The sequence below is a fragment of the Rhamphochromis longiceps genome, linkage group LG8 (assembly GCF_057381845.1).
Source record: "Rhamphochromis longiceps isolate RC_006_pf linkage group LG8, R_longiceps_female_GT1.1, whole genome shotgun sequence".
NCBI classification, from domain to species: Eukaryota; Metazoa; Chordata; class Actinopteri; order Cichliformes; family Cichlidae; genus Rhamphochromis; species Rhamphochromis longiceps.
This window is the reverse complement of record NC_140564.1, coordinates 27,745,646-27,812,593: the sequence shown is the minus strand read 5'-3', so window position 1 is coordinate 27,812,593 and position 66,948 is coordinate 27,745,646. Positions and strand designations below refer to the sequence as shown.

Genomic DNA, 66,948 nt, shown 5'->3' with positions numbered 1-66,948 from the left:
TGTAGAGTTAGCTTAATTGGTTATTCTAAATTGCACAAAGAGGTGAAAGTCTCTCTGTGTTCTCAGCTTTTGTCCTATGGTAGCTGGGATAGGCTCCAGCATTCCAGAGACCCTGATAAAGATAAGCAGAAGAGCATGGATGTCCACTAAAGTAAACTAAGCGACTAATTCCATACAACTCCACTGTTTAATTAAAAACAAACTTTAAATTCCAAAGTTCATTTAATATTGATGAGAAATCATTATCTTTCAGAGGCATTTATGTCCTGTCCTGTCTTACATCTTTCTCCATGTCTATGAGCACAACTGCCAATTTTTTCTATCTCTCTCTCTAACAAGTGAAGTATCTAGAGGTTCCTATGATGTGTTCATACTTACTCAGCAAGTAAGTTTGTGTTTTGTGACATTTTAGAAATTGCATTTACCTGCCACTTCCAGAGTGGTAGATATTGTCACGTCCCTTCTGCAGCGCTATCTGTGTGCTAAAGAATAAAAACACAACTTTCTCTATGCATTAATAAATTACAGGGATGACTGGGGAAAATAGATGCATAGTGTACAAGCTGTACTTTTTAATTTCACAAAATGCCAGTTTTTGTAGTAGTAGACATTACCTCTAGTGGCAGACATTAACCCTACTTTAATAAAGCATTGGCACCATTGTAAGAATGACAATGAAAGAGACAGGTTGAAACACATATAAAGAAATACTGTTGGATGCCAATAAATTGTGTAGTGAATGTTTTTCCATCTGCTACAATGTAGGAAATATTTTGTTGTGAAAGTAAGGACAAATGTCCAGGAGGCAAGACCCTAACACTCACCCCTTGGTGGAGTGGTATGGTCTTGTTCGGGTCCTCTACCAGATACCTGGGAGTTTCGTGCTTCTTTGCATTATCTTAGCTGTTCTGAGGGCAGCGCTCTTCTGGACAGAAACCTCTGATGTTGTGCCTGGAATCTACTGGAGCCACTGTTACAGTTTCCAGCTTCTAATGCCCCTATTATAAACTACTAAGACCACTTTATGTTTCACATTGTTTCCAATTGCTCAGTCCTGATATTTCTCTGTTTGCTCCTTCTTCCTAATGTTGTTGTCTGCTAGGAATTCCAAATCTATCACAACTTCTTCTATTTCTTGTGAGCTACCGGTATGTCTTGTTTGGCCAGCAGCTGATTGTTTTTTCTGGAACTTGAAGTCCCTTAAGACTTTAGCCCTGTTTTTCTCAACCAACTTTGGTGATGTCTCCCATCATCGCCATTGCCCGAGACTTGGGGACTTCTGGTCCATATACGACACAGATCTTTCTGTACACGATCCCATTCACTAGTATGTGCCTCCTATAGGTATGTAGTCCTAGCTTACATCTTACATCCTGCTGCTATCTTGTGAATAGTATGCAAATTGGGTCCTGCAGTCTGCTACAAAAGGTGGATTCTGTTCATGTGGACTTAACATTTTCAGTGGGAGAAAGTTTTTTCACTCATCCAAGTGACTTAGTCAGCTGAAAATTGTCCAGACTCACAGAATCAACCTTGTGGGATTTACTTACCTGGATGATTGTGCATGCATCAAGATACTTCTGTGGATCTTGCTCTGAGGACCTGCTTTTGCGTTGCCATTTTAGTCTCTATGCTGACTTTTAAGTAGGTCTTTTCTACCCATTGGCAGGATATCTCGATGTCACCCACTTTCTCTATCTATCAGTGGTGTGTCCCATTCAGGGCTTGGTCATCCATGATAGTTACTCTTCCTGTTCCTCAGTAGGATCTGTCTTCAGCTGCTTGAGGCCTCAACTCTGGGGCTCATCTACCTGATGTATTCACAGATGCCCCATGTTTCATCCTGGATTGTGGCTCAGACCTCATCCTTCCTCTTTTCATTGCTCATAGAGCCTCAGAGTAGTGGTGGTAAGGGTTCAAAATGTTCATTTAAGACATAACAATGAAGTGATAGATAAAAAGGTAAGATGCAGTATGGGTTAAAAAGAAAATTTGTTAAAAGTATACAGTTAAAAGTATATAGTATATAGGGGAATATAGTTTTTTTTTCTTTTGTTATTATGTCTCTAAGGGTTCTGTGATCAATTCACTTTACTTTTCATGTACCATCCCATGGGTTACTTAAAGATGCCATAAGTTGGCACATGCTGCTCAGGAGGAACGTGACGCCCCTGAGAGGCAAGTGCTGCAGAATATATTCTCGCCATGGGTCCTAAATCTGGTGTCTGGCTCATGTTTCATCTCCTGGAGTGGACATCTCCATATGATGAGAAAGAAGACAATGCCTCCCTACCTACGCATACACACCTGAATTTATGGCCAGTACTTTTCCAGAGCAAGCTGACCCTAACTGTGCATGCACATTCCAACAAGACCACTTTGCGTTGTGAGGAGTTTTGTATCTTCTCATCAGTGGCATCTGTCTCCTGGCATCTGCCAGCTCATTGTTCCATGGTATCACTAATGGGGCTTATGTCTTGATAGCTTGGATCTTATTTGTAGTGTTCAGCTAGCTCCTCAGCACCTGTCTTACCTTCTGAAGGCAGTTGCTGACCATCGTCTGTGGGATATCTTCATTCCTGAGACTCATTGGATGGCTGTCTTTGTGATATTGACTATGCTGTTGTCTCTTTCTAGGTTCACCAGCCACTTCTCCCAGTGTTGTTTAGTTAGTCTAGTAGTACTTGCATTATTCCCTTGTATCTTAGATGGATGGATCTTTGAAGAGCAGGCTATTTATTCTACTGGTCTATGATTCACTGATCCCTTCAGCCTTTTGGAGTTGTGAGTTGTGTGGGTCTTTGTTTGGAATTTTTGGATTCTCTGTTATAGAAAACTTGTTGTACCTCTTTTTCTTCTAAGACCCCCCCCCCCCCCCCCCCTTGTCTATCTATTATATAAATAATCAGATCGATAGATCTATATCTATATATATCTTTGATTATCCATGGTCATATATATGTGGGTCTGTGTTCCACACACCATATACATTCACTTCCACACATACCAGTGTGTGGAATCTAATCATGTCTCAGTGTTCCTCAATAAAGTCTCCTCTGACAAACATGATGGAAAGCGACTCTGCTCCAGAGCAGGATACTCTGGAAATGACTCGAAGATAAAATATCGCCATTCCACTGAATGACTTGCCAATCCAAATTTAAAAAGTTAGTAGAGGCCAGGTTTATGTTGTACTCTTCATTGGGGCTATATTTCACACTCAAATACCCACAAACTTACACAAATGTACTGACTTCTTCCTTTCCAGTAAAGTATATGTGGCTCAATAACCTAATGATGAACTGAATCCTGGTCCTTCAGATTACCATTAAATTAGAAATAAATAATTAACTCTACAGTTGTAAACTACCTCTTTGTGAGATAAATGTTATACCCATGTTAGACCCACGTTATAGTTTTGAACAGAGGGCTTTTGAAATAAAAGATCCTACTCACATGTTACACGACACTTGTAAATGTAATAAACATTTAATATGCTGTATGTTTGTTCTTTTCAGTGCCAAAATGCTGTTTGGAAGACTGGATCTAGATCATTTGACTTGGCATTGACTCCTAATTCACGTGCGCATTTTGAATAGTTTTTTCCCCCCGTTTTTTTTTTCTATTAACTGAGGTCCTTGCTGTGCTAATAGTATTTGAAAGGCCATGGTGAACACACAACTATCCTGACATCACATTTGAGTTGCCAGGTTGGACTGAAAACATAGTATGTGTACAATGTAGCAGTCACAGGTATGCATACTCAAACTCCCTATGTCAAGAGCATGAAGGATCCACACTGAATAAAAAACAAAAGCTAATCATATATTGTGGCTTAACAAAAGTCCAAAAAGAAATATAAAAAAGTCCAACCAAAAGCATCCAAATAAAATGGAGACACAAAATACAAAAGAGGAAAGCAGGATAGGAAAGACTGAAGGCAATATAACTGAAACTACAGAGAAGACAGGATTATTTGTCCAGCAAGGGTTGCTTGGGAGTGAGATATGGGTAAAGACAATCAAGAAAATCAGAGAAGACAAAGTGAAACACACACCAGCAACGAAAGAAAACATGATACACATGATAAAAGACTATAGGAAGGAACAGAGAGGGAAACACTGAGTGAAAAAATAAACTATTAACTGAAAACAAGACATCACCCAAACACAGGACTGCAAACCTGAAACTCATCATTGCAAAAATGATGAAGGAAAAATAAGAATAGCTGATGTCACAATAAGTGAATCTCTCAGTCTTCTAGAATAAAGGAATCAAAACAATTAATCCATACAACAAAACTTTGAACACTGGAATAACAGCAAAACCCAAACAGAAGCCAAAAATCCAATATATTATTAAGAATTCATACCCCCAGATAATGCGTTTGAGTTAAGCCAGCCTATAGTTCTTTGACACTTAAAAACAAACAAACAGTCTGCAGAACTCCATCAACAACAGCAAGGCTTGACATCCGTACATATATCCAGCCAAACATCCAACACTGACATTCACCCAACAGGCCTTATTTTAAAGCTGCTGATCCAAAGAGATCAATCCAGTTTAAGAACCAGCTTCACTATAAAACAGTAAGTGGTGGTCAGATGGTCAATAAGCCTTATAACTTAGCAAACTGATCTGTTTTAATGTCTTTGATCTGTGATTATTCTATGGAAATCCTAGAGGGGGTGGTGGGTTTTATCATTTGATTGTGTCAGTCACCATTTTTACAATGTTTACAATCTAAACTATATAGCATATTACTTTTTTTTTTTTTTTTAAAGAAGCAACATCATCCCAACCATGTTGTGATGTTCAGTTAACGAAGCCCCAGCAATGCTAGCAGACAGGGTAGTATCCAGAGTCTACATGCTGGTTGTGGTGATGCTTGAGCAGATGGCAGATGGAGACAAGGATGAGGCTGTCTGGTATTGGGTCACATCAGTCTAAAAGGGGAAAGAGAGAAAAGCAGTGTGTTTGAAAGAGCGGGGAATAGAGGATCAGGCAAAAAGAATATTAAATCAGAGGGATGATAAATTTCAGTTGGATAGCATTGGAAAACAGAAGTGGTGAAAAGAACAGAGCAGTAGGAATGGCATAAAATCACGCTAAAATACAGGCAGACAAAAAACATAGATCTTTCTTAACGGCATGCAAGTCAACATTATATCTATTTATCTATCGATATATCAGTCAGTGCAATAGTATAGCCAACTGCTGAGTTATTACTGTCATGTAAACTCAACCACAGTTGGCTGATGCAAGAGGCAATTATTTTTATCACCTTGACTAGAATCAATTAGAAGTACTGTAGTAGCATTCATTATTGACAATGACTAATGGGGGGGACCAGAGACTCAAGTCTTAAGAACCTTGCTAATTCAATAAACTCTCCTCAAAAATCTATTTAAGAGGAGAAATGTGGTGGAGAAAATTAAAAGCTTGCATGGCATCATGATCAGACACCAAGCAAGTGTTAAAAGGTAAAAAAAAACACGCATGGCATTAATGGGACAGTAGAATGGCTAGCTAGACGCAGTCCTGCAGATGTATTATTGTGCTTTTCATGTTACAGTAGTGCAGAAAGAAAGAAGAGTTGAACACACACATAAAACAGTGTTTGTTAATGTAAATTTTGCCCTAAAATAAAATTTAAAAGCCCACAAATAACATATTTGTGATTTGTGAATGTCCCACATGAAAGATGAACTTTGGTAATACAGTGGTTGTTGTTGTTGTTGTTGTTGTTGTTGTTGTTGTTGTTGTTTTGTTGTTGTTTTTTTTTTGTTGTTGTTTTTTTAAAGATTATTTTATAAAGGAGTTGAATAAGTTTTAGTAAATGTTTAGTAAATATTAACAATAGCAAAGTTTTGATGATTATTTCACATTCTGAGTGCTCTTTTGACATACACTTTGACACATATGAAAGTGATAGATATCCTATTCCTAAATCAATAAGATTTAATATAATGTTGGTCTACCCTTTTCCTTATACACCTGTTGCTATGAAAGTGTTTGGAATACCTGAATACAGTGATATAACTGGGTGACTGAATACTTTTGGGATTATCGGACATATACTATATAGACAAAAATATAGGGTTACACCTTTTAATCTTTAAATCTCCACCCTGGCAGGAGTTTTAAAAAAATCTGTTTTCAGTGATCCAAAACAGCATTTACGTTTGGCCTAAAATCATAGAAAAAGCTGCATTTTCAAAAATATCCGTGTATGTGTGGACGTACCCTAACATTAATTTTTAGTTGGTTTTTTTTTAATCAATGAGTTCGATTGTTTCATTACAAATTGCAAAGTTAAAATACATATACAAATACAAGATTTTTATTATAACAAAGAACATTATGAAAACTTTATTTTTGATAACTTGTGTGATTAGTTGTCCTAAATAAAGATGACATGAACTCTTACTGTGAAATAGATTTAAAGGCTGATTGCCTACATTTTAAAACTAACCTCTTAGCTAGCCACAAAAAAAAGAGACATGTTTTAAATAATTATTGTAAAATAAGATCAGTCAAAGTTTATCATTTCACCCACATCTACCTCTGATCACCAAACCTGCATCTTTACATCCAGCGTCCACTCTGGTCCACCTCAGTATGCAGCCCTTTACCTCCTCAGCTGTTCTACTCAGGCCTAAAACCCATTTGGCTATTCTGCTGTGGATTTCGCTCTTTTGCTCCGATTAGTTCTCCACACTCTGAACTTTTTGCTGAGTTCAGCTGCTGTTACTCCCCTGGTCTGTACAGTCAGCAATTTTCGATGTTTGGTCACACACTCTGACCACTACTCCAACTCAAAATCTCAGGAGTAATTATTTATCTTTTGTGTAACTACAGTTCCATATATATTTATTTATCACTTACAGCTAGTTACCTCTGGCTCACGTTATAGCAGCATCTCAAAATGGCTGTAAACAATTATTCTGTATCATTTTGTTTTCTTTTTATACCACACATTCTACAATTCGGCATTTGACAAATAAGTCAGTTTTAGGAAAAGTCTTAAAATATGAGATCACGGGGTTTTAATGGAGTTAACAGAGTTACATGATTTTTAAACTACACTATTCCTGCTGTTAAAAATATTGGAGAATGAATGGACTATTCTAAAGAGCTCAATGAAAATGGTTTTGTAATAGGATACCACCATTACTATAAGCCAGTTGGTGACATTCTTCCCTCAAAGGTATTTAACCGTCAACTGTAAGAGGTATTACTGAAAAGTGGAATTTAGGAACCAGAGAAACGCAGCCATGCAGTGGTAGACCACATAAAGTTACAGATAAAGGATTTCAAAACAAACAAAAGACTTAAGCTCTAAGGCAAGTCAATCTAACCAAAACAAGTTCAAATTAGTTAAAGACACAAGTGTTGCACTACATGTATTTGCACTGGTCTAGTACTTTATATTTCTTATATTAGAATAGTTGTTGAAGGGCCCCGAAGGTGTAACTCAGCTCTACAATGAAAAAAGAAAATTTAGTAGAAAAATGCAAGACAGACGATTCACCTCAGCAGCAGGAAACATAAAGAAATGGGTCATTCAACTAGGGTTGGAGGTCAATCAGAACCATATCTACATGAAATATTAGATGGACCACTGAGCCATCTCACCCTGTCGACCACATCTAAAGCAGCATTGATGAGATTTAATGGAGTTTTATTGTATGAATTGGGCCTGTGAGGCCATGCAGGGGTAGCTATGACTTTTCACTGATGTTTTATATCCAATTATCTTCATGCTGAGTGGAGGGAGGAATGGCAAACATGAGCTAAATGGTGCATTTCATATGTGGTCAAACCCACTTCTAACCTCAGGCTGAGCCTGAGTTGGGTTGTTACTTTTTTACACACAAGGGCAGAGAAAAGACTGCAGTCGTTTTAGTCTGTAAGAATAGGTGTATGTATTTTAAAGGTTTTCTGAAAAATGCTCCCACACTTATAAATCACGAGTGTCTTTTTTCTCTTTTTTTCCACGTTTTGTCTGATGCCCACAGATATTTTTCTTAACCACTTATTTTTATCTGAATGGTTTAAAACGGCTTTACTCGAACAAGCCAGTAGTATTTCTAGCATGTAGTACATATATGTTGTGCAAAAGTGATCGAAAATGATATAAGTGCCCATGAAAAAAAAAATCTTGGTTGTAATTCACATCTGTGTTGGAGCAGAATTAATAGAGCTTCCATGGCATAATCGCTGGATTTATGACTACCTCTTCCCCTCAGTGATGATCAAGGTCACATCTGCATGTCTGACAACCATCAGTGTGTTCGATCTGTCTCTGTTCACTTCAGCACAGGCCCTATGACACAGACAGAAAAATATGTGTGCAAACAACAATGTGATTCAAGTACATATGGAGAACATAGGTAGGCTATTATGTCTTGACAAAAAGCTATTTAAGTAGCAGAAGAAAATAAATATTTTAGGACAGAAATAACGAGCAAATAAACAGAGACTAGACGGAATGATACCATTAGAGAAGAGAAAAATACTCGCGGATAGATTAAATGAATATAAGCAAAATAAGCTGTCTCAAGGCTCTCAAGGCCATATTCCCAACATGAAAAGTTAATAGCTATGAATTTTTCCTCTGTTTAATTTCTCAATACTTTTCAGTTTAATAAAACACAAAGAACTGCAGTGGGATGGAAGAAAATACATTTCCACTTAGAAAAGGCAATAACCTGAGAAAATAACCATTTTCAATTAAGCTAGGGTTCTGAAGAAACAAAGGATTTATGATGGTGTTCTCCTCAATTGTTTCAAGCATGACAATTATCTGCCAAACACTTGAGACTGCATTCAACTATTGCAAATCACACTTAATTGCTATGCATTGTATGTGTACAAACAGTGTAATCTGTGACTTACAGGTGTCAAGACTTTGTTTCCATTTATTTCAAAGCTTTATTTAAAGAACCAAATAATGAGTTTTATATGGATGTATAAATATTAGAAAATGAGCTGTCAAATATTTATTTTTTTTTAACATTATGTGGAAGATTAAGACTCACTGACACTCACTCACAAAAGTACCAAAGTGTTAGAATAAAGTACTAAGATTTCAACTGTATTGACAGCCACAGGCAGTTTCAACTAAAGGAAGATACGCCTGTGGATTTTTCCCTGTGATTGCATACATACCTGTTCACTTAGGCGTCAGCACTCTGCTTACACTTTTGGCATTATGTTTGCTTTCGCAACACTTTTTTTTTTTTTGGTCATATACTGCTGTGACTGTCTCTATGTTCTCTTTTATCTGTAAACACATAAAAAAGGTTTACCTCTACCCAAGAACTATGTATAGATTCCTCCTGAGGGGAATTTATTATCATAAATTCCCACTGCCTGCTAGGCTTAATTTAGGGCGTCCTTTAGGGGAATGACAAGATCAGAGACTATTTTGGTGCATACGTTTGCTATCACAGAGTTAAACTCCACACATCATGATCATCTTGCAAGGAATTTATAGCTCAGTGGGTGATTGACTTAAAGTCTGTTGAAAAGAAATTTAGAGAGATAAAAATTAAAAATGTAATAATTGCATTACAAGCTAACTATAGTTCATGTGTTTGTTTAAATACCATTTAAATGTTTAAGGAACATTGTTCAGTTGTTCTTATCTAAAAATATTATCTCATTACATTACTTTTACTCACAGAAGTTTTCCAGTCTTTTTAAAGTTTTTACTATTGAAAGTATTTATTGTTCTATGACAAATTGGGAAAATAATAAACAAACAAGCACACAAAAAATGGTAGGTATGGCAGATTTTTTTCTATTAGATAAAAGACCTGAGTAACTACAGTTGAGTAACCACTAACTAGAGTTAATAGCTAAGAAAAAGGAAGCACATTCACTACAAACAAGTTACGCTATTGCTGTCAGTGAAATACTGTTTCACTTAAGCCTATCAGCTAGCACTGGCCCACAATATGCAATGCTGAAAGGGTTATTCTTATCAGGGCTCGTGTGCGGAGGCGAGGAAGGGATGACCCACATGCAGGACTCGTGGTGCAGAACGAGGTTTATTGAATATGTAGACAACAGATGATAGGATGGATGGCTGGCTGGCTGGACTTAGCGGACTGGTAGACTGGCTGGCTAACTGACTGACTGGACGGAACACACGACAGAAACAACATCATCAATGACCCGACACTGAATGGGTAGAACAGAGGGCTTAAATACACAGACTGGTGATAATGATGATAATGAGGGACCGGTGAGTACACAGCTGAACATAATGAACTAATGATAATGGGAAGAGGATTGAACATAATACACACAGACCAAGGCTAACACAATAAAACAGGAAGTGGAACAGGCAGTAGATAAACAGTGAGTGTGAACTGAAAACACTGGGTCACCGACCCAGGAACCCTGACAATTCTTTCTTCATTTACATCTTTAACATCACAGGTATTTTCTTCTTCTCCTTAAGTTAGCTATAGCATTTTAGAGTCCCGTAAATGGTTGGTTTTAGAAGTGTGAGGCATTCCAAGACAATATGAGTACTTGTGCCAAGGAATAACTGTCATGCTGTATCAGGGGACTCTAGTGGATGCATGGGTTTGTGATCTGATGAGATGGACTGCTTGTCATGTTTCTGCCAGATATTGAAAGAAATTGCCTGCTTGGGTAATAGAGCAACTGAACAGACAGAAGAGAAATAAAAAAAAAATGATGAAGTGAAACGCAAATGCCTCATCACGTCTTACTGCCACACACAGTCCTGATTATATCCAGCTGCATAGGAACACGTAGTTTACCAAGGCTTAGACTTTTAGAGGACACAAACTAAAAGTTTCAATCGAAGAGGGCTTTTGAAGGATTTAACAAGACTCTACATTCGCTTTTATGATGCAAATCAAAATCCTAACAATGATCATAAATGCTCCATAAAGAGTTAAGTTGACAAAGAAGTTTGTGTCTAATCACTTTTTATCTTGTTACTATATGCAATTCTATTATATCATTGTAGTAGTGGTTCAGTAGCCTAACATACTATCAGATCTTTATTATTTGATGGTTTCATGTTATTACTTAATTAATACTGTTTACTTTCCAAATGTTGTCGTTGTATATGCTTTTCATTTAATAAGCGTATTTTTTATTTCAATCTTGTTACCTTGTATTGTCTGTTTTTTTACATAAGCAGTTAAATAGTGAAATGTGCATAATATTGATCTGTACATGAGAGATAAAATTATTGATGCACTTCCAAAAAAGAAGTGCCTGAAAATACTTCCCTTTTTTCTTTCATCATTTATTGATGAAAGTGGAGAATATAAAAATATAAAATTCCTTCTTGTCACCCATAACCCCCTGAGACACACATAATTATATCACTTCAGAGCACACAGGCCAAATACAAAGATAAAATAAGTCTATATACTTAGATAAATAAGCATGCAAGCTAAAATTATTCATGTTTTCTCGAGAGAAAATGAGTGATTTACTGTGCTTTTTGCGTTGATGCATTTACAGATGATGAATAGTTTAGTAAGTAATTCAGTCTCCTAATGAAATGCAGCTATTTGAGTATATTCAAATTGTTTTTTGTTTAATTGTTTCCTGAAATTGTTCTTCTCGGTTCATCATTGATCATCATGTAATGAACTGTGCAGTCTAGTCAAGTCACTCTGTCTAATTATTTATTAAAATTTGATGGAATTTTCACAACATCCCTAAGCAGCATATGCTGCCACGGAGACGAGAAGAAACATATTTGTTATTGGCGACTAAAATAAATTATGATTGTGAATGGATCTGAATAATGAACGTTTAATTTGCATAAGTACTTCAGAGACTTCAGTCATCTATCTAAAACGCAGTTTGTAAGTCACAATACATGGAACTCAATGATAATTGCGAGAACACATGTCAATAAACATATTTAAAAATTCACAATTCAACAGAGATAGACAAGTATTTGAATATATAGCAATGGTTTTACAACTCTTTACATTTATTAATACTGCCTGCACCTTTAAGACATTTTAAGTCCTCACATAGCTTGCTCTTTTTAAGTAAAACTATTCAGGCAGTGATCTTTGTCAAACCTGTTAAACCTGAAGACACACCCTTCTTGTTCATTTCACTGAGGTAGACAATAACACCAGCAACTCAGCTTTTCATAAGATGGTGTGAGTATCTGTAAGGGTGAAGGTGCCTATTATCAGCAGTCCTTTAAGGAAAGTCTACTCTACAAAGAGAGATTAGAACCGACAGCGAGGTGACTCTGAAAGCAAAGGGTAAGACCATTACTCTTTTTCTCTACTCTTAATGGCCTCCTCTCACTTCCTTTCCAAGTTGCTTTCATGGGTGAGGAGGGTGATGGAATTTCATTACTTATGACTGAAATCCAAAGGAGTTTTGAAAGCCGGGTGAGATGGAAAGGTGCATTCAAAATGCCAGTATACCCTCCAGATGCCAGCAATCTAATTTACTGTCAGTGTTAATAAATGGGTAGCCACTGGATGGCACAGATAAGTTGTTACTTCACCATCAGGGTTATCACTTAATATCTGATAATGTCTTTGGGGAGCAATTGTATCCGACAGTTGAAACAGGGGGCCTCAACTCCTGGCAGGAGAGATGATCATCAGTGTGGAAAGATTGTTAATCTGTCAAATCAATGTGACTTCGCTCAATAAAGTGTTCGTAAAGAGACTTAAGTTTAGACTGTAGTGTTAATGATTCACATTTGTGAAAAATGATCTCTCTTTAATGAAATGGGACACTTCTATGCATAATATGTTCAGCTCTCTGTTGTTTACTGACTAGACATATATCATTACACCGATTCAGGCAGTGTCCTGTCTGTAGACATTGATGTCACATTTACACTGAACCAAAATGTTTCTTTGTACGTTACTGGATTTTCTTTTAGAGCATATAATGTCTTGTGCAGTTCCAAGGAAGAAGCAATATTATCTGCATAATTGAAAGCATTCCTGCAAAACAATGTAAGACGCAGATGATAAAGAAATGAAACCCAGCACTGGGAAAGAAACACATTTGAGTCATGGCACACAGTGAAGCAGTGAAATCTTAACAAACACGACAAAGTGTAATAACAGCATTATGACGCTGGACGCTGGATGTTGTTATTGTAAACAAAGCTCGTATTGTAAAGCCTGAGAGCGTGGGAGTCGCCACATAATGCGGCCCATATAATTCCCTGTGGAAATTCTGCTATAATGAAGCTACACACACGGCGTATTTACTTTCTGCCATTTCCTTCACAGATCTGAACCATCAGCTCTCAAGTCATTGGACTAAGCTCAACTTTTGTCAGAACAAACACTCACAATGGGAAGAGGTGAAAGTGAAGTGTGGGAGGAAAACCCTGACGATGTTAAGCAAACTCAACCCAAAAAACACACAACCACAAAGAGTAAAAGCACAGAGAAATCGGGGAGTAGCTGTCCCGCGTGCTGCTTGAAGACAAGGAACTGCCTGATGAGCCCAGAGTGTGGCAGGGCACTTCAGATCTCCAGTGTTGTTGCTATGTGTGGAATGTGTCTCCGCATGTTTATTGTAAGTCCAAACTTCAGAAACAGCAAGCAGCTATGATACAGCGTATAACTGGTTGGGTGCGCTGATGCTTGAATGGGAAAATAATTTCCTGCTTAGATGAGTATAATAATTGCTAACACAAATATATAACCCTGACATTTAGAGGGTGAATACATTTCATTTGTCTTTTTCTGCACATTGCAATTGAAATACAAGCCAAGTGGAAAAAAATCCACAGAAAACAAAATGATTATTTATGGAAAATTGTCTTCTTTTTCCTAATTTTTCATTATTATTTTCTTTCTTTCTTTTTTTATTTTGAAATTGCAGAGATGAACCTTGGACGACACGACCAACCTGGAATATATTATTATTATTAAATCTCCTCCAGCACTTTGCATGAAAATCATGCCATTACTCAAAGAAGATAAAAATGAAGCAACATATGAGAAAACATGTAAATAAGACCAACACTAATTATTAGTAGTCAATCAGTGGAAACACTGAGGTAAAGTGAATGTTACCTTATTATAAAGTTAAACTTTTTTCTAAAAGGTTTAACACTGAAGCCTCTTGTAATAAAATCATGTTTGCTTAATCAGAATGCTACAGTATTTAGTCAAAGCAGTTGTTGTATATTTATTTTTGAAAAAATTTCATTAATGTAAAAAATAATTATAGTAAATAAACTTGCACATCTAAGTAGTATCTTATCTAGGTTTCTGCTGATGAAAAATGTTAACTAAAGCTTTTAGTAACATCCCTGTAATGACAGCACAAGTGTGTCACCTGTACCAGTGCTAATAATAAAAGCATTTAATTATTTAAATACTTTATACTGTCAACGCCCTCACTTGAAGCCTGTTGGGAAATAACCAGACTAAGGAGGTATCTTCACATATTAACAAAAGACAGCTATGCCATTACTCATGCTTGTGAGTCAGACCCTTTCATGGCGCATTATTGACGTCATGGAAAAGCCACTGAAGATTTTATGTCAATAACATTGGCAACTAGATGGTGGAGAGTTTTATAAATAGCATTTTTACAAAAGTATCACGAGCCAATTCCAGCACTTTTTGGGAAGGAAAAAAATCCAGGTTGCTGGTTGCACAAAACTAGCCTCTTCCTGGCCTCTTCCTTTTCAACAAGGTTTCAGGCTCACCTGATCACTGCAAGGTTTAGTTGACCTTGTTGTGAAAAACCTAGTGGGAGATTCTGTGACACGGTTAAAAATAAAAATTGGCCACCATTAAAAGAAAAAGAGAATGACCTTTCTTGTCAAATAGGGCAAGTGAAACACACACCCCCTTTGCTCTCTGTTGCTTTACTTTTGACTCAACTGCTCATGTACCTGTGTGTGCACGTTTGATAGGGTTAAATTGCTTGCTGTGGCTTACTTGGCTTGATGTAGCTGCAAAATGTTGGTTGCATCTACATGCAATGGGTTGTAGAAATATACAAAGCAGCTTAGCTACCTTGCAGGCTCATTGTTCTTACTGAAACAAGCTGTTCAGTCTAACTGCAAATATTTGGGGAATGTAGTTCTCCTCAATGTTGCCTTTTATAGATGGAACATCTTTCTTTTATTATTAGGCAAGCTAAAAAATCCTAATTTATCCTGGATTGTTGACAAAAGACTCCTCTTTGACGTAGGGCGAAAGAACATGTTGGTCCTATTATTGTTGGTTACAAAAAAGGCAGTTGTTTTGCACTCCCTTCCCCAGGAAAGCCAAATAAATTGAAATGGATTTGTTCGATATCCAAAAAAAATCACCTTCAATAAAGTTTGCCTAAATAGCTAGCTGATTTTCTGAGTCTAAAATGGCATACAGGTTGAGCTGTTGTGCTCACAACCAGACCACAGTAAGAAAATGCCGTCTTTCCAACAAATCCAAGAGTAGAAAATACTGTAAGGAACATTATTTGTTTGTTTAGCCAAATCCAATGAGACAGTGTTTACCTTTATACCCCTTTATCTACATTTTCATACCTCTTTATTTCAAACTTTGAGCCTCCACCATTGTAAAAGTATCTATTTGAAAAAAGTGCATTAAAAGTATGATAGATCTACTTTAAAGAGGATATGTGGCTACCCTACATATCAGCAATAGCAGAGGGTAAAAGATGTTAGAGCCTTATACTGAAATGCATGGTAGTGAGGAGGGTTGGTAATGGATATTGTTTTCTTTTTTTAAACTGAGAATACATTGTACAGTAAATGGAGTTTATTAATAATTTTCTCAGAACATAAAATAAAGTCATTCTCACACCCAAGTTGAAGGGAAGCGCTGGGGTGGAGATTTTGGCGCTTTTTGTATGTGGAGTTCTGCTGAGTCAGTTAATAAAGTTGGAGTGAGACACTGAGACCTCTTCTGTCGTCTTTACATACCTCCACAATAGCACTATTTCTGCTGCTAACCTACAATCATTGAGGAATGATCATTTTGTTTGATTCTTTTTTTTTCACAAATTACTATTATTCTCATACCACAAAATACTTGAAAAAACCCCAACAAAAATAAAAAAAATAAATAACACAAGTATTGTATCCAAAAAATGTACCAAATTTAATACAAAAATGAAAGTCGAGCTTACAGTCAGAAAAGTGAAGGCAGTCAAATTCAGTAAACTCAAAGGAGTCAACAGGCAGATGGTGCACCTGAAAACCGGCAGAAGATCTTCATGAACAAGAGCAAACAAGAAATGGAAAAACAAGTGGAGAACGCAAATTATCTGGCTGCATATCAAGACAGCAAGAGTTCAGCAACAGGCTAAGAGGTAGCAGCTGGGTAAGCACTTACTGTATCTAGTAGATCAGGTGGTTGGCAAATCACTCTATTTTTTGAGTACTGGACAAATGAGCAATGTGCAATCTGCTGTGACAGAAATGAGTATGCATTTTTATTAGTTTTTTAAAGTTTGATTGTGATTTAAGGGAGATGAAATGAGCCAGAAAAGGACACAATATGTGATGAAAGCAAAATTTACCTTTATTATCAGGTGTCATGACCAATAAGACAAACACAATCTGCTCCTGTCAATCATTTCAGTGACCATGTGAGCTGTATTTATTACTTGCAGCCCTGTAGGTCAGCTGCAGATTCCAAATGCATCACATGTACATTATAGCAATGCTAATCAATAAAAAGGCAGAACATATTTTGTTATGCATGATAAAATATGTGTATGGATATTTATGTGTGTATGTGTATATATATATATATAGCATTCTGCCCTTATTGGGAAGCTCTGCTTTTCCTTTCCAGTTGAAAGCTGAATTAGACTGAACTATATAGAGTAATAATGGATAAGCCACCAGGAAAGTAACTGTGAAAATATAAAAACAAAAAGATATTTTGTCATTATGTGTGTGACATTAGTGGGTGGTTTTCTAGACTATCACTGTCAGCGCTCCAAAGAGCTCATCCTTGTAGCAGTGTCATTTCAAACACCACAGCTGACTGAGCCTGACTATGAACTCCAGAACCCTGGATGAAGCCCACTAAGATCAGCTCATACTTCTTCAGTTATGCCTCACATGGAAGCTTGAATACTGACAATAAATCATCTTTCTTTCTGCTTTGTATGAAGTGTCAGTGAGTACTTAATATCTTTTATGAACAGAAACACTACAGAGAACCCAAAACATTCATATTTGGCAACTTGCAACCAATTTAGGAAAAGGTCTTTGACCACCACTGACTGCTAGAAATAGTCTACAGATCCTCTACCCTCCTCTATTATCATTCTTTACTGTAGTTCTGTTGCCATTTCATCTTTTTACTCCTCAACAAACTCTTGCATCCTTCTTTTGCCGCATCTCGTCTGTGCCGAGTGCCACTGTGTCAGCGTAGGCATCACAATACAGGGGTGACATTTCAAGCCGACAGATTAGGGCCGCTCTCCAATTAATTTTGCTTTCCTTTGCCTGTTAAATACACAATCAAGCAAAGGCAAAATGTCAGTGAAACAAACGAGGTGCCGCCATGTGGCTGACAATTACCGCCAAGCACCTCAGAAATGCCAATATGTTAAAGTGGGAGCAGTGTGTGAGATGAATGGGGACAAACGGCAATCTTTGAGATGCCTTGTTGTTCCAACATCACTAAAACAGGCATGTCAGCTCTGCCAATGTTATCTGATCTAGTGACAGACAACATGTAGATGCAAAGGTCAAATGTTCCTCAAAGTTTTTATCCGATTATATGTTACATAACCACTAATATCTTTATTAATCCAAATTATTTGTAGAATTAAATGAAGGACTGCTGGTTGAAGAGAGGGAACTCGATGCATGGCGATTCAGAAAACGAAAATAAAATAGCTGAATACCAAATTATTATTATTATTATCCAAATTATTATGAAAGTTATTAAAGCTTTAAATTGCATTTTTGTACAGTTTACTTTACTAACTGCTCAAACAGGATTATTATTATTAGTGGTAGTAGTAGTAGCTAGGCAACACAGTGCTATCGTACAATGGCACTCAGATGTTCCTTGCTAATCACGTTAGCTAGTAGTCAGTGATAATGGTTGTTTGCTGCTACAACTACACATGTTTCTTTTCCAAATATTTATTTATAAGTGACTTATGTATGTATGTATGTATGTATATATATGTATATATTGTACTATTCTTAGTTAGCGTATTGTCTGTCTTGTCTTAATGTTGGTTTAAAATGGAGCACTGTAACAAAAAATAATTTCCCCCAGGGATCAATAAAGTATTCTGATTCTGATTCTGATTCTGATTATTACTGCCTAACTCTTTCCTCTAATTCATCATTTTTGAAAGTGGCGTGAACATAAAACTTGGGATTTAAAAGGCTTTCTAAGAGGATTTCATGCAGCCTAAGATACTTCTTCAGAAAACTGTCTGTACTTACCCTCTCAGATAGGTGTACAACTTAGAGACTGGAGTATTACTTGAATATTAGATTGACAGTTTATATTCTGAACAACAGCGTATAAACCCTACAGGACAATATTTTTTAATATAATACTGCCCAATATGTTTTGGTTAGACTTATTCCCTCAATACTGCAGGTCAAATACTCACCACTGTGTTACAGGCAAACACAGACATAGAAAACCTTACTGATATACACATGAGTAAGCCTTGCCAATTTGTTAAAAATAAATTCAGAATAGGTATAAAAAAGAGAAAAAAATACATTGTTTTTGGGAGCATAGCACTGTAATGTTGTCCACAGATGACCCTTTGTGGAGGAGAGTGGACTACGCTGAAGGAGAATCAAATCTACTACAATGAGAGCCAACCCACGTCGGGGCTGATCAGGATTTCAAGCTGTTCCTGTTGGATAGTGATTCATTATGAGCACACCAAGTCCATCTGTTGATTCTGCTCTAAGCCATGGATGTCTCTCTGTTACATATCTCATAGGGCTAAATGTGCCAAACCTGGGTGAAACGCACCCACCTGTCTCCTCCCACCCAAGAGAGGAATGGTGGAAAACCAGTCCTGTGTACTGCTAGAGGGCTACATTGTGTTTGTCAGGTTGAGGAAACAGAAATCCTCCTCGCTTTTCCAAGTTAGTTTAATCACCACCTTTTGCCAAAATGCACAGCAGGCCCAGCCTTTGATTGACTTGGCCCACAGTCAGCTAAATGCAATTTGTTGCATAAATGCTAAATCGATGGGTCCTTACACCAATAGAATGACACGGCAGTGTTACATGATAGTAGAGTCAAGGTTCTTCACAGCTTATGGTCATGGAGAGATGCCAAGATTCTAAAATGATTCCGAAATGCAAAATCTCTGAAATTCTTGCAAAAAAGCCCCCAAAACGCATCTATTTTATTTCTAGCTCACCTTGCAATTGAAAGCCTACATGAATATGTTTTCACAGACAAGAAATACCTGCTCACTTGGCACTTACTGACAAGGTCCATCTCTCACTGAATGAATACTGATTATATCATATTATAAAAGATCTTCTGATGATTAGACATCTCTCAGACCCACTGAGAGATGTCCGGTCACCTTATTCATCCACAGGGGAACAATTCATATATTCCCAGATACCTTGAACAATAAGACTCTGGGCATGTCTTTTTTTACCCTGAACTTTTTTTTCTCTTCCCCTTTTACTGACACCAAGAAGATGAAAGGGGGAAAAGTGATAAAAATGTTTGTGTGTGTGTGTGTGTTGCACTACTGTTTGTGTACGTTGTAGAAAGTGGGGGAGATGAGAGAGACCAGGACAGGGAAAGAGAATGAGACAGAGAAAGAGATGAGATTTGTGATCTCATCTGTTCACCCGGGGCCTCTCTCCAGAGCAGCCTTTTACTGTCGTCAATCATCTCCATGGAGACATCTTAAAAGTCTGATGGATGGGAGGCTTTGATGCATTTCAAACATGGCTGTGATACACGTTGGAGAGAATGTGGATGGAAGCCACTCACCTTGCGTTGGGCTTGATTACACCCCCAAGCAATAGAAAGAGTTGGGCCTCTAGTTAAAGTGCAGTAGTGTTACAGGTCACTGACAACAATAACAACTGCCAAGAATATACATGAGTGTTTTTTCCTTTTCTTATACCTGCAGTTCACATAAACAGGTAGAAATCTGCCAGCTTGGATAAAATAATGAGTACAGAGAGGAGAAATTCCTAGTGATTACACATAAATTACTGCATGTGTTGCTGGGTAGTCATCACATTACATGAAGTTTTCTTTAATAGAGTATTAGCATGGACTTTGACTTAGAAAGAAACAGTTTTAAATGTCACAGCCATGGTTCATGGTTATTCCACATAAACTATTTTTTTCAGATAATAAGACAGTCTTAAACATGTTATGTATATTGTTACCTTCAAACAAAGAGGATTGCTTGAGAAATACAGTGGAATTAATTATTATTTTAAAGGATTAGCCAATATTATGGTATTAGTATGAGCTTACTGGCACTGTCAAATTAAAATAAAAAATACTAAATGTTAAGATATTAATATTTTATTTCTGGCAGATACATACATAGATTAGTACCCCAGTACTCTCACATTCGGCTACATGAATGCCAATGTAATATTGCTCATGTATAACCACAGTGATTTTTAGTTGAAATTTCTTTGTAATTAAGTGGTAATATCTTGTTGTTGTTTATATAATTCCCTCATTGTTTCCATCTTAATTTCTTACTATTAGAACATTATTATTCAACTAATAGTAAAATGCTGCTGAAATCAATATGCTTAGACCATACCACTTATCCAGAAAGCATGCACAGCTTCAGGGAAGTATGAGCATTAATATATTTAAATGGAAACCCTCGAAACAGAGATCTTTGCTGTATTTTTCTTTCTTTTTCTTTCTTTTTTTTTTTTAAATACTTTTGCAATTTGGAACTTTTATGTCTTTATGCTAAGCTAAGCTGGGTTAATATTATTGGGATTTGTACAGCAGCATCAATTTTCTGCTCTAACTTTTGGGAATGTGCATATTTCCCATTATGTCTCTTTAATGGATTTAGACTGAGTACGAGTTAATTGTAAAGAATCAGTTAATGCAGTAAGGTCTGTAGGTGCAGGACAGATATGAATCTGTTATCCTTTAACGAGGCAGGAGTTTAAATGAGGTTAAATAATAATAAAGTTTAGGATTTCTCTATTTCATGTAGGTAACTGTGTGTACTGCCATATAAGCAATTGTTCATCTGCAGTTGGGTCTTTATTTTATTTCAAGAGTCAATTTAAACCATACAATTATGTCGATTTTTAATTATTATACTTGAGTAGGAAACAGAGCTGAAAGTCTAAAAAAAGTAAGTCTATATTACTGTTCTTGAGTGATAGACTTTAATGTAATATACTGCAGTGGGATATACACACCAACAAAATGGACATGTGATGAAAAATCTATATTCTATAGGAAACACAGATGGTTTTCTGCTTGGCAGATACTACTGGTAGATGCCCTTGTCTGTTTCTCAAGAACAAGGTCTCTGTGCCTTGCATTCTCCCTTCCAGCAAACAAAGAAAGCTGATGTAATCCTCAGCTTCCTTAAAGCCTGATAAGAGGGAGTCAGGGTCAGTAGGACAAAACAGAAGAAATACATTTGGTGTATCATTAGTGTCTCTCAGGCTCTGCGCAGGATTAGCTGGGCTGCTTTCATTGCAGTTTTACCGCCAAGACCAACTTAGTACTGAACTTCAGTTCAGTTCAGTTCAGTTCATTTTTATTTCAAACATTTCAAACATGTGCCTTCACAATCATTACAAAATATCATTCCATTATTTGTTTGAAAAGGAGTAGGCTGAAGTATTTACTTATTTGTCCCTACCCCCTCAAGTTTTACCTCTCATTCATTTAATTTTTTTTTTTGTCTTAAATTAAACAAACAACATATGAAACATATAAACATATGAAGTAAAACAAAACATAACATACATAAATCAAAAACAAGAAATTAGCAAGCCCCACCACAGTATAGTTTCTTTCATATGAAAAATACAGAATGTGTATATTTGCAGATACACAAGTTATGGAAAAACAACAAACCAAAACAAAACAAAAAAACAAAAAAACAACCAAAAAAGAACCGCAACACCATTACCAGCAACATTACCATCCTGGGTTAACCCCGTTTTCTTCATTCTTATACTTATTTAAAATTAGGTTTTTATATTTTACTTTAAACTGTTTTATGTTTTGACTGTCTTTTATTTCTTCTGTTAGACTGTTCCATAATTTAACTCCTGAAATTGAGATTGACATAGTTCTTAAAGTTGTTCTAGCACTTTGTATTTTTAAATTCCATTTCCCTCTTAAGTTATACCCACCTTCTCTTTCTATGAACAATTTACAGATTTCTTTGGGAAGCAATTTATTTCTGACTTTATACATTATTTGCGCTGTTTTAAGCTTCACCAAGTCTTGGAATTTAATAGCTTGCATTTTGACAAAGAGTGCATTTGTATGGTCCCTGTACCCTACATTATTTATTAATCTAATGGCCCTTTTCTGTATTATAGTTATTGTTTGTGTGTTACTTTTGTATGTGTTTCCCCAGACCTCTACACAGTAGCTCATATATGGCAGTAGTAAAGCACAGTATAAAATGTGCAGTGCTTTCTGATCCAACATATGCTTTGCTTTTCCCAGGACGGCAATGCCCCGTGCCAATTTCCCCCGAACATAAGTAATGTGTGGCTTCCAACAGAGCTTGTGGTCAATGATCACCCCAAGAAATTTTATTTCATTTACTCTTTCTAAATATACATTGTCAACACATATTTCTACTTCGATGTTTTTCTTTTGGTTTCCAAACAACATAAATTTGGTTTTATCGAGATTCAATGATAATTTATTTATATCAAACTTTGTTCCTCACCCAAAGGATGTGGAAGTAGAATTCAATATGCTCTCACCTGTTTTTCTGAGATTTTGCAGGAAGTTCAAGTCTTTTGGCTTGCAGCCTTCACAGCACTTACTTTGTCAGCATAATTTACGGCCAGTATTAGAACTGGTAACATAACAGTCCTTCCGAGTTTAACTCTAGAAAAAAAATGCTTTCACTTATACCTAAGGAGGAAAAAAGACAGCAATGACGTCCCAAAGAGCATTCGGGGCTGTAGCAATACACTGTAGACATTTTAAAGTGTAGGATAAAAAAAAAAAAAAAAACAACTTACCTCCTTTCTTGTTTTCACTCTTTGTTCTCAAAAATAGATGGCTGTCATTGATGGTGGTAGATTGCTGCTTTTTCTGAGTCTGTCAGTCACAGAAAGAAAGTTTTAGTCAGCTCCAAAGATGACATTTTACACCTGTAACTTCAGGTATAAAACTGCATGATGATTCTTAAATGATATCTCTTTATCACCTATTCAGGTTGTAAATCGTGTTTTTAAAAAGTAACTAAGTAATTAATTACTTTTGAAAATAAGTAATCAGTAAAGTAACGGGATTACTTTTTGGGAAAAGTTACTTGAAAAAAGTAATCAGTAATTAATTACTGATTACTTTTTTCAAGTAACTTGACCAACACTGGTCGGTAGTGCTCAGAATTATTGGGTGCTTTTATTCGAAAACAGACGAACAGAGTATTTTACTCACTCTAGAGATTTAGCCTCTTTCGTTTTTTTAGTCTAAGTCAGGGGTCGGCAACCTGCGGCTCTTTAGTCCTTATAGTGCGGCTCCCCGTGGTTTGGGAAAATAAATTAGAAGTATTTAGCTGAAGTGTATTTTATTTATGTTAGTTCTTCTTTTTTTTAAACTTGTACTTCTAAATTGGAAGATTATTGTGATATTGAAATATAAAAATAAAATTAGATTATATTATTTTCTCATCGCTCAAAATAAGCGTCACACTCGCGGAAGCCCGTGTACCCGCCAAAACGCCGTGCATTTATCGAGACTTTCAACCCCAGGTAGGCCAATTATGGATCTTCGGATCCACATTATGTCAGCGGCTATTCTCCACTGTGAACTATGTTAAAAACAAACACCGCTCACGCCTCACAGATGACAGCTTATAGTCCTGCGTAAAGATGAAAGTGACTTTGTACAGCCCCGATTTGCAGACACTGTGCGCATATGGGATATGCGCAGCGGTTCAGGAACAGAAGTCCCATTGTAAACATATCACGGCAGACCCGACAATGTTTGCATGAACATGCTTTTCAGCATCTCTTTATTGACCACTTTTCACACACGGTTGCTGTACGCATAGCCGGCTGTAGCTTTTCAGCTCACAGCCGGACACACACCAACACAACAGCATAGATAGCACAGACGTTAAGGCGGCAAGGCATGATTGTGGGTGCCGCTCAGGTGTGTCCGACTCCCATACAGCGGCACTGCAGACCACGCCCCGCCACACACATTAACCTGGTAAAATACATATTTAGACAGAATTTTGCAAATATCTATTTTTCATTTTTCAGCAGCATAGTGCTTTTTTTCCAATTATTTTTTAAAAGTCAGGTCAAGGCTCCAAAAGCCCAAAGGCGATATAAGGGTGGCGGCTCACAACAGTTTTTGTTTGCTGGATCATTTTAGTTCAGCTGGGTGTCTTTCCTTTTGTTATATTTCTTTAAGAGTTCAAAATGTGTTAATTACATAAATAAAATGTAACTTTCTCTGTAGCACTTCATGGATTTCATAAGCAACACACCTTAGTTGTTCACACAAAGTATAAAGGTAAAAAACAATATATACAGTGTTATCTTCATTTTAGATGTCAAAAAGTATTTGCGGCTCCCAGTGTTTTCTTTTGCGTGGAAACCAGGTCCAAATGGCTCTTTCGATGTTAAAGGTTGCTGACCCCTGGTCTAAGTAGACTAATAAATGTTTAAGTGTCTCATTTTGTATCTTGTGTAGTTTATTCTTTATGAAAAGTTCTAAAATTTAATGGGGAATCTTTTTAAAAAAATATTCTAAAAAAGATTTTGGAAAAGGATAAAAGAATCTTGTAAACACTCCTGTCCCAGCTTGTTGAAAGAATCACATCAATTGGGAATAGTTATAACTGCAGCCAAGGTTATTGCTTCTTCAGAACATCATTTGTTACTGTATTTTGTGAGAGTTTTCGTATGGCAATATAATGACATTATGTAACTGTGAAGCTAAAAATAAAGATATCACCAAATAAGTGGAGCTATCCTATGCCATTAAGTCGTATGCTGTGACACACTAAAATATTTTCAGCAATTACGAGAACAGTCTTACATCCGTCATTTTTTTATTGTTGCGAACAATTGAGAAACTATGTTAGTTGTTCGTGATAAAAGTATAAGAACTTTGAAACCACTGGAAAACTCTTCTTGAAGCTTAGTCACAATCTTCCTGATGGAGTTTTCTATTTTAAATCCACCTTTTGGACATATGTCAGTACTTTAAAGTAGGCCAAAGCCACATTTTTATTCTTGGACTCAATTTGCAGACTATTAGGGGGGAAAAAATCATTATTTATCTTATAGTGGGCTTTGTAGCCCCTCAGTTTTCCTTTTTTTTTTTTTTTTTGCTTCCTTAAGGGTCTCCTCCCTAAATTGGTCCAATGTTCATACTACTAACAGTCTCCGACTTTGTCTTCATATGTTTTGCTTGTGCTGTTGTTACATCCTGTGAGGCTGGGGGGGGTCCCATTTCACTGCAGGGCAACTTGTATGTGACAAATAAAGGTTTTCTTGACTTGACTAAATAAATATTGAAAAAATATTTTGATTAGCCTTGACTGACTGACCTTTTTCCTATTGGGAATCACCTTCTTTCTTTGCAGTTGTAAAGAAGGAAGGGATGACCCTGATGAAGGCCACAAGCCGAAACGCGTTGGTCAATTATTAAAGTTGTTCATCTTCCCTCAAGTGTTGCTGGAGTTCCTGCATTGTGAAAAGAGAGTGGTTAGCCAGGTATTCAGGTTAATGTAAAGCAGGTTTTCCAACAAGTTTCTGAAGAGGAGGGAGGAGACAGGTGAACACAAGGCAGACAGAACTCAAACGAGCAAGTAATTGCACAAGAGGCCTGAACTATGCTACCACACAACCTGGCAAAGACTGGATGTGAGAGCAGTTTGGATGGATTACAGGATCACCAGCAAGAGACTTCCAAGACAACTACTAGGCATCACCAGAGAAGCAGTTAGTCACACCCACATTCACACAGGGAAAGAAAGAGAGAAGGCAAATCCACACCTGGAGGACAAGGGGTAACTATCACAGGTACAGGTAGAACTATTCACAGTGACATCACCAATACAAATAAGATGTTCAAGTAAGTTAACATGTACACTGCAAATTATCTGGTGCTTGCCATGATTTAAAATCCTATTTTTAGACAGGCCAGATTATTTGCCTTGTTTTAAAAAAGATTTACTTGTTTCTAAGTCTGGATTTTAGATAATAAACTTAAATTGAGAATAACCATATAATTGTGTCTATATTAGTACAGAAATCCAGAAATGGGAAGAATAATTCTTAAAATAGCCTACATTAGGTCTCTCACCAGATGTCTCTCAAAATATCACTTGTTTCAAGATAGAGTGACAAACTCAATTTGCTTGATTTAGGAAATTCACACAAGGCACCTGTTGAAAATATGATTTATTCAAAATCATGTCTGACTTCAAAGTTGTACATATAAAGGAAAAAAATTAACCACAATTTATGATACAAATCACATTTCAAAGACAGCTGTTTGTCCCAGCATGCCAGCATTATGTGGTACAACATTGACATTGGTTTAGGGAACATTTAATGACTGTCAACTGATATCATCACAAACTACACTAAGCCAATACTTGGTGCAACCCTAATCTTAAGGGTGATTTCTATGGGAAATAATATCAGAAAGACTGTATTTGATTGGCACAAACACACTGTCCCTAAAACTAATAGAAAAGTATGAAGTATAATCAATGAGCTCATGGGCTAATTCTGTAGCTTGAGCAACAATGGGCACAGTTACTTCATATGCCAATAAGTCTTCATTTAAATTCAAAGTTTCATAGCGTTGGTACTCAAAAGCAATAAAAGATGAGTCAATCAAAAAGATATCCTTTATCAGTCCAAACACAGGGAAAGTGCCATCCACGTCTGCAATAATCATGGACTTCCCAGCAATGTATTTATTGCCATTTAGAACATACCATTTCACTGAGACAACAGACTGCATGACATCTATTCCAAAAAATTCTTTAATTTTTTTCCTAACATATTCATTATTTTTAGCTGATACTGGCCCGGATTCCTTTTTTTTCGCAAAAATAGGATGTTCAGTGCCTATTTCATTTTGACAACACTCAAGAAATTGATTGTGGTTTGCAAGGGATTTACAAATATTTTTAAAATTTAACTTAGAAGCCCACTGTTTAAAATAGGAGTGCTTTGCCTCAAAGCGCATGCACATACTCCTTATTAAAGGTCCAAGCGATAAGATTTGACTGGGAAGATGCAACATATAATGTTGCTTAGGTATTATATTGGCTTCGGGAAAAAGTTGCTTGAACTGATACAGGTGTTCTTCAATCATACTTCTCAGTTGCAATACAGTTTGTAAAGAAATAATGGGAGCAAGAACTATTTGAATTATCATAATTAACTTTCTAATAAATACAACATACTCACTCTCCACACCATACAAAAGAAAAAGTAATATTTTTAAAAGAATTAGCATCTGTCCACAAGACTGTTTCAATTTGTTGTCGTTAGCCGCTAAAGTGCCAAAGCTAATAGGACATGGTTTATCCCGTATTTCAAGAGGTGAGTAAGGAAAATTTTGAATGTCTGAATTAAACTTGTCTAATTCTAATTGTCCTGAGAGAATTAGGTGTTTTAATACAAATTTAACTTCCATTGATGCAACACCTTCAAAAATAACATGCATTATGTCCTGTGGAGTTTGTTTGATCAGGTCAAATGCAGGAACATCAACTAGTCTGCTTCTTCTATTAATTCCATAAGTAGTTTTGAGGGACGCTTTCAATAAATCTGTGCTTGCTTTATCTATTTCAAAACACTGCCTGATATGTTTCTCCAGAGTTCTGTGAACAAACTTCTTCTCCTCAAAAACACTTTGCATATCATCAAAGTTGCATTCACAGTGTCTACATTTGCTATAAGCAAAACCAATCCCTTCTTTAAAGCCAGCAATCTCATGCTGGGCTAGCGTGTCTCCGCAAATGGCTATAACAGCACCAAACAATTCAATTTCACCATTTGACATTTTAATCCTTACACCATTGTAAAGCAGTGATAGATCTTGAAGTATTCTTTTCAGTACAACATCAATACCCCACTGAGAAATGTCACTTGCTTTAGCAATAGCAAGAAGTCGTATTGCAGCTAACTTTGACCTAAATTTTGGATCAATATTTCCTAAAGTATAATAAAACATGACCAATTTGTTTGCAGAAGCATGGGACCCTAAGGGGTTACATATTTCAATTTCATCTGTGTACAGTATTAATTGCAATGCATTTGGCCTCTGAGAAAACAAGGGGTGAGATGTAAAGAGGGACCCGTCTCTAAAATCATAGAAGAATCCCTCTCTGCTTCTTTGTGGTGCAGTGTTCAACATGGTAAAGATTCTCTCATTAGTCATTAACTGCTTTAGACTTTCAATTAATGGTACATAGTAAAAACTTTTGTTCCTTAAAGACATGACCCTTGAAAGACCTTGCTTTACCCAACATATCTTCTGGGATACTACTACTTCCTCTGCGTTGACTGGACAGAACATTTCCCCTATGGCTCTACTCTGTCCATATGCAATGGTGGAGAAAGGATCCATGAATTTATCAAATGTAGCCAAAGCCTCATCTTGAAGCTGAGTGGTTCCCTCGGCATTATCTTCAAACACTGTCTTCATTCTTTCCTTGAGCGTATCCAAAAGAACAGCCTGATACTGTTGCACTCCTGAGATGATATGTTTGACCGTTCTCTGTGAAAACATTTGAAATAAAAGTAACTTATTCTGCATTTATATAAAATAATAATAATTCTGAATTCCATTATGAACAAGTAAGACATTGATTGCCTTATGTAATGTATTGATCCATTAAGACTATAACATACCTGTGATAAGTGGCACTGTTCTTGAACACAGATAGCAAAAGCTGCAGCAGATCTGGTAATATCATGTCTGGTAAAGGATGTTGTAGCAACAGCTTCTTCCTTTAGAGCAGAAAAACAAAGTTACTCCAAATTCCTGGCCAATTATAGAAATTCTTACATAACAGGTATAATCAGTTACACCTAATGATTGGTCCATTAAAAAACAAAGTGCATGACAGTGACTAGTGTTACAGTTGTGAATATTCAATATAATATAAGATAATATAATATTCATTCTTTGGAATAAAGAAAAAAGAAATGGAAAAGAAATCAAAGACAAAGAAACAATAAAAAAGGGGTTGTCCATTTTTTTGATGAGGCTAGGGATTGGATTCATGAGAATGAGATTTTATCTTTTTAAATAATGAATTTTTGTTTGCACTTAGATATTAGTTTCTTTACATGTTTGTTGTATTTATTAAATTATTTATGTATTTTTAAATCACGTAATTTAGATTTGCACTCAGAATTTATGTTAGTATTAGTATATGGATATATTTTATTGTATGCATTTATTAATTTATTTAATTTTCAAGAAAATCATTCTTATCCATGTTTTGGCAGTATTTCTGGCCAACAGATTTTTTTTACAGTGCTTCCAAATACTCTGTGTCTTACCTGAAACCGTATTCACCACTTATAATTCCTACGAGATACCCAAATTGCTGCCACATTGAAAGATTTAAGCGCGCTGAGAGTGTCTTTGATGCAAACTTCACCAGGAGACATGCCAGCCGCAGAGTGTGTGCCTTCTCCGGCTGCAGCATAGCCTGTACTATCTACACTGAACTGCTATTCTGTTTATTTATTTTTTATTTCATCCTGCAGGATGAAATTGTGATTTAAAATCCAACCATAGTGGAAATCGCTTGTAACAGTTTGAAGAACAATATCTAGCGGTATAATATCGCGAGATCTCGTTAAATTTCTCTTGACTAACAATGGAGAAAAGGATTAAAAGTAATATAGGACCAAATACGAGGAGTTAGACATAGCTAAATTTGTCATCAGAAGCCACACTACATTTTATTTAGTTTAACACTTACCGTGATCGGGCTGTCAACAACCTGAGGCTCCTGCACTTCAGCCAAAGATCCACCAGTTGATATTTCCACGGTGCTGGTTGTTGTTGCAGTACTACAGTTGGCAAAGACTGAAACACCAACATTTTCCGATCCTAAAGAGTGGGATGTTGGGGGGATCCTCCATCCTCTTGGTGGGCTTCCATTCGTCAAATACAGAGGGTGCGTCCGTTTAATGTGGCGAAAGAATGAGTTAAAAACTCTGAAATCTTGTTCACAGCCATCTATTCCACAGTAAACCCAAAAATCCTGCCTTCGACCATGAGCTGCATTTATGTGGCTAAGGAGCACCTTCAGAGTTAAAGAAACAAAGATAAAACAGATCATACATCTCCAGAGCGCCATGGTGAACTGTTTTCGCGCTGTAGCCATACAGCATACTTTACCGCTCTCCACTGAAGGCCACAGATGAGAGTGTGGGACCATGGGAAAGGTAGGCAATTTTTAAAATATATGTATCCTTAATTATCCAATTTTTCAGGTTTAAATTACATCAGTTATATTTATTTTTAGGCAATAAGTGTTTAAGACTGAATTTATATTTTTCTTTTCTTTTTTTTTTACTTAAAAAAAATTAAATATAAATAATTTTCTGCATGCGCATTCTCAGTTCCTGTCGTGACGTTACTTTCACGCGGGACAAACTCTTTTCCCCTGCTTTGTTAACCATCAGGACCGTTAGGAAGATCAAAATTATTTATCTAAACAAAGCGAACAGTAATTTAAGGTTGGTAACATTAAGTTGATTTGAAAAATACTATGGTACAACGGTGTTATTAAGATAAAGTCGTGTTTTGTGAGGGCTGCTGCTAGTTAGCAATCTAGCTAATGTGTTAACTTTAGCTAAATGATCTTATTTAAGCTGTAGGATATTTCCAGGCACTGTGAGTGGAGGCTTTGGAACGAACTAGAGAACTGCTGTCACGGCATGGACAAGTTTGACGATGCCATACTGTCTGTGTTGCAGGGTAAGTCTTATTTTTCAGTTATTTTGGTACGTTAGCTAAGCAGCCTTAGCATCTGTTAGCATCATTTCTGAAACTTGGAGCTAGGATTGCACTCTACTCTGACCTTTATCCACATTATAGCCTTGAGCTGTCTTTGCCTAAATAGACTTGGAACATCATTCTTGAAGACACCCAAAAATAGTTTTATTGCATTCCCAAATATTTGATAAACTGTTTTAAGTTTGACATTTTATCCTGTTAATATTACTTATTGCTAAAATACATTTATTGACAAAAAATGACCTCGACATGTAATAAGCCACGCCCAGGAAAAGAGAAATAAATATCACTTTTGAAGTTGTTTTTCTCTTTTACAGCTGCGAATATTGATGAGGAAACTTTGAGAAGCTTTACCCGGGATGACCTAAAGGATCTTTTTCCGGGCCATGAAAATTTCTTCCGTAGAAAGAAGATTTGGGATTTTATCAGCCAAAAGGTAAATACACATTATACCACTAAGAAGATGATTACTGTCCATATTGTCTAGCATTAATTTGCCTAATTGTGTATTTTTGTTTATATCCCACAACTGTTATAGTTTAAGAGTACTGACCAAGTTGCCAACACTTTCCATCGAAGCGAGAGTAACCCCTTCGGCTTTGATGTGTCACAATGTCAGCCTCAAACTTCCACTCCCATTTCCTACACTGCTGACAAAAAAATGAAAATGCCAGACCCACCAGAGTATGTGGTGTATACAGATTCAGAGTTGGACATGGTGCGCAGTCAGTACTTTGCATTGCTCCACAGTGGAAAGGAAAAGGACTGCAGGATGTCGAAGGAGCTCTGTTGCAGACTTGTAAGGAACACAGTCACCAGCATGGTTGCAATCCTCCGTGTTAGTCCCATGGGGAAAGAAGTAACATACCCCTCCAAACTCGAAATGAGAGCAATGTCACAGAAGATTGTCGACTATTACCCCATGTTACGTGATGCTGACACACACATGCCATATGTAAGTCATTCTTTACCCACTACAATATCTAAAATTGAGTGAGATAATAAAATGATGTACAAATATATATTATTTTACCACAGCTGACCATCTACACCAAACTGTACAAACGACTCCAAAATATGAAGTCTCCAAGGAAGAGGCAGGGCTCCATGCCACAACGAGGCAGGCCCAGGAAGACTCTTTTCAGCTCAGATGACACAGACAATGGGACTGAAGGTGACCTAAGTGGTGAAGCAAGTGGTTCAAGTGACTATACCACACTTCTTGAGAGCAATGATGACCTCAGCGAGGATAACTCAAATGCAGGTGTGTACTTTGGTCTGCTGTACTAATGACTTTTGGTCATCTAAAACTTCAAAGAGACCACCTGCCCTCAGTTTTCTGTTCAGAGTGCATCACAAGATTTATACAGTGTTGAGTATTTTCCTTAACTTTCTAGCTATTCCCTGTTATTACATTCTGTTCATCTTCTGTTTTTTCCTCAGAGAAAGAATCCCAATTGCCGCTACCCTCCACTGTACCAACTACGTCAAACAATACTACGCTGGCTTTACCACTATTATCCAAGTCAGCCTCATGCTCTGCACCCAGGTCTGATATAGGTCCTTCAACTGCACCTCCAGATGATGTTGTTGGTAAGTCCACCATCACCCTTATCTACCTCTCAGTCTGACTGTGGTTCCTCTTACAGCTCTTTCCAAAATATGGTTGCAGCAATGAACCCCGTTCTAAGTGTTTATTCCATAAATCATAGTGGTTTGGCATTAACTCGAGTTGGTGTGTAAAATCAACATATGATAGATCCCTCATTCCAGTTTGCCAGTTAGCCATAGTAAGTATTTTACCACTTTGTGTTGTAATGGGTGTTACTCAGTGCTGATTATTTACACATGTAAATCCTCATGCTGGTCACATCTATCATGCCTTATCACAGTGTTTCTGTCATAGATCAAATTACCTAAAAGATTTTTATCCATCAGCTCATAATCACTGTTCACACTGATGTGAACGATATACACAGTAAACAACCTTTACCTTATTTTCACCACAGTTTTATTCACGGGCATCTTAAACTGTCGTTTTAATATTTGATTCTGTTCAAACTAACAATTAACATAAATCCATGATCATTATAAGAAAAGGACACAAAGGGAAATGATTAGGACATATAGGGTCAGTTCATTACTCAAACATATTTAACCTAAACATTAATTCTCATAAATATTATACTTAAAAACAACCATGCAACTAGAAATGACTGATTAGAAAAATCTGAATTTAGTCTAGTTACACCATGTCTTACAATTGCTCTTTGCTTTCCCTAGCAGACCATGACAGCCTGAAGATGCAGGCAAGACATTACAAAACCTTGAGCAACATGTACAGGAAACCCAATGCAAAACCCAACCAAAGTGACGTTGCTCAAATTTTGGACCTGGAGTTTGAGGCCAGACGAGCTTTTATTGACGCAGATGTTACAAGGGAAGAAGACAGGCCTAGAAAAATATTTGAAGCATACCCGTGCTTCAAAGACATACGAAATGTAAGTTCAACTACCTTCAGTTAAATTCCTTGCTTTCTCTGGATAGGTTTAGTTAGTTCTTGACTAACTGAGCACAACTTTGTCATAGGCGATGGATGAACTGCGTCGCATCATTGGTGGCTCCAACTGCAAATACATAGATCAAATGAAGGGTCGATGGGCAGAGTTTTGTTCGAAGGTGCAGTTCTATGGCATTTGGAAGAAGGTCCTGAAACCTCCTCTCCCCTTGGATGTATGTGGAGGTAAGTGGCCTTTTCATACATTAAATCCACACATCAGATATGTTCGGATTGCTTTGTTGAGATACTTTTCTCCGTTCAGTGGATTTTACTGTCACTCTCTTCAATGCACTTCCATCTCTTTTTCCTTCAAAAACTACACCACCAAAGCGGCTGGGAAGTGCCAGTGAGGCTCTCCTTCATATCCTCAAGGTGCGAACAGCTGCAATACCAGCCACTGTAACTTGTACTCCATTTACTTGTATTGTTATTATTAATATTATTATTTTGCTTTTCCTGCTTACTAAGAGTGGGTTGAAGTTCAATTCAGCAGGGATTAAATTACTCCTTATTCAGGATTTCTTAATTGTTATTCAAAACCTACTCCAGAGAGGCAGCACAGAGCAAAAGCACATTGCAGTTAGGATACAAGTAGAAGCAGTAAAATGATATATTTTAAAAGGCCTTCAAAAACTAGAATATGTAACAAAGTTAAAAGAAATAGTTTTAAAAAACAAATGAGAAAAAAAGCACAAATAGACATGATAAAAATGCTGCAAACTAGAGAAAATTCATGCTCAGAATTAATACACAGCAAAATCTCCAGTGTTAAATTAACACCTTTGACAGTGTTATATGTTTAAAAGTAACCTAGTCAGTTTTGAAGATTAACAATGACTAACACTGAGCAGTGCTGATTTTCTAACACTGGAAAATAAATCAAAATGTTAGAAATATTCCAGTGTTAGAAAATCAGCACTGCTCAGTGTTAGTCATTGTTAATCTTCAAAACTGACTAGGTTACTTTTAAACATATAACACTGTCAAAGTGTTAATTTAACACTCAACAGTGTTGTATTTAACACTCAGAGGAGTGGACCCATATAGACACTCTCCAGTGTTAATTTAACACTGGAGATTTTGCTGTGTACATTTCCAAAATTTCATATTTATGTAAGTCAGATATTTTACATTTATTTCTTCTATTCCAACAGTAAATCAGTTGGAGCATTCTAAACTCTTGATATTGCTTTTTGTGTCTTAAGCTGTTTGGATGCACAGCAACCCTTTCATTGAAAATCTTGAAGAATTTGTCCTTTTTTTGTGCTTTTCTAGCCGGGTGAAGATGCAATGCTATACCTGGAGAAGCGGCCTCTCTCCTCCCCAGTGCTGCTTTTTGATGGAACAACCAGCATTGTTGCTGTAGGAAACATACCAGTGACCACTCTCTCCTTGGAGGATTTCTGGGAAGGAATGTTGGTGTTGATGGCATATTACTACACCTTGCACTTAACATACCCAAAATGTGTTGCAACGGTCCTCTCTGTCATACAAACTGAGGTAATAACTGATGCCATCCATGATCAAGATGCCACTAGTGCATATAAGAAAGCAATAGCTGAGTGGAAGTCGTTCTTTGAAAAATAGGTGAATACCAAGCAGGATTTTATCAGGTCATTTGCAGTTTGTTTAGTTTTGTAGTACGTTTGTACAACTTTGTTCCTAATTTGCCTAGCAATGTCCTGAGAAACGGCTGTACTTATAATGCTTTACAAATGAAAGTTGTTGTTTTTTTTTCTTAGTGACACTTTACCTGAGGCATGTAAAGTTTTAAGTCAGTAATGCCATTATTTACAACATTGTGAGACTATGTGACTGTCACAAAAGTTTAAGGCCAAAAATTTAATTTCTTTTCTCTGTTTAGGCCTTTTAAAGGGTTGATTTAGACTTTTAGGGATTGTGCAGCAGCCCTATATTGTTTAAAAAAAGAATTTTGTTCTCATGAGAGAAATAAATGTTGACATATATCACTCCTGTCCTGGTTGTGATTTCAGTAGAAGCCAAGGAGTATTCTAGGAAAAAGGTCTGTTTTAAGGTTTTTTTGCCTGGATTTAATATTGATTCAGCTCTATTTTAAGATAAGCCAACCTGAATCAAGAAACAAATTAATCATACTTCACTAATATTGAGTAGTTTTTCATAGTATTAGAACTATTTTTCTCGTTGCAGTGCATTCATTTGCTGCAAGTAAGAATTCAAAACATAAAAAAAGACTGTAATTTAGCATATTTAACTTACTTTTGGGACTTGATATAAAGTAATTTTATCTTAAATTGAGCTTTTTAAAGCTTATTTTAACCCTCTTCAATTCTCAAATGTGTTCTTTTATTTCTGGATTAAAAAATCTTATTTCAAGATTTCTTATTAAGTAAAATAAACTTGCTGCATGGACAGATAATTTCACTTGTTTTCAGTGCTTTTTGTATCAAATGTAGTATTTTTTTCCTAAATATAGACTAGCCATTTTTGCAGTGTACAACACATTGACGCATTAAGTAATATACAAATAGAATGAACCCATCAATTAACGTCATTTATTACAGCAGTGACTATCCCTCCATGCCAGGCCTGCTTGTTTTGCATGCCACCTATGTTTTTCCAAGCCACAACACACCTCAAAACATTCATGCTGTCTGACTCGTTTTCAGTCTTCATTAGCATCTGTCAAATGCAGCACGTCTCTTGTATACTTCACTCTCACAGGATGTTATTTGTGTGTCCATTATGGAGAGCCAGGTCGTGCTGCAGTGACCTCTGCAATATATTTTACAGAAAGCTCTAGTGGCCTTCAGCCCTCTACTCCGGCTGGAACATGCTGTGGTGCGACAGATGTCACATTAAGCAACACATCCACATGCCATCAGCCTGCTTCCAAAATCCTGCCACTGTCACTTTGCAATGGCCTTTCCACTGGACACGTACTGGGCTGTATCTGTAGATCTGTGCGTGAGCATTAACCAGTTAGGCAAGGGTCTCCGAGGCTTAGGCCATCAGAGTCATATTGGACGTGTGCACATGTTTACACTTAAACACACACAAGGGCTCTCTAAAGTATCTCTCTGAAGTGCTGATATTTTCTTTCATCCCATCCAGACTGAAATGATCCGTGCATGCTTTTGGACATAATGGCGGGGTAATTTTGTTTCAGTGCTTTTATGTTTCATCTGAGAGCTACTACACATTATACAATTAGGTTTTATTACAAAACAATAAAGCTATGCTTTGCTAAAACCACAGAGACCTCGGAGAGACAGATTTAAAAACCACTTTTCTCTTGGCTGACCAAAATACATTTTCAGTGCAATATCCTCAAAAATTATTTTTCTTTTCAGTCAAACTTCATTTTTGTATCCATTATGTTATTTAAGTCAAAGATGAAATGTCCTGCAGCTTGTGACACTTGACCAAATATTCTGAGAAACATCTGCCACGAAGCCCGTAGCAAGCTTTAGAGCTGAACCTGTAAAGATGGCAGTAGGAATATCTTCAGACCACTCCGTCTTTCTTTAGAAGTGCAGGGATTACAAAAGCTGTTGAAAACTGAAGAAAAAAAATCTCTGTGGATACTAATTACTTTGAAACATACAGCAATAGACGAGAGAAGACCACACAAAAGCAGAGGAATGATATTGATTTTCTCTGGCTTGCCAGCAAGTCACACATCAACCGACACAGTTATTCCAGAAGTTTTTATTTACTATCTCTTCAGTGTCTCAGATGCTCTTCCCAACCTTTGCATAGTTTCCTCTGCACTTGCACACAAGCAAAAGTAACTGTTGCAGGCAAACAAACTTTAAAGGTTTTTTTTTCCTTTCACCTTTAGAGCAGTGGTGTTCCATATGAAGTTTAATTTACCGCTTTATTTTTCATATATTTTGACCTCAGGTCCATCAATACCATAACCACATGATCATATCACTGTTTATGGATTACCAAAAATAACCTCTAACTTTAACTGTTAAAAGGCTAACAGCTACAGCAAAACATATTTTGTGCATCTTAGATCTCTCTTAGATTTTATTTTTGTGTGTGTGTGTTGAATAAGGAGTGTTTTCATCAAGTTTTACATGTCAGTAACATCCAGACGTGCATTATTATTATTAGCTGAGAGACAGGCTAACGCCCAGAGCCACAACGCAGTGTGATTATGCTTGCCCCTGCAGTTCAAAACAGATGCTCTTCACCAGCACTGGCAGCATGAAAGAGCCCGAGGCAGGCAGCTATTTTGGGTAAATTAGTAAAGACAACAGTTGTTCCCCAGGTTGATGCTGCCACGCTGAGGTGTGGTGCAAGGCGACAGAGTGGAAAACACAGACTCAACCTGGGCAGAGCATACATTTGGAGGGACTCCAGCCGACAGGTGGCTGCTGTGGTCGACTGCTCCCCATGCACCTCATCCAGGTAATTAGCCATTCAGCTCAGGAACGCAGGAGAAGAGGGCAGTCATTGACAGAGACAGGTATAATGAAGACAGGGTTACTGTGGAGACATTATTTTTGTACACTTCATATTTGTGCATGCTGCCTCCTGTTCGACTAGCAGCCTCTGGATTTTACTTCATACAACACCATCTTTTACTGTCAGAAACCAGTTGCATGTTGCAGGTAAATTCCATAATACCCCTGACTTTCCATGTCCCAAGAGCTAGTTTTAACAGCTGGGGAGTGCAATGGCAGGTCATCCAGCCTTGACTGATGCCCAATGCACGTTGCCCTACAGCACCTCCTGCAGGTTGTGAGCCCATGATGCCTATTCGGGCTGACTAGGTCTCTCTCAAGCTTCCTCCTTGGGCCTGCCTTCAGGGTTGGGTGGCAGTAACCCTGAGTCAGGCAGGGTAAACTGGTCTCTTAGTCATATCTTCATGGGGGTTTTGTGACTCACTCATTATTTCACCCCTCATTTAAGACCAATAGGACACCCTACTAGGGCCAAAAGCCCCTTATAATTATGGAATTATGGGAATTATGGAATTTACCCTTACTGTGGTAAATTCTTCTACCACAGTAAGGTGGTGACTGGTGGAAAGGTGGCCATTGATCATGGATGCAAGCAGTGGCAATGGGTTTCCTCTGTAGCTGGCGTGGTTGGGCCTTCAGTCATTTGGGAAGGAACTCAGAGTGGAGCCACAACTCCTCAATGAAAGGAACCAGTTAAGGTGGTTCAGGAAACTGATTCTAATACCTCCTGAGTGAAGTGCTGTCAAGAGGAGAAATTATATCTTTCAGCTGGCTTGGGAATGCCTTGGTGCTTCTCCAGAGGAACTGGAAAAGCAGATGGATGGCTGAACTATCTGTTTCTACAATTGGATTCAATAATAGAATTCAAAATTGTAAATAATTACACTTTTGGCATACTATGCAAAACAACATGATCAGTGTAACAGAGTTGTAATAATACCTGACACTGCCTCCACAGGAACTGTAGTGACAGCAGTATGCTAGTAGAGCTCCAGCTGCTCCTGGGCTCTGTCTGTGCCTATACAGGAGGCATTCGTGCACAGTATTGAGTTTCTGGCCAAGCACGACGTGCAATTCACAAAAAGAGACATCAAGCAAAAATATATGCTTTAACTTACATTTATGGCAACACACAGAATATGAAGATTTGTAACAGTTTTAAAAATTGCAACATACTGTACACCCTTTCTGTCACTGCTAACTGTATTTTCCCCTGTTTGTCTTTCAGCAAGATTATGGAACAACTATCAGGCTGAATTTGGTAAGTATTTTATTCTGTACTTTCAAGGAGAAAACACTTCTCAATGCTCAGCTGATGGGCATCTTTCTCCTCGTAGTACAAGGGTAACAGCCAACTCCAGTTCATTATAAGCTTGATTACTTATTATGCTATTGTGCTCATATTTAGCATCATATACTAATTATATCTAATTGGCCAGTCAAACCCCAGTAACCCCTCCAGTGCTACATGAAACCATTGACCTCTACAAACAAGCATTAAGAACCTGTAGTGGTAATGGGTAGCCATTTTCCACAGCATTGTTCTAATAATGATTTCTCTATGCCCTTTTAGGGGTCTGAAGTTTTGTGACTAGGTCTTTTTTGAGAAGCGCAATATGGTTGGTAGTTCACTGTTTGAGTATTCGCCACACAGTCAGAGTTGAACGTTCTATAAATGGCCCAGTGGATAGTTGTGGTTGAGTCAGCTTTGAGGGGCAGTAAATGGGGAAAAGGAACTATGTAAATGGAAACCTGGCTGGTGGTGCTCTGTTGGGAAATCAGGTGGCCATTTGAATATTCAACCCCAGGGCCAGCGCTCTAATTCCTTTCCACTCAACATGCCACACAAGGAGAAAGGAAGTGACAAAATGGCAAGGAGTGCAGAGACAAGAATTTGCATTTTAATGTGCCTGTCGGAATCACTTTGGATAAGAGCTGGGAGTATGAGAAACCACATAACCCCAAGGGTCGCCACCATACAACCTATAATAGCCGACACCCAGAAAACAACATCCTGCATAAGAGGAAGTTGTTGCTAAACAGGAAAGGGGCTTGAGAGAGGAGTGTAAATTTAGATCTTTAAGATGGATAAAGAGCTATGTAGGTTGAAGAAAGATGGTCAAATATATTTTTGGAAAGATAAAGTTTCTGAATGTGCCCTGTCATCAGCAACAAACACACAAACAACTCTTCTGGTGGTAAACGTTGTCATTAATTGCCGTGACAGTTAAATTCTGAAGATTGCCTTCCTGAAGGACAAGTGAATTTATCACATCTGGATAAACAACCAACTGTCTAAGCAACAACTGCAAGGACAGGAGCTAAAGCATTCAAACACATAATTATTCTTTTCTATTTGTACTTAAAGCTATGGAAATATTTTAATTCCCCAGCTCAGCAACAATGAAGAAGCAGTTTTTTGTCCATCTCCACAATACTAACAGAGGAAAACTACAACGTGACTGAAGAAGTTATTCTTAAAAGCGGTGCCACTCTCTTAATGTCCTCAGTCACATTGTCAGCTGGCAGAAGGTGAGGTACGTATTGAATGCCTTGATTAAATCAGTTCAATTTTATCCCGTCGTTAGAGAGTGTATCTTTCCACATATCGATGGGTGTGTGTCATGCCCTGGCAGACGCAAGGACACTGAGTGAGTGGCACTCACACCTCCGCTGTCACAGATTGTCAGAGAGCAGACAGCAAGGCAGCAAGGCCAGACATCAGGATGCTATTGAGAAACCAGAGTCATCCTAGAGCAATGCATCGTTGAGGCTGATTCACCTCAGTGTTGAAACTATCTGTCTGCTCAAGGTCCTCTTTACAGTATAGATAAATGATATTGTCTACTTGGAAAACCAAATAGCCACCTCTAACTTTGTCTGTCAATAGCCTGAAAATGTAATAAATACATTTTCTTTAATTATATCAACCCTGAAATGATGAATTCTTTGGACTTTTTGCTTTCACATTTCGCATTGCAATTAATAATATATTACCTTTTGCCTCCAAGACCTATTTAAATGTAACATAGAACAAGTACAGAGTTTATCTTTACATTTTTACATGCTCTAGTGACATTTTTATCATGCAACAATACAATGATTATATTCCAAATTTTAATAATATGTATGTATTAAATTCATAGTAACTACATAAATTGCTAAAAAGTACGGAGCCCCGCAGGGGACATGGGAGAAAAAAAAAATTAGGGAGAAACTCCAACAATGGCGGCAGCTACTTAGTTGTAATATTACTCTTTCTGGGTCACAAAATACACTTTTAAGATATTTTGAGGCGTGAATGTAGTTGTGTAAACGTCAGATACCTGCTCGGTTTACAAGACATCACATATTTGCAAAAGTGCTCCGACGTTTTTGGAGATCTGACACCCACTAGCTCGAAGCTAACGGGCGGTCGAGACCTACTACAGCCGGGAGGAACACCGCTTTCCCGGCACATCGTGCCTCGACCTCCCGCTCGGCTTCGAGCTGGCGGCCTCCGAAGAACTTTTGCGAGCTCTCGCAAAAGTTTTGCAAAAATATTTTGAGTTTCTTCATAATTTAATTTTTGAGAATTTTAATAAACTGCAGCAAAAACAAAAACACGCATCATTGTGTGCAAATTGCAAGAAACCAGCATGTGCATCAAAATAAACTATTTTCAATAGTGCAAAGTTCTAAGTGTCCCAGGAACTATACAGTCTCAGGATGATCACTGTGTGGATGTGGAGAAGAGGAATAGAGGACCCAAACGCAGGACTGATGAAGGACGTGAACTGTGTTTTATTATGCTGACAGGATGAACAGAACATAAGACTAACTGACTGACTGAAGGGTTGGCTGAACTGAACTGAAACACATACGGAAGTGATGATAACAAAAATGACAAGACAAGGAACAGAGGGAAACTGAGGGCTTAAATACCAGGCTAATGATGATGATAGGAGACCAGTGAGTACACAGCTGAACTTAATCTAACTAATCACACACGGGAAGTGGAACAGGACAAAAATGCACACACATCAAGGCTAACATAATAAAAAAAGGAAACATGAACATGTACAAACTGAAAGGCCCTGGAGAAAAAAAAAACACAACATTACCTGTGAAGTTTTTTGCATGTAATGGTGGACATGTGACAGTTTGTGCTGACAACGTAATGATGTTTATTGCAACATATGAAGTGCTTAGAACCGCTGATCAGATCGACAAAGCGTATTTCTGGAGTATAATGTTATTTGTTGTTGCATGCGCTTTTTAAGCAATTTTTGCAAACCCATTAGTCGAAGGAAACCACAGCGTGGGACAAACTGGATGAATGATATGCAAGTAAAACTCCTTATTTTTCATATGCAAAAAACCAAAAGACAAATTCTTGCTCTAGCTCATTTGATTGCAATTCAATCAGTATTTTAAAAATAGTTCGGCAAATAGGATCGCGGGCTCTCCCGTCAGCTTTTACGGGTTAAAAGGAACATTTAAGATAGGCTCAGTATTAGGTCTGATGTACTTCTAATCCCAGCAAAATGTCCTTAGTGAAAATGCCTGAGGCACAGTTATGTGTAGATATAAGTGGAGTCCATCTTCAACATCATTTGTCCATTATACCCACTATCCCTTGTCTGCTGATGTCCAAACCATCTCAGCCTTGCCTGTCTAACTTAATCACCAAATTGTTCAAACCAACACTTTACTATACTCCCTTCTAATCCTGTCCCTTCAAGAATCTTTAGCTCTTCAACTTTGCTACCTCCAACTCCACCTCCCGTCTTCTCCTGTCTGTTTGTCACCATCTTGGCAACTATCGGGAAAAAAACAGGAAAAAAAATAAACAGACACATTTTCCAGTCTATAAGTGAGAAAATGGGAAAGTGTCAGAATTTGGCAAATAAGCAGATGTATTTAAGAACCACTTAAAACAAATAACTAGATTCTGTGGGTAATAGATAATGAGTCTGAGAGATTTTGCCATGTTTCAGTGGCATCTTGCTGTGGAATATTTTAGAAAACAGTCATTAACTGATGTTGGACAATAATAGAATATGAGCTTAACTGACTATAATTTCTAGTGCCAAATAGTGAGGGCAGGAGCTTTTAATCATCTAGCCGAGTAATCACGTTCCAAGTTGTGACACATGCCAGTCTACATGGCTACCACAAAATGAGAAGTGAAAACTGCTAATCAGCAAAAGAAATAATTTGGCTGGTGCTGAATCGCTCTTTAAACTTGGCGGCACCTTAAAAGCTGTAATCCTGTAATGATGAAAACATTTACTTCAAGGTGTGTCGGTATGGTTGTCATAAATACAGATGACAGGTAGAGTGCAACAAAGCACACTTCGGCTCACACCCAGTTCCACCCATAAATGACTCTCTGTGTGATGATAAATACAACAATCATATATCACTCAAAAATAGACATTTATTGTAATACAAATGTCTACGAAGTCATAAACGTTGGATGGTAATCGCTCGTTTTTGTCTGTCCCTCTACACTGCCATGCTCCACTTAACTGACAGCCTTTTGTTTCATCTTTCACCATGTTATATCCCGAGCCTGTTCCAACCACAATTACTATATGTGCTTCCATTAAATGGAGGCTCTAATTTTATCTTTTACCTTTTGGGTGTTTTAAAGGCACTGCGATGGTGACTCATTGCAACAGTTCTGGTCCCTGTGCCCTTCACAGCAACTTCCTTTTCCATTCTAAAAACTGGCATTTTGTCAACTTGTTTGCTTTCCCATTAGGAGTAGATGAGAGTTTCGACCAGCTTGGGTCTCTGCATTCAGCACATAGTGGTCCAGCACAGGTTAGCAGGAGGATAGCCTCCAGCAAAAAGAGGAGAAATGATGCTCCCGGCTATTCCTGCGTTAAAGTCTTTTCGTCATGTGTCTGTGTTATCTGTGCAACAGAACTGTCCAGTGTTTATTCTGTTCTCACCCTATGACAGCGTGGAGAGGTTAAAGACACCCACGACACCGTGCTGCTGACAAAGCATCTTTTGCAGCAGTCTTTGTGCACAATCAACAAAGGTTACTTGTAGTAATATCCCTAGTTGAGCTAAATTTTTTAAAAGAAGCAGGAAATATAAAAGAGTAAGGAAGAATTGTTTGCAACTAAAGTCATTCAGGTGAGATCAGTCAAAACAGAGCCATTGCAATAATACAGTAACCAACATGAACTGCAAAGCCAGCATCAAATCCTGCAGGGTTTTACTGTTTTTTCCAGGACTTTGCTCCCAACATGTCCACAACTTTTCTAACTTTCCTTTGTTTTTTCTTCTCCCCGATTTCCCATTCACTCCATTTTCTACACATCCAATATCTTTCATAATTGTCATTTAGCCTCTCAGTCAGTCTGGCTTGCTTTCTCAGGGCCTCCCTTGTTCACTAAATGCTATACCATTCTGTTGTAATCTGACCCAGCCTTCCATGCCATTATTGCACCAGCTCTCCCAGATCCGGTCCTAATGCAATTGCAAAAGCTTTTCCACTTTCACTGTTTCCCCATTTTTACTTAATAAACCCTGTCTCATTGTTTTTGGGCCGTAAACAGAATTTCAATTCAATTTAATTCATGCTACTGCTCTGGGTTTTGCAGAAACAACATCTTTCTTGCTTTACCACTTTTTGCAAAGTGTCGTTTGTCAGACGCTGCAAATAGGCACATAGAATTTGAAGAATTGAAGATGATAAAATGAGATTTTGGAGAAAAAAAATGATGAGAAATGATGTTTTTAAATTTCATTTCTGTAATATGACATTTACATGGATTCCAATAACAATTTCAGTGTAACTGTTTATGACAGGGTTGGAGCTCAGACCTTAGCTGTTATTGACAAATGGTGGAACCAAAAGGATTAAACTTAGGTCCTTATATGTGATAACGGTCTTTTTTTTATTTATGGTTTGTTTTGCTTTATAGCTAGAGAAAATGACCAAAAGAGGAACAGTCAACATAATTAGAGCAGGCAAACTTCCAACTTTCTCTTCTCTCCATCAGGTCTTGTGCGCTGGGCCAGTGGGGACACTTAATTCAGCCTGCAGTCAGAGGAGATGAACCCACACTGTGTTCTTGAACATTCATTTCCTCGAGGGAAACAGTTCCTGTAGGCTTAACATGCAGCTGATGACTCCCTTGATTACCTGCAGCTCTTTCCACTTCCGTCTTGTTGTTGTCCTGCACTCTCTCTCACTCTCATTGGTTTCCATCCTCATTTGACCCTATTGATTTATCCCGCTCATTCTCCTTTTCGTATGTATTTGCACAGCTAATCTGCAGTGCAGCTTTGACCTATTGTCCAAACAATGAAGTGGAAACGAGCTGCAATAGCTGAATGAAAAGCATGGCAATTGTGTTTCAATTGTTCTACGTTAGCGATAGCATCCATGTCAAAAGGTTAGCCAACCAAAATGCTCGCAGGCCTGTAGACAGCAACACAAAACACTAAGAAAGAAAAATCAGTATTTAGATATTTATTCTGTATAGGTTAGTTTATAAAAATTAAAGAAGGTTTGTAATGTTTGGATGAAGATTGATCCATAAATATCTAATCACTAGCTCTAGTAACCCTGAGCTGTTACATCTAAACACAAAAGCTCTGTTTCTTTTGTGGGTTTTCATTCTTCTAGTTTGGTCCACCTGAAGCCACACTGGAGAGGACACTGAAAACAACATTCAAACTGAATAAGACTCTGGAGTTTTTATTTGATTTTTTTTTTTTGCTCGTCAGAGAAGGGTAGCTTTTTTCAGCTGTGGTAATAAAATGAAAAATACTTCTGTAAGCTTCTGTAAGGGAAATTTTTCCTTAGGTGGGCTTACTAAGGGTCTGGTAGAGATCACTTGACAGAGTCACTCACTAGAGGTGCCTCACAGTTATAATATAAGAATTTAATGATTTAGTGTTCATCTCCTGGTGCCACAGAGCTATAGACATCCAGTTTTGTAAAAGCTTTGGAGAAAGGCCTTGCATAGTCAACATGCCTTCACTGAGTTGCAATCATTTTTTTTTTTTACTTTTACTTTTATTGTCACCATGCATGCAATGTCTTGTATTCAAAATGAATATATGGAATGTATCTAAGTAGCAGCAAACATGATTAGCTTGTACTATTATCCGTGTTATTGGAATGACTTTGCAGTGACAAATGGTAGCGATTCACTCTATTTTCCAACAACTATAGGAATATTATCATTGAACTGGAGTGTCAAGGCTGTGTGATGAGAAGCACACCTTAGGACTCAGACTTAAATGTTTTAATGCAAATGGGTTTGTTTGTGTGAATGATGGTAAGTTCTTGCAGAAGAAAACTAGCAGGTGATACAAAGACAATGAAACTGTTAGTTTGGAGTGAATGGAGCAGACACGGGGAGATTGGAACATGAGGAGGGTCTTGCACAAGGAGAAGGTGGAGTTACAACTTGGTGACATCTTTACACAAGAACCAAGTGCTAGGAATTAGTCCTGACTGCACTAGTGATGAAACAACCTGCAATGGCGTGAGTGGCAGGACTTGGGTTGATATAGAGTAGTTAGATGATTGAGTTGGGGGTGATTAGTCGATTGAGACCAATCAGGCAGTCAAGTGTGCTATCCAGAGAACGATGCCCAAGAGTGTACACAAACACAGACAGAACCCAAGAGGCAAGGCAGGCCAGCAAGGCAGGCATAGGAATTATGACAAAACCTCCACTACATGCTATTTCTTTTTTGTTTTACTCCAACTATCCGATAAGACAGTTGTTCTTGTAATATTAGACATTTGCTAAAAATGATTCATTCATCCTCATGTGAATTCGAAGCAAATTCAGCATAGCCAAGCTCTCTTTGTGTTAGCTGGCTTGACAAAACTGAACACCTGGGTCAAAGATAACAAGTATCAAGACAGTGTTTAACAGTTTTTTCTGTTAACCAAAGTGTCTGCTTCAAGCTCTGTGTACTTTCACACAAAGGAGGCCATTTGACAGGTCATCAAGTCTTCTAAGCAAAATGAATCAACTGAGCACTGCCAGCTGCTATCAGAAACACTATCAGGGCAATGAGTGAAAGAGGACTTATTATATTAAAATGTTTGTATTACCTCCCAGTCCATTCTCAGTGCTGTTGTTTATATCTGACATGACAGCTGTACATTTAAAGTACATGCACTTAAACATTAAAGGTTTCAACCACTGCAAACATGCCCTATGCAGTCCTCTAAAATCCCACTTGTGTGTCGCATAATGTGGATGACGCTGCATATCAGTTGAATACCGACTGGTTGAGAAGTGTGCCAGAACAGGGAAGGGTGCAACAGTGGTGTTCACTGGGAATGAAGGAAACATCAAAATTAAAAAAAGTATAGTACAAAAAGTACAGAAAGGGGCCTCCGTGGAGACTTTTCACAGTTTTTAACATCAGTTTCACTTCAGCACTTTATATGTTAGACCTGTTTAAGAGTAGCCCACAAAGTGGTTGTACCGCATATTTTTTGAACTTGCTCACATCTGATAAGACTCACAAGTTATTATAAGATACCATTTGAATTGTGTTTTCACTTACAGCCTAGTTCCAGTTTCATTTACTGATCGGTTAGATTAGGATTGGGGAAGATGTTAATCCCACATGCTGAACTATGCGATCAGTGCATTCGAGTATAATGCAAATGCAATGGAAATGAGCCTGACAAAGCAACCATGAGATAAGTTAAATTTTGTGAATAAAACACAAGCAGACAAGAAAATATCTACAGGAAGCGGTGCCTGAGGAAAGCGGGGAGGATCATCAAGGACTCCAGTCACCCCAGCCATAAACTGTTCAGACTGCTTCCATCAGGAAGGAGGTTCTGCAGCATCCGGTCCCGTACCAGCAGACTGAGAGACAGCTTTTTCCATCAGGCCATCAGACTGCTGAACACGTCATAGACACCTCAGCTTCACTACTGGAACTTCAACATTATGCACTCCACACTGTATATAAATGCCACTTGTTTTGCACATATTCAACTCTGTATATTTTATATATTTTATTATTATTATTATTATTTTATTTTATTTTTTTACTATTTAATTTGTAAAAATGTGTATACACACACACACACACACACACACACAGGAAAATATTTAGTATACACATCCAGAAATGCATACACTATTATATATTGTACATATATTTATTAGTTTCAGGTTGGCCATTCTTGTATTTTGCTCGTTTGTGTTGTTGTGTTTGCACATCTCTGTTGCTTGTGGGGCTCGCACACAAGAATTTCACTCGCATGTGCTGTGCCAGTGTGCCTGCACATGTGATGTGACAATAAAAAGTGATTTGATTTGATTTGAAATATGTGAAACCATCAGGTTGACATGAGAGTCATATTTCGTAGTATCATTATTAAGAACTCTCCAGAGAAAAACTCCCAAGAGAAAGTTTCAAGTGGGTGCTGGAGATATGAAACAAAGTATCCCATCCCTACTCATGTCTATTACTTTCTCTTCATCTGTATTACACAAAAGGCAGATGAAAATGGCATGCCATGGTTAGACCCAACATTTGACAGTAGCAGTTTTATTGTCATTCTCATTATCATAAATCATTTGAACATGTTGGCAAAACTAAACCAATAATTATTTGTGCTTGGCAGGGAAATGTCCACTTGGCTGCAGGGGATGCTCATTTGTGACTTTGGCACATGGCTTGCAGTTAAATTGTTTGTCTAATACTCTCAAAGAATTACTCCCCATGTAAGTCCAACCTGCATGTCTGGACCGCTCCCAGTTTTAAACACAGAACATTTTCCCACCTTAATTCAGATGCTGTGACAATGTTTAGGAATGAAATCTTGGCTATTACACCGTCTCTGAGCAACACTGTTTGCAGAAAAAGACCTATAACTGTGCTTTTAATACCTCTGCCAGACCATTAATTTCACTCCCAGTAAAATAAATGTTCCAAAATAGTCCCAGCTATAAAATTCTAGCACCGTTTACATATCTTCTTTAGCTAATGTGAGACACAGTTCAGATCAGAACTCAATGCTCTGAGACATGCCTGCATGGATCATTACAAACTTCTTTTTCTTTTTTTCAGCATCATTACGATGACATGCTCTTGTGTAGCAAACAATTCTAATTTGAGACCACTGGGGGGGAAAAATCCTTGTGAGTTGCACTAGCATTTATTTTTATATAAACAGCAGATTATATGGCTTCTTGCAGGTGTTGTGGTATGAACCTATTGCTGAAAAAAAGGCACATTTAACATTACAAAATAAGGTCGGAACATGTTATTGTAGCTTTATTTTCATGTATAAGTCGAGTCAGAGGCTGTTTGCTGAGGTTCTGATGCCATCTGTGGGGTCAAAGACTCATTCTCCATCTTTGGTATCTTGAGCATTACCATCTGCTGGGTGTCAAGATATTTGCAGCTTTGCATCATGCTGTGTACTAATGATCATAATTAGATCATGGACATCTCTGTATAGTTGTACAGTCCTGTTGAGTGTCCTAGTGGAAATTCCCTGGTCAGAGACAGGTATTCAGAATAAAACTTTGTAGTTTTAGTTTTGGTGGCCATGTGACCAACTCTGCTTTTTACAGATGTGTGGTGACCTCCAGCTCGCACTGGGAGAGTTTAAGTGATTGAGATTAGAATTAACACCTCCAAGTCTGCTCAGCCAGAAAAGGGTAGAATATCTGCTCCGAGTCAGGGGTGAGCTGTTGCTCAAAATGGAGGAGTTGAAGCATTTCAGGGTCTTGTTTACAAGTGAGAGGAGAGTAGAGAGGTAAACTGACAGTCTAATGTAGTGAAGCAGGAGCTGAGAGTGAAGACCAGGCTGTCCATTTACTGGTCAACCTATGTTTACAAGCTGCGGGTGGGAGCCAAAAGAATGAGATTATACTTAATTTACTTGACTCAGTGTCAGAGATGGGGTGAGGAGCTCAGTCATTTGGGAAGGGGCTCAGAGTAGACTTGGAGCTAGCTGAGGTAGTTTAGATATCTGGCCAGGATGCCTTCTGTACGCCTCTTAGAGAGGTGTTTCAGGCATGTCCTGACTGGAGAAGACCCAATGACAGATCCATGATGTAATACAGAGATTATATCTCTCAGCTGGATCAGGAAAGCCTCAGTCTTCCCCCGGGAGAACTGAAGGAGGTGGCACAGATAACACCCACGAGATAGACGGATGGATACTTTATACTGGGCCTTTCTGTGTGGCATTTAAAAGTTGTCCTCGTATCTCTGTGGGGTCTCTCCAGGTACTCTGGCATCCTCCCATAGTCCAAAGACATCCATGGGATTAGGTTAATTAGGGAGTATGAATGGCTGTCTCTGTGGGTTTGCCCTGGAATAGACTGGTGACATGTTCAGGTTGTACTCTGCCTCTTGGCTTAAGGCCCCTGTGACCCTGAATGGGATAAATGGAAGTCAATGGATGGATGGACGGACATCTTTTTATGCATTTTTTGAGTGTTTTATTTAAACATGGCATATATTTTACCAGCAATATTTGTTCATGAATAAAAGAGATAACTGTCACGGGTTGCCGGGGCAAGCCGTGTGGGAATTATTTAGGACCAGGAAGCGGCAGCTCTGGTGCAAGTGAGTTTAATAACAAAGGAAAATACAAACAGCAATGGCGCAGGTGAACATGAAACAGGAAAACCTAAATTGGGCAAAACTAACAAAACAAACCAGAAACGAAGATGCAGGGAGGCACAGGAAAATACACGGGAAGACGGACGGAGAGAAGCAGACGAACCAGCAATGAGGACGAGGTAACACACACAATAAATGCACACACCAGGAATCAAGGGATGGGAAACAGGATGGGAACACACCTGGAAGACATCCCAGCTGACGAGGCAGGGGAAACATTAACAGAACGCACTGACATCAGACAGGGACCTTCAAAGTAAAACAGGAACACATACACGCAAAGAGATAGACTGAGAATGCAAACTAAACACAGAGACCTTAATACACAAAAGGGGACACCACAGGCAGGGATAACACCAACAGAGGGAACACAACCCACACAAACTTAACACAGACTGGGGGACACAGAACATAGGAACATGTAATGTGAAAAAGGAGCACAAAAACCCATAATAATAATAATAAACTTAAACACGGAGTCACAGACTCCGGACCATGACCGTAACATTTAGACCAAACAGAAAAATGGGTATACAAACATTCACTTGGAAAGGAAGCAGTGACAGCAAGCAGGCTAATGCAATTTAAACAGGTTGCGTGGGAAGTGACATTTAGCTTTACACAAGAGTATCCACTGAAGTGGACTAGTATTAAAATCAGCTGGTATCAGCTGACCTAACAGGACTTCTGAATGAGCTTGATTTGAAATACTAAATACTGAATATGAATGAATATCATAACCGAAAGAAAGTCAACCTGATTTTTTTTCTTTATAACAAGCCTGTTATTTCAGAAGAGATAACAGGTTTGATAAGATAAGATAACCTTTATTAGTCCCACACGTGGGAAATTTGTTAAAAAAAAAAAAACCCTCTAATTACTGATACGTTAGTTATAAAAAAATTACGAGAAGAAAAGATAAGAAAGAAAGAAACTCAGAATGAGCAGAGCTGCTGATGATAATGAGGTTGACATTTCAAGTCCACCCCACCCACCGCCACCAACCCGCCACACAAAAAGAGGAAAAAACAAACACAAGAAACGCACTGAATTTACAGTGTATAAGTATAAACTATGTGCATTTTGTTCATCAGGAACATTGTACTCAGAGCATACAATATCTTTGGCTTATTAATAGGGTTTGTGTTCTTTGCATTTTTACCATCAGCAATATTTTTATTATCTCCAAACAAATAAATTCTCTTTTTCTTTCAGATGAAACAGTAAGCGGATAACTAAAAAAACCGAAATAAAATTAGGCATAACTGTGTCTAAAATTGCAACAACTTCAAGAAATGACCCTAAACCAATTACTCTGGAAAGCTGGCTAAGCTGGGGTGTCTGTTTGTTTCTGCCTCTCCAGGAGAGAAAAAAAAACAAAAAACAAAAACACGATGCAATGGTGTTTGAAGTGAGACAAAAGACAACGTACTGCAGCAGAAGAAACTGAAAACAAACATTAGTTAGGAGATTTGTTCACTCTCAAAAAAGGGGTGGGGAGGAGTATATTTGTTTTTCTTATCCAGACACGTTTAGTGGCAAGAATAACCAGAAGACAAGCGAGTGAAACCTGCCAATTTCTGACAGCATTTGTCATGTCTGATATTTTGCATTTTAAGTTGACATGCAGTGAACCCAGCAAGAAATAATAACCTGAACTCTTGAGAAAAATGCCTTGAGGACTACTATAGTCCTCACTTGCCCACTTTTTATGTGTCCCTTAATCTTGCAATGTCTCTTCCTTCTATTTCTCAGCAAATCCTCTGTCTTCTTTCCTCCCTTTATTTCCTCTGCTTTTGCAATCTTCTTTTGATTTTTCTATTTTCTGTAATCTCACAGAAAGTGTCAGTGCAGGACATCACGCTGTGTCACAAGCTGACATCTGACACAGGCCAGGCAGCATAGTCAATAAAGTCCTCTAATTGAGTGCCACTGGCTGCTGTTTATTGACAAAATAAGACCTGGGAATTAGGTGTGTCTCCGTCGGGTGCTCACTGCCCCGCTGTCCTCCTGCCTGTCGACAGCTGTCCACTTCCCATCCATCACCCGCTCAGCTTGGTTTGCTGTCTACGTCAAAGGATAGTGCCTTACTTGCAAAACAACGACCATTCTTACCTTCCCTACAAAAGTACAGGTGAGCGGGTTCAGAAGCAAAGAAAGACAAAAAAATTACATGAAAAATGAGACGGACGGTCGAAATCAAAATGAAAGTTTTGCTTATTTTAGGGCGTGTGCGGCTGCTGCCTCCATCTGTATCTCTGTAATACCCATCAGAAGAGGCACCAGCAGAGAAGCCTTCTAACAGTAAAGCACACTCTTGGTAGTTAATTAGTGTTTATGCTTCTGGACACTATCTCTGTCGCCTGGCAAAAGCAAAGATAAGATTCCCGTTGCTCAAGCTCTGTCTTCCTGCTTAATTAGAGGCCAGGCAGAGCCTTGGGCTTAGATACAAACAAAAATCCTCTATCTGCCGTTCAATTGTAAAACACAAAGACGCTTATCACTCCGTCTATTTTCCCTTCCCCAAATTAACTTCAGTCATGTGGTAATAGTTTGGTGGATGATCACGCCTGCTTGTAGGCATTTACCAGTCAGGTTATCTGAGTAAACATACAGTAAATCCCAGGATAAGTCTATTTCAGTAATGGCTGAGCACGGTCGCTGCCAAATGTCAACGTCTCAGCTGTGCTCCTTCATGTCTTTTGCATCCTCCTCCACTCTTTTCTTTCCTTTGCTTGAAAATCTTCTGCACCAGGTGGGAGCGATAAGGGTGAGATGGTAGCACGACTGGCTGCCGGACTGGATGTGCCACACTAGTAAGCCTAGGATGACAGTGATGAACGAGCCATTCAGCCTTCTGATAATTTGTCACTCACCAGCAGAGAGGGCTCCATTAATCAAAACAAGCATGTCAGTGCTGTATTTTCTAATACGCACCTCCTTTCTCCCACCTTCTCTAATCCTTAGCTCCTCCACTTTAACCTGACATGACTAACAGTAGGGTAGAGAGCAACAAGATGCCCATTTATTTTGTGATTTCTCTAACTAGTGGTGCAGGTGAACAGGCATGCGTGAGCAGCACAAGCTCATAGTGCAGCCCTTGGCACGGTCTTCTGAGGAATCACTGCCCTGGCAGGCAGCAGGTGGAGCGATGGGAGAGCTGGGAGTAAGCAGATTGATTGATCCATTGCAGCTGTAATGCATCATGAGTTTCCCGGTGGAGACAGGCAGTGTGCAAAATGCTCAAATCTGGGTAGCAAGGCACAAATCAGCAGCAGCAGAATCTCCAGAGAGGTTCCCATTACCGCTGCTATATATAACAGTAATCTTGTTAAGCTTCCATTCTGTCTGGGCCCTGTCAGGGGGTTTGGTTCAGTCAATAAGTGACCCCTTGGACTGTAAATGAGATTCAGCCTGCTCTTTCAGGCAGGCACAAACAAACGTAAGCACGTGAACACAGACTCGCACATCAATACGTACAAAAATGATTACACATACGCAGGCATGTGTAGCCAAGCTTTGGATTTATTTGTTTTGTTTCACATTGTGTGTGTGTGTGTGTGTGTGTTTTTTTCGTTTTAGGAGGACAATTTTCAAGACAAATCAAAGAGCTATGAGGACCCTCTGTTACATGAGGACATTTTGCTGTCCTCATAAAATTGACCTTTTAAAATGGTTTCTGGGCATGTTTTAATACCCAAAAAGTGTTTTTCTCAAAAGTCTTTGTAAACCAAAAACTTGACATATGTTGTATATTTGTGTGTCCGCCACTGCCCCCTGTCGGTTCGAGTTGTCCCTGCATGCCGCACACACGAGCGCGGGACCATTATACACATGGCGCGAAATTGGAAGCTGCGCATGCGCATTTTAACATTACCCATTTAGACCATTGATATTTACATCAATGATTTAGACCGACTGATTGGGCGCTTCTTATTCATCCATCAATTTTGGCAGAGTTTTGACACGCTTTGGAGAAAAGGTAAGACGGTAATTATAAAACTTTTAAAAGACGGACGTTCTGACAGACACAGTGCTTCAGAGTAGGCACAGCCGTGGTGAGGCGGCAGGTGAGGGAACGACGAGGTACGGTGGAAAGCATACGGCGGAGAGCGCACCGCGGGGACCGGACCACGACGAGCGGAGAGCGCACCGCGGGGACCGGACCACGACGAGCGGAGAGCGCACCGCGGGGACCGGACCACGACGAGCGGACGGCGGAGAGCACACCGCGGGGACCGGACCACGACGAGGTGAGGACGGCAGAGCGGGCCGGAGCACGCGGAACGGTTCACGGAGGTCACAGCAACACGCGGGGCGGGGATTCCCGGACTGTCCCAAGCACCGGGATGGTTTTTTTTTTTTACCCTGGCCTAATCTCATCACTTGTTTCAAGGTAAGAAATTACACAAGTGTGTGATGTTTCACTGAGTTTGAAAGAAGGCCTTTTTCACTACAAGATCACTACACTTGTTTAATGTAAAATGGCTGCTACTACTACAACTACTATAAGTACTACTTCTGTAACTAGTAACTACTACCTATTGTACTAATGGTAGGAGTAGTTGTAGTAGATGCAGTTGTACTAGCAGTAGTACTCACACCTGTCTTTTTTGTGGTAGTTGGAGCTGTTTTCCTCCTGTTCTGAGATGATTATTTAAGATATTAAAAGATGATCTTTGCCCAAATACCAAGGAAACATTGGAAGGCAAATACAAATAAACTTTTTTAGATTCATGAAATTTAATTGAGACAGTATTGATGTCACTCTGCACACATTTGTTTATAAAATATTGTAAAAAAACCAAACAACACATTTGTTTTGCTCTCTTATAGTTGTGTTGATGAAGCACATTATTCCTGAGAGATCTAAAGCTTAGTTTGACAGACAGGTTTAGGCTAAGTCAGAGTTAGGCTTTAGTTAAATTAGGACATTTAAGTATCTTTAATATCTGCAAGTGCATGCTTTCTGTTAAAACAACTCAGACATCAGCCTTGTCTGTGTCTGTTATGTTAATGTAATGAAAGCATAGAACTCAATTGAAACAGTTTCAGTATCCATGCTATTAGTGAAATAAGAAAAATTGGGTGGAGCATGTCAGATACTTGACTTAATCAACACAGGTGGAACACAGTCAAGTTAATCTGCACAAATACAGCCTTGCCCCCATCCATTTATCTGTTAATCAGAATCCCTCCAGCACTCAAACTAAAATAACCTTAAACTAATAGTACACTAACATGGGGGGGGGGTGCTTCTCATTCAGGCTTTACTAATGCCCTTGTAAGCATAAAGGCTTGAAGTTTTGATGTTGTTTACATTTTTATCTTATTTCCTTAGCAAATCATGTCATGGAGAACTACTCCCCTTCAGGATGCCATTAATCACATCCTTGCAAGAAGAGACAAGAATTCAATGTTAGAAATTAAATTTATTAATTCAGTTAAAGGTGAGTGACTTCGACACACTGCAGGCTAGACTGAGGGGTTACGCATCACGAGTGGTGACCTGTACAAACATCAATATAAATTAAAATTAAAGGTATTTTAATAATTTAGTTATTAGCGAGCCTGGCTATTTATGTTTTCTGCACTTTGACATGTTTTCTTTATTATATATGTAGAATTGAAAAAAAGCACAACATTGCATACTTGTTATTTACAGATATACATATTTAATGAATTGATTATTTGCAGTGCTGCCACACCTGTGTCTCTAATATGGTTGTTTCTTCAGGTCGTGGCATCTTCACTTTAGCCAATTTCAAACAAGGAGACTTTGTGGTCGAGTATAGAGGGGAGCTTATTGATGCAACTGAAGCTGAACACAGACGTAACCTGTACCCCAGCGCATGTTCAGGCTTCATGTTTGAATTCATATGGAAGCAGAAGACATTGTGGTAAATTCAAAATGACTGAATGTTTACATTTCTATTGCAAGGTCAGGATTTCTGAAGCAAACATCTCATATTGCTCTTTAACGAGTCCTTACCTCTAGTACCCGGCCCCGTCAGTCCCCAGAATCTATAGAAGGGGGAGTGACGGACCCGTGGAATAGCGGGATCTCATTCTTACTAAGGCTCCGTCATTTCCCGGTGACCCTGTGGTCCCCGGGAACTCTCGGTACTGGGGACTGACGGGACTCCCACATATGCTGAGGGCCCGTTAGTCCCCGTATTAAGCCTGTGTGTGCCTTCTCTAATACACACTCACGGGCGTAATGTACGGGGTTAGAGGGGTAATAATATAAGCCTACATTTTACAGCTAAGACAGTGTTCTCACGCTGCTGTGAAGATTTAAAATATAATATAGAGATAGAGAAAATAATAAGAGAAAATAATAAGAGAAAATTCAAATGGCCAGGGCTGAATGAGCGGCCCTGTGTCTGTGCGCATTTGGCACATGTGGACACGGAGACCCGTGCACTGTTCTACTGTGTCCAAAACTACTGTATAATATGTACAATGCCAAAATAGTACATGTCAAGTGTTCTGCCTGTGAGGTAGGTAGATGGATGGCTTGATGGATAGGTGAAAAACCTTTCAACACAAAAAATAAAGAACATTTCATTAATCATTCAGATAAATTAAATGCATTATACAGAAGACAAATGAAATAACAAAAATATACACTTCAGTAAAGCCACTTTTGTCTAAACTATCATTTATCCTAGTTTTACATTCATTAGTTTTTGAATCAGAGGTGAGTAATTTCAAACAACGAAGATGAAATAAACTGGTCTACCTTGCATTTTTTACACTTTCTGTAACAATTACATTTTTAAAGTATACATTTTAGAGTTTACAAATATTTTAATAAAGACTTTAACCAAGGATTTTCTTTTACAAAGAATTATTTTCCTTAAATTAAACCAAACATATTTACACTAGTTTTAAGATTTAACCAAGGATTTGGGGTAATTACTTTTAGTATTAATTAACATAAATGTGTGGGAAACACTATCTACATAAACAATCTATTCAAACTTAAACATTTTAATATCAATATAATTTTTTAAACTTAAATGCAGTAACTATTTCCCAAAGCATAAATACATTTCCACAATTGAGCTTCCATATTTCCCAAACATATAAGCAGCAAATATGAGTCCGAGCTTACCGATAGCCCGTCTAACTCAAAGTCTTCCTCACAGTGGAAAGTGGATTGTGCTTGGTTTGCTGTCCTCTCAGTATGTCGCACTCGGGTCAAATGACTGCTGCATGCATTTTAAGGTCTACTAGGCACGCCCGCCCTTGATTGCTCTAATTCAACTCACCTGGCAGAGCAGTGCACACCAGGCTGCGCTTAGCTGTAGATTGCACAAGGTCTAATCAGTGGCCACGCGCAAGCAGCAGCACAGAGCAGGTAGTGGGCAAGAGGAGGAAGAGAAGAGAAGAGTAACAGCCACACCTACTAGGTCAGCGCAACAGTACAACAAAACCACGTTTAAGCTCTAAGCACAAGTAGAAGCGCAAACACTTATCTCAGTCAGAAAGCAATGCGTCCTTGACTGATGGACCCTCTTTAACTTATCAACTATGCATTTAACAACTAAACTTGTATTGGATGTTGTGTTTGTGTTGGTGCTTAAAAATTATAGTATAGTTCATAGGCATGTCACTATAAATGTTTGTTTAATGTATGTTTCCAAATTTGCAGTATTGATGGAGCACTTGAAGATGGGTCATTTGGGCGACTAGTAAACGATGAACACAGGACACCAAATTGCAGAATGAAGTTGATTGAAGCAGAAGGGAAGCCACATCTCTGCCTTTTTGCACTGAAGGAAATTGCGGCAGGAAGTGAAATTACTTATGACTATGGTGGGAAAGAATGGCCCTGGCGGAAAAAGGTGGGTCATTTAAAAAAAATTTTCCCCCTATGAATTGTTGTTTAAAACATACATATCTAGATGTCACAATTAGGGCTGCAACTAACGATTATTTCAATAATCGATTAGTTGTCGATTAATCGATTAGTTGTTTCAGCCCTAGTCACAATATTTAAATGTCCTCTTGGTGGTATTCAATCTGGTTTAACTAAATCTTGAATTTGTATGACTTTCCCAAGTGATGATTGCAAGCTTATCTGTTTTGTGTCCCCTCCACAAGTGTGTTTTACTGAGTGGCCACACACTGGAGGTGAAACAGTGAAAGCATCAGTTTGAGCTCAGATGTCATTATGAGGCTGATGGACAGTGTCCTTGAAAACCTTGGGTTTTTCTGTGTCAGGCATATACATGCACCTTTTACTCACAGTCACTTTAGCTTCTTAGTATTGTCTTACTTTGGCTTCACTTAACTAGGTAAGGGTTAATCACTCTGTTTCCTTGCAGTTAGGGTGAAAGTTAGAACTGTATTTAACTGAAGGTGAAACAGAAAATGCTTAACTATGTGTGTGTGTCTGACACAGACAAACTCAAGGTATGTGAGAACACTGTCCTGACATCTGAGCTCAAACTGAGTCTTTCACTGTTTCATCTCCAGTGTTTGGCATACTCAGAAAAACACATGGGTTGAGGGGACACTGGTTAGAAAAGACCACTCGTAGTGGATTAAATACATTTCCACTGTAGCTGCCAGATGTTTGCAATATTTGTTCTACTTTTCATACCCAGCTAAAGATCGCAAGCATCCCTTCTGGTCAACAGTGTGTTGCAGAGCCTATTGCCCATGACGTGGAGCACCATGTGATCTCTACAGACTCATTCACAGGTGAGTCCCTGCTTGAGTAAGCACTACCTGTTAAACCCTGGGGTCTTGCAAAGCACTATGCCTCCATGTCTTGTGTTCTCTTCTACAGACAGAGAATTAAAAGCAGAGTGTCAGTCATCTAGACCTACAGCAGACAACTCTGAGCATGAGGTTAGCATGGATTCATCTGTAGGGATGGGTACCGGTGTCTGGTGCCATGATGGCACCGGTTCTGACATAAACGGTAGTAACCAGACCGAAAAGCAGCACACATTTCGGTGCTTTTTTTCCTGAGCTGTGATACACTTCTAGCCAATCATTTTACGTTTCCGAGGATAGTAGGCGGGGCCAGGTACGTACGTTCTTTTATGCAGAGCTACAGATTAAAAATGCCCAAGGCGAAGCGGTCAAAAGTCTGGCTGTACTTCACAGCAAAATATGCAAACTCAGCAGCAACAAGTGCTTTAAGCTGATACTGTGATACTGTCAAAGGAGGTAACACCTCGAATCCGATGAAACACCTGGCGACGCATAGTGGGTTTTTTTTAAAAGCCGAGAAATGCGCCGTATTTGATGGCAGCAGCAGCCGTTCTTCTCTGTGTGAGTAGCTTAATGTTGTTCGTGTGTAATTTTACGTTGAGTAGGCTAACCACGTTATTACATTAATGCATGTAAGGTGAACTAGCAAACATCATCATAGCTACATGCGGCTGTCTTCTTGTTTGATGGCAGATGCTCCCTTCACCCTGGCCAAAAAGGCTAAAATGACCAAAGAAAAAGAGGGAAACAGCTAAACATGAGAGGTTTTTGGACAAAGTTTGTGTTTTTTCCATTGTTTAAGCACTGCTTCCATCTAAGAGTGATACCATATATGCCCCATAGCTGCAGAAAAGGCTAACATTGTTATCTTTTTACAAATAAACAGCTGAACATGAGAGGTTTTTGGACCAATTTTGTGTTCTCCATTCTTTAAGCACCGGTTTGAGCACCGGCACCGTTTCAAAAGTACCGATTTGGCACCGGTATCGATAAAACCTAAACTATACCCATCCCTATTCATCTGTTTACTAAAGATTGTATCAATGTGTAGTTTGGTAAATAGTGTGGTTTGTAAAGATCATGTTTATCAATTGATTACAATTATACTGCATGTACAGTCTTTAAATCATTGTAAGTACAGGTAGTCATCATTTAACAGTGCATTTCCCTCTCAACATCATTTGGGTGTTTTAAGGTTTGACTGAGAGTGTCCCTCTTGATCAGATGGACACTGTACCATTGATGCTTGTTCATCTTTGCATCTTTTTAGGTGCATTCTGTTGGAGGTCAGCGTGGCACTTCTTCTCTGAAAGAGTTAATTGGTGAAGTTGGTGTCCAGTATCAGGAGTTGTCACCCCAAGCGTTCTCAGAAGAACTTACCAGTGGTCAGTTTTGAGTAAATGTTGTTAACTTCTGGCAATGCATGACATGCCTGAAGGTTTGCTGCATGAAAAATGTGCCAGTATTGGGACATTTCTGATGATTCTATAGTGTCTTGATGGATATTTTGAGTAGAATTGTAACAGTCAGGGATGTGAATTGATTGCGTTATGCGTAGATGTGTTTTTTTGACTTAACGAAAGTCAAGCACTGAATCTCCTTGTGTTCCCTTGTACAGAGAGCAAATCGAAAGAGGTGCCACAATCATCCAGAGCTGTGCCTAACGACTCTGCTTGTGAGGTGAGTTGAAATTGACCTTTGTTTTAAAATTGACCAATGGTTAGAAGTGTTATGGTGTTTACATGAAACTCCATTTTGAGTATTTTAGCAAACATCTGGCAGCGGTGGTGGAAATGTCCTCTATTTAGAACAGGAGGTCTTTTCTAACCACAGTGTCCCCTTAACAAGTGTGTTTTACTGAGTGGCCACACACTGGAGGTGAAACAGTGAAAGCATCAGTTTGAGCTCAGATGTCATTATGAGGCTGATGGACAGTGTCCTTGAAAACCTTGGGTTTTTCTGTGTCAGGCATATACATGCACCTTTTACTCACAGTCACTTTAGCTTCTTAGTATTGTCTTACTTTGGCTTCACTTAACTAGGTAAGGGTTAATCACTCTGTTTCCTTGCAGTTAGGGTGAGAGTTAGAACTGTATTTAACTGAAGGTGAAACAGAAAATGCTTAACTATGTGTGTGTGTGTCTGACACAGACAAACTCAAGGTATGTGAGAACACTGTCCTGACATCTGAGCTCAAACTGAGTCTTTCACTGTTTCATCTCTAGTGTTTGGCATACTCAGAAAAACACATGGGTTGAGGGGACACTGGTTAGAAAAGACCACTCGTAGTGGATTAAATACATTTCCACTGTAGCTGCCAGATGTTTGCAATATTTGTTCTACTTGTCATACCCAGCTAAAGATCGCAAGCATCCCTTCTGGTTGTTATTGCAGTTCTGTTTGTACTTTGCTGTGTAGTTAATACCATTTACAGTGAGGAAAGTAAGTATTTGCTATTTTGCAAGTTCTCCCACTTAGAAATCATGGAGGGATCTGAAATTTTCAGCGTTGGTACATGTCCACTGTGAGAGACAGAATCTAAAAGAAAATTCCGGAAATGATAATGTATGATTTTATTAAAATATTTTTGTATATTACTGCTTAAAATAAGTATTTGAACACTTGCTTATCATGCAGATTTCTGACCCTCAAATACCTGTTATTCTGCTTTTAAACAGTTCAACTACACTCTGCTCATGATTCTAATTTAGCAGCACCTGTTTGATGCCGTTAGCTTTTATAAAGACACATGTGCACCCCACAATCTGTCAAAAGTGTTGCAGCAACATGAGTAAAACCAAAGAGCTTTCCAACAACACAAGAGACAAAACTTTAGACCTTCACAAAGCTGGAAAGGGCTCCAGAGCCACTGCCAAGCAGCTCGGTGCGCGACAGTGCGCGTGCACGCATGTGCGTGTGCGCGATGGAGCGCGTGCAGGTGACTGTGCGTACCCTCTGCAAGACTCCTGCAGGCGCCCCTGAATGGAAGAGGCTAATGTCTTCCTCGGACTGGAGCCCCACGTAAGATCTCAGCTCGTGGGGTGTCAGTGATGCTAAGAAAGGTGAAGAATCAGCCCAGAACTACACGGGACGAGCTGGTCAATGACCTGAAGAGAGCTGGGACCACCGTTGGCAAGGCTACTATCAGTAATACACTGAGACGTCATGGTTTAAAATCATTCATCACACTGAAGGTTCCCCTTCTTAAGCCAACCCATGTCCAGGCCCGTCTGAAGTTTGCCAGGGACCATCTGGATGATCCAGAGTCATGGGAGAAAGTCCTGTGGTCAGATGAGACCAAAATAAAACTTTTTGGTCTAAACTCCATTGTTGGGGTTTGGAGGAAGAAGAAGGATGAGTCTCATCCCAATAATACCATCCTACAGTGAAGCATGAGGGTGGAAACATCATGCTCTGGGCTGTTTTTCTGCACAGGGGACAGGACGACTGCACTGTATTAAGGAGAAGATAAACGGGGACATGGATTGTGAGATTTTGGGCCAAAACGTCCTTCCCTCAGTCAGAGCATTGAAGATGGGTTCTGGCTGGGTCTTTCAACAAGACAAAGACCTGAAGCACTCAGCCAGGAAAACCAAAGAGTGGCTCCGTAAGAGGCATTTCAAGGTTCTGGAGTGGCCTCACTAGTCTCCAGACCTCAGTCCAATAGAAAATCTGTGGATGGAGTTAAAAGTCTGTGTTGGCCCAAAACATGACAGATCTACAGAAGATCTGTGTGGAGGAGTGGGTCAAAAGACCTTCTGCAATGTGTGCAAACCTGGTGAAGAACTACAGGAACTGTTTGGCCGCTGCAATTGTTAACAAAGGCAATATTAATATAGTTTGACTCAAGTGTTCAAATACTTATTTTACAAAGAAATATACAAAAAACTTGTTATAAAATCATACATTGTGATTGCCGGAATTTTCTTTTAGATTATGTCTCTCACAGTGGACATGTACCTATGATGAAAATTTCATATATATATATATATATATATATATATATATATATATATATATATATATATATATATATATATATATATATATTACTTCTGATTTGCCTCACTTCTCCGAGACTGCAGCTCAAGGTACATTTTCAATGCTGTACTCAAAGTTTGCCCAACATATCTTATGTAATGAGCTGGGATCTGTGAGTTAGTCTTGTTCAGAGACAAATCCAGTGAAATATGCAGTAACGTATTTTAACAGCGCACATCACGTATGATAACGATGCTCTCTTGTTTCATTAATGCCACTTGCATCTCTGTTTTTCATTGCATTAAAAATGAAATCAGACTTTACTATTAACACTACTATGCTGATTACGATAACCTGGGATTGTGTATAGAACAATATTACTAACCATCAGTACATTTTTACATGGTCGATTGTTAGTTGTTCCATTCCTAATTGTGACACTAATGCTTTATGACTAGTATTTTGATGCTTCATCAGTTTTGGCCAAGCAAGATTTGGCCTGTGCAAAATCTACATCATTTCCCAGTAAACTTATTACCCAAGGTATTGTTGACTTCATCCAGTTCAGCAGCATTGCCATGTGTATAGTTAGTATAATAGAACTGGCTGTCATTGTCCCCTCTGTGCTCATGGTGTTTGATTGGTAGGCAGAAAGCCTCTTTAAGCCCATACATTTATACTGTGCAATATTTTTTAGATGACCAGGGGAATGATGCCTGTGTGACTTCTGGTTCACCTCCTGTCCCTGACTCAGTTACTAAAGGTATGATATAAATCAGATGCCATGTCCATCACTAGGCACTATGTGCAGTCAACACCAACATCATGTGGTTAGACATTATATAACATATAAAGAAGCTGAATGTATTTTGTGTTTACCAAGCAGTGTGATGAACTATCATGTTAATGAAAACAATCAAACTTTAAATTTTATCAGGTCTACAGTCTATTTATTATCACACACAATTTGTTTAGACAAGTACCAGCTTGTTTTCACAGTTTTGAACACCATCTCTACCTACAAGTGCATCTCACATGATCTTTTTAAACTTCAAATTTGTTTTGTTTTATTGAACAGGTTTACGTGTTTCATCAAGGCGGTGTGTGTGAAGAGACCATGGTCTGAGGAGGAGATAGGAGCGGTGATGAAACATATGAAGCCTTTTATTGAAAACGGTATCACTGTCACCAACCAGCAGTGTCTGAAGTGCAAAGAAAAGGAACAACCTATCTTGGAGACGAGATCTATTCAAAACATTTGAGATTTTGTGTGCAACAGAGGACTGGCCTTTAAAAAAAAAATAAATAAATGTTAAACACTAAATGCACTTTTTGACAGTCTGAGCCTTTACCTTTCTGGGCCTGATTTCAAGGTTAGTGTTCTCCATTCAAAAAGTATGTAGTTGACTTCACTGTGCTCACAGGCAGTGTTTTGTTTTGATGTGTGGTTAGCCTGAGTCTTTTAATGCCAGGATTCACTTTTATTTTCCTTCAATAATTGTTACAATGCTGTCCTTTTAAGGAATTGATTATTGAGTTGGTTATATTAAATATAATTCAGTAATTCAACAAATGTGTTGTGTGTTGATATAAGTCTTATGTATAAGTCATGGTGTCAGCCCGACTCACCCCTGGTGTGCAAAGGTGCTGTTTTATTGGTCAGCCACTCAGTGCCAGTTTCTTCAGGACAATGAAAAACTCTATAATACATAGTTTGTTCTAGTTGATGCAAGCACTGTTGTGTTATGCTTCTAGTTGTTTTAATGACACTTTGACCACCTGTTAGTAGATCACAACAGATATGATCTGTGGTGTTTTATGTAAGCTTGTATGTCAGATTGTAATGCTCATCAGAGAAAACCAAAATATAGTCTTTTTATTATTTTTTAATTTATTCATCCATCCATCCATCTTCAACTGCTTATCCGAGGCCGGGTCGCAGGGGCAGCAGCCTAAGCAAATTTATTCAATTTTACTATAATGATGTATCAGTCACAGTCTTATAATACACCTTCTTTTCTAAGAAGGTTATACTTAGTGCATGTGTGAGTATATGTACAGTGAACTGGCTTTACACACCATGTGTCCTTTTAAACCAGATTTAATCAGTGTGTGTGTGTGTACAGTAGACTGGCTTTACACACCATGTGTCCCTTCAGAACAGACTATACTTTGTGTATATGTATGATGACATCACTGACCTTGTACACCAGACTGTCCTTATAGACCGAGCTACAGAAAAGTCTCTACAAACCACCAGAATGTCTGAAAAAATAGCCTTTTTTATATCTCAGTCGAGCAAAGAAAATGTTTAAATTTTAAGTTGTGTATAGGTTTGCTGATTTTTTTCATGATTTTTGATATGCATATTGTAGCTCTAGCACCTCTGGAACCCGGTGTCCCCATAGCCCTATGTCCAGTCTGATTTGCCAAAAATTTCAGAAATTGTCCCTCTAACCCAAGAAACGGGTGTGTGTGTGTGTGTGGAGAACAGGCCCTTTCTAATGAGAGCAGGGGTCTAACCTGTGAGCCCTTAATGACAACCATTTGGAGCTTTTTCTGTTTACCCCTTCATTTGGAAACCACACTTAATTAGAAATGGTTGCTTTTCAAGCAGAACAACTCGGGCTGTTGTTGCTAAAAGCCCCCCAAAGAAATTCAAATATTTTGGTGGGGAACATCTGCTGTGGCCCCTAAAGAAAGAAAAGGAAATAATATAAAAGGCGAGATTTTTGTTGTTGTTGTCGTCGTCGTGGTTGAACACATGTGGCTTAATTCTCTTGTGCCTTATGTTTAGACGTAATAGCTGCACATGTGTGTTCTCTTTGAATCAAACCGGATACCGGAAGATAAATAGACATGTGCAGAATGCTTTTCCCTTGTTGACAAACTGAAAATCCCCAAGATTGACAGGGGGGGAAAAATCATCTAACTTTAATATGATACAAAGTCAAGTGAAGGGAACAGATAACAAAATCACATGCCAGAGCAGACATCTTGGCTCATGTTAATATCGTGCTCAGCAGAAGTCCTAGACTCAGGCTGTCTTGTGCCTCAGCCCACACCGCCTCAGTGCTTTCACCCCTTTACCATACACCATGATTTACCCCCCAAGAAAAGAAATGAAAATTTCACTCAGAACCCCTCAGAGTGACTCCATTAGTCTGTGCCTGCCTATCTCCAAATGCCAGCTCATCTCTCAAGCTAGGCCCCCCAGTTGGACTCCAAACGCTGCTAACTGCTCATTCTTATGCATCCCTTCTGCCAAGCAGCACATCAACTGGGATGAGGAAATAGCTTGAAGTTTTCCTGGACTATATTTTTTTTCTGCACTTGGAGAAATCAGAGGAAGCTTGTCAAGGTA

The 66,948-nt window shown here is 38.4% G+C and overlaps 3 protein-coding genes and 1 long non-coding RNA gene across 5 annotated transcripts; 3 read left to right on the top strand and 1 right to left on the bottom strand.

Annotated features, from left to right (window-relative positions):
* Positions 1-12,129: 12,129 nt before the first annotated feature.
* Positions 12,130-14,383, top strand: LOC146663919 (uncharacterized). The gene is made up of 3 exons (XR_014912930.1): positions 12,130-12,287; positions 13,284-13,575; positions 13,885-14,383. It is a non-coding gene; the product is annotated as an uncharacterized LOC146663919 (long non-coding RNA).
* Positions 14,384-17,344: 2,961 nt separating this feature from the next.
* Positions 17,345-30,555, bottom strand: LOC146663918 (uncharacterized). The gene is made up of 5 exons (XM_085415175.1): positions 30,175-30,555; positions 29,090-29,188; positions 27,529-28,955; positions 17,628-17,700; positions 17,345-17,485 (listed from the first exon to the last, which is right to left on the bottom strand). Exons 1-5 carry the CDS (start codon positions 30,553-30,555, stop codon positions 17,345-17,347), a joined length of 2,121 nt encoding a protein of 706 aa, XP_085271301.1.
* Positions 30,556-30,740: 185 nt separating this feature from the next.
* On the top strand, positions 30,741-36,206 carry LOC146663917 (uncharacterized). The gene is made up of 10 exons (XM_085416872.1): positions 30,741-30,937; positions 31,090-31,178; positions 31,535-31,653; positions 31,756-32,172; positions 32,256-32,481; positions 32,661-32,810; positions 33,501-33,718; positions 33,807-33,960; positions 34,040-34,149; positions 35,053-36,206. Exons 1-10 carry the CDS (start codon positions 30,807-30,809, stop codon positions 35,362-35,364), a joined length of 1,926 nt encoding a protein of 641 aa, XP_085272998.1. The 5' UTR covers positions 30,741-30,806; the 3' UTR covers positions 35,365-36,206.
* Positions 36,207-54,750: 18,544 nt separating this feature from the next.
* On the top strand, positions 54,751-65,666 carry LOC146663916 (N-lysine methyltransferase KMT5A-like). 2 transcript variants are annotated; one of them, XM_085416871.1, is made up of 10 exons: positions 54,758-55,266; positions 56,212-56,320; positions 56,608-56,770; positions 58,531-58,723; positions 59,489-59,585; positions 59,674-59,735; positions 60,874-60,988; positions 61,222-61,283; positions 64,282-64,347; positions 64,663-65,666. In XM_085416871.1, exons 2-9 carry the CDS (start codon positions 56,218-56,220, stop codon positions 64,306-64,308), a joined length of 822 nt encoding a protein of 273 aa, XP_085272997.1. In that variant the 5' UTR covers positions 54,758-55,266; positions 56,212-56,217; the 3' UTR covers positions 64,309-64,347; positions 64,663-65,666. The 2 variants fall into 2 exon arrangements, with proteins under 2 accessions (XP_085272996.1, XP_085272997.1); XM_085416870.1 differs by lacking the exons at positions 60,874-60,988; positions 61,222-61,283; positions 64,282-64,347; positions 64,663-65,666 and having other exon boundaries at positions 54,751-54,852; positions 54,913-55,266; positions 59,674-60,816.
* Positions 65,667-66,948: the final 1,282 nt, after the last annotated feature.

What these genes read in the sequence shown, in the direction of transcription:
- LOC146663918 (XM_085415175.1), bottom strand. Translation starts at nt 30,555, where the DNA reads ATGGCGCTCTGGAGATGTATGATCTGTTTTATCTTTGTTTCTTTAACT. An exon ending in TTGTTGACAGCCCGATCACG is followed by an intron (nt 29,189 to 30,174) that starts GTAAGTGTTAAA and finishes TCTGCTCTAAAG; the next exon opens with GAAGAAGCTGTTGCTACAAC. An exon ending in AGTATGATTGAAGAACACCT is followed by an intron (nt 17,701 to 27,528) that starts GTATCAGTTCAA and finishes GTCTGTCACTAG; the next exon opens with ATCAGATAACATTGGCAGAG.
- LOC146663917 (XM_085416872.1), top strand. Translation starts at nt 30,807, where the DNA reads ATGCGCATTCTCAGTTCCTGTCGTGACGTTACTTTCACGCGGGACAAA. An exon ending in CATACTGTCTGTGTTGCAGG is followed by an intron (nt 31,179 to 31,534) that starts GTAAGTCTTATT and finishes TCTCTTTTACAG; the next exon opens with CTGCGAATATTGATGAGGAA. An exon ending in CGAGGATAACTCAAATGCAG is followed by an intron (nt 32,482 to 32,660) that starts GTGTGTACTTTG and finishes TTTTTTCCTCAG; the next exon opens with AGAAAGAATCCCAATTGCCG.
- LOC146663916 (XM_085416871.1), top strand. Translation starts at nt 56,218, where the DNA reads ATGTCATGGAGAACTACTCCCCTTCAGGATGCCATTAATCACATCCTT. An exon ending in AATGGCCCTGGCGGAAAAAG is followed by an intron (nt 58,724 to 59,488) that starts GTGGGTCATTTA and finishes TTTCATACCCAG; the next exon opens with CTAAAGATCGCAAGCATCCC. An exon ending in CTAACGACTCTGCTTGTGAG is followed by an intron (nt 61,284 to 64,281) that starts GTGAGTTGAAAT and finishes AATATTTTTTAG; the next exon opens with ATGACCAGGGGAATGATGCC.